At 40.5% G+C, this 72089-nt stretch overlaps 2 long non-coding RNA genes and 1 pseudogene across 3 annotated transcripts; 1 reads left to right on the top strand and 2 right to left on the bottom strand.

The window, feature by feature from the left end:
* Positions 1-4857, bottom strand: part of LOC119871984 — a 22013-nt pseudogene extending 17156 nt beyond the window's left edge.
* An 18906-nt stretch (positions 4858-23763) lies between these two features.
* LOC111095802 lies at positions 23764-26094 on the bottom strand. The gene is made up of 3 exons (XR_005359133.1): positions 25632-26094; positions 25012-25079; positions 23764-23963 (listed from the first exon to the last, which is right to left on the bottom strand). It is a non-coding gene; the product is annotated as an uncharacterized LOC111095802 (long non-coding RNA).
* Positions 26095-26175: 81 nt separating this feature from the next.
* Positions 26176-45692, top strand: LOC106558789. 2 transcript variants are annotated; one of them, XR_005359124.1, is made up of 5 exons: positions 26176-26376; positions 37414-37500; positions 39258-39362; positions 42161-42314; positions 45275-45692. It is a non-coding gene; the product is annotated as an uncharacterized LOC106558789 (long non-coding RNA). The 2 variants fall into 2 exon arrangements; XR_005359123.1 differs by lacking the exon at positions 37414-37500 and having other exon boundaries at positions 26177-26376.
* Positions 45693-72089: the final 26397 nt, after the last annotated feature.

The raw sequence follows: 72089 nt of genomic DNA, 5'->3' as shown, positions 1-72089 counted from the left end.
CATAGATATAGAGAAGACAAACATATAAGGATCAGGATACTTGAGCTCTAGTTTTCATTTCTCACAAATTAAGTCATTCAGCCCTGGGAAAGTCACCAAATTTCAGTGACCCTCAGTCTTCTCAACTGTAAAATGGGGGTGCTGGGTATTACTGGATTGCTAAGGTCATGTCTCTTCTACCATCTGTGGTCCTGTGATTTTTTTCTCTAAATTTTATTTAAATATAGTTCACATATAACACCCCGCTAGTTTAAGGTTTACAACCAGTGATTCAATATATATGTAATGTGAAATGATCACCACAATAAATTTAGTGAACATCCATTCCCACACATAATTTCAATACTGACTTAGCAACTTTCAAATATATAATACATCATTGTTAACTACAGTTCCCATGTCGTATGTTATGTCCCTAGGACTTACTTATCTAACTGGAAGTTTGTACCTTTTAACTGGTCCGATTATTTATACTTGTTCTAATCAACTAAGGTCATTCAGCTTTTCAAAATGGGCAAATTACTTGGCTGAACAGAGTAGAAAGCATGAAAATCGGCAAGATGAACTAGGAGTCAAATAGGCTAAAACAAAACAAAACAAAACAAAAACCTCTGGTTCTACCTTGAATCTCAAGAAATGAAAGGCAGTGGCACTTGTCAGACATAACAATAGGGCATTCTGTGCTTCTCTACCTCGTACTCTTGACATAGTTTCCTTCCACATCCAGACATGCGATGTCTTCTACGAGGAACAGCAAGGAAAAGGGGATGATGTGAAGAGGTGAGAGCAGATCTAGAAAGCAGCCAAAGCCACAATCACAGCCTGGTCATGACCATACCCATCACACCTAGGGGAAAGCAGGGCCAAACCTTCCCTAGAAAACACAGCAGTCCTGGGGCAAAACCAGGGTTGGAAGCCAAATGTCTAACATGCTGATCATTTCCTTTGACTTTTCTGCTGAATAGGATCAAGTAGGCATCAAAGATCGTATTTTCTTGATACAACATGATTTAGCCTCAAATTTTCAGGTATAGAATGATGGTGCCCCCTACTCCCTGCTTAAGCGCAATGATTAAGTCCCATCAGAAATGGCTGGCAGAAAAGCCCCGTCGTGGCTCCAATCTAAATTGTTGAAGCATCAGAATTATATGGTGCTTTTATTATCTTGTGGAATGCATGTCCCTGGGGTACTCCTTTGAGTTCAACTAAAATGACAGTTTAATTCTCAGTAAATGAGTGCTAATTAAAATGCTGGGGGAAAGACTGTCATAATTGAATAATGAGAATAATGCAGCGTACATTTGTTTAAAGGTTCCTGGAAGCTGAATTTAGGGATCATAAAATGGTCTCTAGGAGCTCAAAGGCAAAAACCAACTCTCTGAAAAACATTCAATGTTCAGTGTGTGTGTTTGCTAAACTAAGTTTTTATCTTGGGTAGGAATTGTTTCAAAGCTACCACGAGCATACAAGTCCTCCCGTCACATTTATCTCTTGTAAATGTCGGTGAACATGTTCCTCACTGTAGATTTTGTGAATTGTAGGCTAGAGTGGAACCAGTGGTGAGGAAATCTGTTTTTTTATCTACTCTTAGACAAGTAGCTGTGATTGCCTCTCTAGATTCAAATCTCTAGAATGGAATACTCTTTGACACACTAACACTTTTACAAAACTGTAGAATTAAGACCATGCCAAGAGGAGAAGTGTTCAGAAGGAAGCAATATGGTTTTGTGGAAATAGTATTTGGATTCTAACCTTCGCCTTGCCTATAATCCTAAAACAGGATGTAAATAATGGTCGAGGACCTTAACTATTCAGTTGAACCTGTTTGGAGAATAAAATGAAATAATACATTACAAATACCTTTGAAAGAAAAAAAAAACTATATAGATGAAGTAAAACTTGAGCATTTGGCTGACTCTGGTATAAATAATGTGAGTCTTCTATTTATTTTCCTAATTCAGATGACCCTGGTATATAGATACATTTTAACAGGTTAGACTCATTTGGCCAAGCTCATTACACTAGCATATGACTAGGGAAATCTAAATTATCCTAAAACACAAAATTTATCCTTCATCCCACACAATGTCCAATTTATATATGTGCCCCCCACCCCCAGCTGCTGAGATAATTGGATTGACTTTCATGCTTCTGGGTTTCTCCTTTCCTTTAGCCCTTCTACTCTAGTAATAGTTCATTTCAAAGGCTTCAGGATTGTATTGAGTCTAACCTATTCAGTGAGTTTCTGTCCTGTCCTTAAAGATCTATGGGAAAAATAAATTCTATAACCTCCTTTTATGCCTAACAACTTTTACAGTGAGTAAATTCTGTACAATCTGAATTCCTTGATTGTGAAAAAATGTCCCCAGGGCCACCCATTGGGAGGCCTCCCATACACTTACTAATCCAACACAGCTTAGAGGCCTTGACAGCTCCAGCAGTGCTGCTTAGACACCCCCCTTATGAATATGCAAAGACAATCTTTCACTTACAAAAGAAACTGATATAGCCATTATGGCCTGTGGTTAATCAAACCTCCATTCACTTCCCTCTGCTTTGAGAACCGTCATCAAGAAAACGTGTTGCTAAGCAAACTTAGCAGTAAGGACCTGGTTCCCCGTAAAAATGATTGCCTAGAGGCCAGCTTGTTTAGAAGTAAGGATCCTGGGTTTTTTTTTTTTTTTAAGCCTCTAATTTGATTTCCTATAAAATCTAAGCTCATCATTCAGTTAAAGGAAGATTTGAAAGTTGCTCACACATTCCTCATTTTAACAAGTTAGAGTTTACACACACACAAATACACATGCACACACACACTCACTCACACCAGGTCCTTCTACTTGTTTCTGTAACTGCTTCTTGGAAAACATCCAAGCTTAGGCCAAGGAAATGCATAATAGAGAAGCTGCTGACTTTCCAAGCATCTGGTGAATTCACAACTTTCATTGAGCCTTACATAATGTATCATCAATATTCATTCTTTCATAGACATCTATCTTAGTCATTCCCACCTCCCCCAGGAAACACGGTCAAGAGAAAACATAAAGGACACTCTATCACAAATTCTTAATGAACAGTACATAGGAGCAGAAATTCATTTGGCAGCTTTGCAACTAATTTTCAGTGTAACTTTAAAAGATCATTTAAAACTAGCTGTTCCATGGATTCCATGGCCCCCAAATGGAGAATAACTCTTTCTATGACACCAACAAGTCTTCAAGCCTACCCACACAATAGCATAGTATCCTCCCAAACTACCTGGACTATCAGATTCCTATTACGATTAGTCAAAACCTCTGTTTTGTAGGATCTAGATACTAACTTCCTCCAGCAGGTGGTAGGTCAGAGACACACATGGGGTTCTCATTAATCAGTTTTGATTAAATAAATTGATACAAAAATGGCAACTGTAATATTTTCCATTAGTTTAATGGTGGCTATAGGTTTTTGTTTCTCAGAATATACTCCTGAATCATCTGAGAACTTGTCAAAAAATAAGATTCCCAAGATCTGCTTGGGGCTTACTGAATCCTAGCCTCTCTTGGTGGAGCCCAGGAATATGAAATTTTAATAAACTCCCACATGGTTCTCAGGCACAGATGGATTATAGAGAACCTTTGCTTGGCTTTTTTGTCTCAAAAGCATCATTTTTGGCTTTTCTGGAACTCTTCAGTCAACTTGAAGCAATGATGGTTCTAATAAGGAACTCTTATTCCAATGGCTTCATGTTCATATTTGGTTTGAAGATCCATATTTTTGATATTCCAAAAACCTGTCCATAATGCCTATGCCTAGATGACTATTTGGTGTTCAATCCATCTTTGATGTCAGGTGCATGAAATCAGTTTCTCTTTTATCTGTTTTTCCATCTGATTGACGTGATTGATTAGTTAAGGTTTTCCAATAAGAGAAGCTAATGGATCTTTGAGTCAAGTGGTGTGTGTGTGTGTGTGTGTGTGTGTGTGTGTGTTCTTATGTGTGTGCATTTGAATGTCATGATTTTCTTTTGTTTTGACTTTATTTAATTAATTCATCAGCTTACAACTAATCAAGCGTGACTTCTTAATAGCACAGGTCATGCTTACTTCTTCAATCAACTCTTGGCATGTAATACTCCTATCTTCTTCTCTGAACATTTGTGTAAGACCTCTACCTATTTTGTATACATCCTATGGAAAGGGTCCTTTGTGGGGACACTTGTGGATTTTTATATTCAGTCATGAGTAAAACATGTGAAAATACACTCTAACAAATATTTAAGTCTATACTCCTGAAAGTTATCCTCCTCAGGGGTGCCATGGCAAAGCTTTAGGAAGGATCTCCCTCTAATAATAGTTGATAGGAGTCAGGATCTCATCCAAGCCTTCAGAGAAGTTTTTCATCCAGTCTTCTCTTCTCTCATAGAATTGACACATTTTGCACTTCTGTCAACATTACACTTACAGCTTCTGTGACATGACTGAAACTCCTTGAGGGTAGTGAATGATGGTATGTCTTTTTTTCTTTCATTCCACCTTGTTTCTCCCAAAAACATCAGGAAAAATCCAAGAGGAGATGCTCAATTCTATGCAGGTGACAATACAGTCACGTGAATCAGTAATTAAATATAACTAGTTTCTCAGACTCAAAATCCAGAGAGTTAAAATCAAACATGGGGAGAGGAGTACACACTGAGTCCCCCTGGCAAATATTCTGGAGCCTCAGCTCCTCCAGGACCACCTCAAGGCCTCGGGATAGATCACTACTCTCCCTGAAGGGCTGCTGGTCTCTTCTGATGGTGCTGATCAGTTTCTCCCCTGCTGGATGGCCTACATTCTGGCTACCCTGGGACCTGGTGATTTCATTATTGATCACCATTGTTATTGATTGCTCTGTCCCATGAGGTCTATCTGATTTTCCAGTTACTTTGGTCCTTGTATGGTCTGGCCTCCTTCAAAATTTGTACTATGCAAGATTGGGGTGGAAAGGAAAGAAAAAGGGTAGAAGAAGGGTTCTTCTTCCCTCAACATTAGAATGGCTTCAGTAAGTCTAAACCAAGTGTCTTAGGAAGCCAGGTCTCTCATTGTGAGTCGAATGTGAAAATCATTTCATGTGATTGATTTTTCAGTTATTTTCATGAAACTACATTCCTCAAAGAACAAAAATTAAAATTTGTACAAATTGACCAATTGGCCACTGGTTCTCTCCAACTTGTATTCAGACAGCAATATGATTTTGACCACACCCAAGATCAGGGCTCTCTGCTCCCTATCTACTGGGGACCCAGAGCAAGAAGAGGGCAGTGACCACCCCCTCCTAGATGTCTTAGTTGCAGGGCCAGCCTTTGGCATGACAGCTCTAGCTTGTACACTCCCTCCTTCTCTTCTATGAGACCCTGAGGAAGTAGGAATCTAGCAGCCTGCCAGTGAGGCCAAAGTGGCCCAGACCAGCTCCCTTCTAGACCCTTTACTACATACAGCTTATCCAGATCTGCCAGAGATGAAGGCAAGCCCCCTCCAGCTACTCAGTAAAATTGCCAATTAAATCAGAGAAATGAAATTGGATCTAGTGGATGTCTCTGACTCAGCTGGCCCTAGGGAAATAGTGACTGCCAGCAGGTGGTTCAGAGCAACTCTTTGTAATATTCATTTCATGTTGCTTAAAGATGTGAAAAAGACCAAGTCTACCAGCTTCTGGTGTTTGACAAACTAGGCTGCTGTTGGATAATATTTGAACAGACAGCTGTGTCTGAGTGTGCCAGGGAAAACCTTCCCAGGCAATCAAGTAAGGTCAGCACAAATTTCTCAGACTAGCTGAGAACTGGGATGTGCCTAATCCCACGAAAACCGAGTGGCAAGTTATGTGCACTGTTGATTCTTTCATACACACACTGGTTCATTCACTCATCGTTCATTCACTAGTCACTCAACAATTATTTATAGAGCTCTAATCTGTACCCATCTCTGTCCTAAGTGTTGGGCACATACTGTCCCAGGCATCACAAAGCCTGAAGGCTGGTAGCCAATTCTGACAATGCTTGTGCTTTCTCATACATTGGTCAGAACCTTTCCTGAAAAACCTATAGGACGCCGTTCTTGCTAATAAAACAAGAATGTCAAAATTATTTAACTTTTTAACTGCCTAACAAAGTGGCAAAATGAATGAAGCATGTATCCTTTGCATTCAATGTCAAATAGAAGTTTTGTCTAAGCCAGGAATAGAGCCAACATTGCCCAATACTCAATCCAGCCCTCGCTTGAACCCTTTGCAAGAGGAGGCCTTTCTAAAGCTCAAGGTTCCTATAGCTAGAAAGAACCTAACTTAGATTGTGCCTAGAAATCAAATAAAACAATAAAATCACAACTACATAAAAGACAATACTTTGCCTTCTGGATAAAGCCTTAGCCCAGTAATAAATAAAGGCAAACACTGTCTGAATTCTGAATTAAATGTCATGAGAATGCCTTCCTGACCTCTCTCTCTTCTGGATATGGAGACACATGTCTTCTCATATGTATTGGTCATATGCAGGGGCTCAGTTGGATCTTCCCAACACTCACTGACTGGCATATAATTCTAATCAGCTTCTTTACTTGGTTTTTCAGAATATATCACATTATAAACAAACCAGAGGGGAAGGGAGGAAGAGGAGCTTCTCAGAGAAGCTGCTAGTTGATAATGTGGTAAGAAGAACTGACATCAGGCATACAACTCAGTAGTTAATGCTCTTAGAAATAGGCAAAGTTCAATCTGCTGATGCACGTTCTCGCTCAACTCATGATATACCTGAAATCCAAGTTAAGTTTTAAGAAGGTAACAAAGTATATTCTACATTTTAATACATTTCCAGCCAAAAATGATAAAGATTCACTTCTGTGCAAATTTTTAAGTAGTGCATTTCCAAATACCACCTTCCTCTAGAATGGCAGCTTCTAGAGAATGTGTTAAATTTCTTAGATGCATATTAAGCCCCTCGATCCTCATAGCGACGCTGTGAGGCAAGTAGACACGCATTTATTTTTCCATTGTTTATTCATTATTTTCATTTGTCCTTTCATTTATTCTGTCAGCCAATGGGCATTTGTTGATTACCTCTCTGTTCTGGGTAGTATGTTCCCCTAGTATCCCTGTCCTCCCCAATTCAGCAGCCCCTAGCCACATGGAGCTGTTGAAATTAATTAAAACTAATTAAACCTATAATTTCAAGTCTGTATATGCTGGATACAGGGGCGAAGGAGATGAGGAGGATGAGAGTATCTGTTTGTCCTGGTCTAGAATATGTTTAGTATGGCCCCACATCTACCTGTGGAAGGTGCCCTATGACTTCCCATATCCTGTTAGCTGTTCTTTGTTCTATCTCCAGTGCATCCCAATCTACCTGCTTGCAAGGCAGCACATTGCCAAAACCAGTTAAGCAGGTAACTGTCTCTTCTTTTTCTCAATGATTTCCAAGAACTTTGCATACACAACAGGTAACCTACTCTAATGACTCATTGGTGGTTTAAATATTTTCTTTATTGCTAATATCTGAAAATGTTCCCATTGAAATAATTCAATTCTCTTTCCCTTCTTTGCCTGTACCTCTATTTTTCAGATGAAAGAAGCTTAAGACATTAAAACTCTCGATTCTCAAAGATGAGCTATATTTTACCTCCTTCTATGTACATCTCTGATGTCCACCTCCAGAACAATAGGGTCCATCTCTTGAAGAATATCTGATGCACCCTCCCAGGGAATACACATGCATTTCTTTCCACCAGGAAATTAAATGTTGGAAATGAATTATCTTTGGTGCTCAGAGTTTTGAGAGGCTCGATTTCTTTTTAAGCAGAAAACAGAGAATCAAAATGTAGAGGAAGCATTACCAAATGTCAGCAAGAAAAACAGGAACAGACAGAGAAACTAGGATGGGAAGGATCTAATAAGGGTGCTGGAGGCAAATCCTAAGGACACTTGAGGATTTTTAAATGATTAATATTGCTTATGAAGGAAACACAGAGAAAGTAATATAAATGTGAAGAAGTGATTGTGTAGGCCAATCTAAAGATGCTTAAGGAAACTATGGAAAAGACCATATTAAGCTCAAAGGAAAATGTAGACTCCGTTGTTACCATCAAAGGCTTGTCACACATCTTCACCAGACACTGAACCCTGGGGAAGTACTTCAGCCTTAGTCAAAAAATAAAATAAATAAAATTAAACTAAACTAAACCAGTGTTTCTCTGTGAAGACCAGCATGATGCATGGATGAAGAGACAGTTGTAGTTCAGCACAGAATTTAATTTAACTTAATTTAATTTAATGTTTATTTTTTACTTATTTTGTTTTATTTATTTATTTTTTTTTTTTGGAGGAGAGAGAGAGAACACGTGAGAGAAAGAGCATGTGAGAGAGAGAGAGCACAAGTGAGGGGGCAGGAGAGGGAGAAGCAGAGTCACAGGGAGTCTGATGCAGGGCTTTATCCCAGGACCCTGGGATCATGACCTGAGATGAAGGCAGATGCTTAACCGACTGAACCACCCAGACGCCCAGCACAGCTTTTAATTTTAAAAACTCTTTTCTGACTAGGGCCTTCTCCACTGAATAAGTATTGACTGAACACTATGGCAACGCAGTCCACAATGAAAGAGGCAAGTGGATCCCCACTCAGAGGGAAAGAGGATGATCTGAGGGTCAAAACAGGCCCTGGATTCCAAAGGCCCCCATTCAGCTACAGGTGTTGAAAACAATCAAGCACAGGAAATTTCCTGCCTGACTCTGAATTAATATGAATCCTGTGAAGCTCCAGAGCAGATGTGGCCCATAAGGGCTTATTCGGCCATGAGTATACTTCACTCTACCAAGATGTTGCCTTCCTTCCTCCTCCCTGTTTCCCAACCACTATATTCCAGAATATAAACCAGTTCTCTCTTGGACTGAAGTCCTATTCTGAACACAGGTGATTTGCTAGCTGTCACAAGGGGTGGGAGCGGAGGAGGCTAGAGCCTGCAAAGTACTGCTCTGACCTAATGTGCCTGGAATCATCAGCCTGGGGACTGTTGTCACCAAATCCAAAAGCTCTATTATAATACCCTGCTCCCAGATTGACCCCCTAAGAATATTGAATCCAGCCTGCGTTGGACCCAAATCTGCCATGCCCCTTGATATTGTGATTTGATACATTCCTACAGCTGTGTTTATTCTCCTAAACCTGATCTACCCTCTCCCAGCCAGCTGATAACTAAGACTCTAGCAAGCTTCCCATTCTGAAGCGGGACATTGCAGACTTGATATAACTAGGCCCTAATCAAACACATGAATATGATGGAGCCTAGTAGGCCAAAGTAAGGAATTTGGACTTTATTCTAAGCATGATGGGAAAATTCTAAGCAGAAAAGGGGCATGATTTGCCATGCCTTTTAAAAATGTGACTCTAGCTACAATGTAAAGAATTGATTTTGAAGTGGTAAGAGCAGATGCAAGGCAACAAGTTAGAAGTCCAGCTAGTACTCCAGTATTCACATGGTAGCCCAGATGAGAAATAGCGGTGAGTGGTAGGGCAATAGAGTGGAAATAGAGAAACAACCTTTTGTTTAGAGATGTGTTTTGAAGGTAGAGTTGATTAATATTCTTATTCATGGAAAAAAATGGCTGCTACCTTGTCCATGTCAGGGGCACATGGGTTTAAACTATAACACATAAAGAGGATCTCAGTAAGACATAAGTAAACGTCATGTTCATTTATGACTAATTAGCACCAATATACTTATCCACATGTAGATATTGGAATTCTCCAGGGCACCTCTTTGGAATTAAATAATTGCCTAAAGGATCTAGTTCCCTAAAGTAATCTAAAATATGCTAACTTTAACAATAATTTCTTCCCGGGACATAATGATGCTTTGCTCTAAAAAGTATTCTTACTCTAAATGAAAATTGCACAGCTTGAGTAAGTGCAACAATAGAAAACTAGTACACAAACTCAATGCTGTGACTTTTCAGCAGGATTTTGCAATGGAATTAAGAGTCTTTGCAACTTGAACCATTTTGTGAGAGTCTGCAGAAGTCTGTTTCAAAAATTTATCTTGAGTGCCTACTATGAGCATATTCAAAAGTTCCACAAAATAACATGGGTCATTGACAAAGATTCCTCTATTTCCATGGAGAAACAATCTTTGGTAGGATAAGCTGAACTGCCTGGAATATATTACACTCATTGACAGTATTTCCAATGTCATTACCAATTATACAACAACACATAAGGCATCTATTAACACTGTCATTTGAATTCACTCAATTGCATGCAAATGGCTCAGCCAATGTAGGGATGAATTGCCTTCTTATACAATAGAGCAGTTTTTTCACCACCCTTTATGTACAGAAAAATCATTCTTACTGCTTATGAGTTTCTCCAGTTCTTCACAGAATTATTCATTTGCCTATCCCTTTTTTCAGTCAAAGTGTAAATCAATCTTGTATCCTTTAAAATATGTTATACAATTTTATCCACTTGAAGAGGTGAGTTGGGAATATCTAATGGTAGCCAGCCTTGCAACATGCTTGAAGAATGTAGTATGTGTACATATACAGACAACACCATAAAACCTGGAGTGGCACAGAGGACTCAGGGCACCAATATTATAGTTCTCCCAGATGTGTAGGGAAGTGTGTGGATAAGTTTACTAATCAAAGTCTTCAAATGCAAAGTTGACTTCATATATAAGATGAAAACCCATCATTGAATGAAACCCCCAAAGACTATAAAGAAATATAAAAGCATAGCCATCACTGTTACAGCATATGTGGAATTTCTTAAGTCCTACAGTAATAGCAAAGGTTCCTTCTCAAGTTGGACTATGATTCTGTATTTATATATGTATTTATATAAAGTATTCTTCAGTAGAAAACAATCAGGACCTCAGTGCTCTCTGCTAGTTTGTGATCCTGTCCCATTCCAACATTTTATCATTATATCACCTTATACCATGCGTTTGGAAATTTTGCCAAGACCATCCTTTCCCCACAACAAATCTAAAAGAAATTCCCGAATTTACAGTTTGAGACAGATGGCTCAGTCATGCAGTATAATAAGCAGCAATGTCCTAACTAGATTGTTGATTTCATTTGTGAAATTTGCCTCTTAACAGAGACTAATGGTTCTTGGATTTAAAAACAAACAAACAGAAAAACTAGTGCCTCCATAATGCCACCCATGTATCAAATTATCAAATATCTTAGAAGAACAATGATAGGTACGATTGTTACATATGTTTGTATTCCAGAGACCATCAGAAGCTAAGCATACTTGTGGCTTCAGATCTGTTATTTTATTTGCCTCAAGACAAAGTGAAAGTAGTCTATCACCACACGAATTCCAGAAATGAGACTTTTTAAAAAGTGTCCAGCAGGCTCCAAAGAAGTCATTTCAAACACAGGATGTACTTAGTTTCCAGGCTGGACGAAGCATTCAGTTGCTCTTGTAGTACCTGAGAGGGGATTTACACTAGCAGCAGCTGTCAACTCTCTCCTAAAGAGGTCCTCTTCTGGTCACTGGGAGATATTCCTGCTAAAGTAGGCAAGGGTGATGAGGTCTTCTGCCAGCATCACTTAGTGGAGCCAAATACTCCAAAGCAAAACTCCGACATGTGATAGCAACGACCTCATAATCTCACAATAAACAAAAATCTCTACGGTGACCCATAATATACATGGCATACATAATAATGCTGATGGTCTATGTAGAGGCAATAAGCACACGGTTCCTTTTGGTTCTATCTAACTGGTATGATACATTTTTGGTCCTTTTGAGGCTCGTAACTAAGGAATTGATTTCTTTCTTTACATTCTTCTTTCAACAGTCCCTTAGAGATGATGTTGCAAAATTGCTGCTCTTGAAATGCCTTTATCCATTCTTGCTTTCGCAAGTTTGAAGATTATGATTCAAACATAATTTCAAATTATGTTTGAAATTTTACAAGGATATAGCAGACACCAGAGAAGAGGACTTTGGTTTCATCAAAGCCAGTCACCATGAACACACACCCATTTGGTATGAGAGGGACAAAGTTCTGGTGTCAGAAGTCCTAAGTGTGTTAATGACATCCCTACCCACTAACTGCATAACCCTGGCAAATTTCTTCCAACATTTCAATGCATCAGTCGCCTCAGCTAGAAAATGGGAATAACCATGTTTCCTCAGCCTACTTTACAAGATTACTGAAATACAATAATCCTTTGGCAAATTTTAACTTCAATCCATGTATCTGCACGCATGACCGACCAATCAATTCTAAAGTTGGGATAACTTAAACAAACCGAATAGATAAAACTCTCCCTTAGTGGACCTGGAAATAGAACATGTCTCATCAATCTTCAGAATCAAGAAACTTGCTTTGGTAACAAAGCAAGTAATAGCTGAGCACTCACTATGTGAGTCTTCAATTCATTCATGCCTCCTTTCATTGAATTTTCTCCAGAACCTCTTACTAGGGAGATACTCTCTTTTTAAACAACAACAACAACAACAAAAATGTATGTTTTATATGAAGCAAAGGAAGACTTATTTCACTTGAGCCTTTTCTGTATTTTTAACCAATTGTGTTTTTTTTTTAATAGTCTAATGGGGATAAGTCAAGCCCTTGCTCAGTTTTTTCATGTGACATCTTTTCTTTGTTATTTTTGGGCTTTAGATTTGTCTTTTTACAAATAAACCTGATGGATACACTCTAGTCCTGATTCTGGTCTTTTTTTTTTTTAATTGAAGTATGCTTGGCATATAATGTGATATTTGTTTCAGATGTATAGTATATGAGTGAGATACTCTTACTCCCAATTTACAGGAAAGATGACTGAAGCTTAATAAGTTAAGTATTTTTGCTCAATGTCACCTCCCCAGCAGGCAGCTGAGCAAACATTCAAAACCTGGCTATTCTTACTATAAAACCCACGCTTAAGATAAATGAAACAGAGAACAGAAAAAAACAACAGAAAAAATTAACCAAACTAAGAGTTAAACAAAACAAAAGATAAACAAAATTGACAAACCCTTAGCTAAGGAAAAGAGAGAAAAAACCTAAATCAATGAAATTATAAATGAAAAAAGAAACATTACAATAAATGTTACAGTAATTCGAAGGATCATAAGAAGGATAAACAATTATACTCCAACAAACTGGGCAACCCAGAAGAAATGGAAAAATGCTTAGAAATATACAACTTACCAAGACTGAATCAAAAATAAACATAAAATCTGAATATCCCAATTACTGGTGATAAATTTGAATCAGTATTCCAAAGTCTCCCAGTGAAGAAAAGTCCAAGACCAGATGGATTCACTGATGAAGTTTTCTAAACATTTGAAGAATAATTAGCACCAATCCTTTTCAAACTCTTCCCCAAAAAACTGAAGAAGAGGAGATATTCCCAAACTTACTTTAGAAGGCCGGCATTATCTTGACACCAAAACCAGAAAAGGACACTACTAGAAAAGAAAAATACAGGCCAATATCCCTGATGAATATAGATGTGAAAAATTTTTAAAGATTTTATTTATTTATTCATGAGAGGCAGAGAGAGAGAGAGGCAGAGACACAGGCAGAGAGAGAAGCAGACTCCATGAAAGAAGCCTGACATGGGACTCGATCCTGGGACTCCAGGATCATGCCCTGGGCTAAAGGCAGGCACTAAACTGCTGAGCCACCCAGGGATCCCCTAGACGCAAAAATTTTAAATAAAATACCAGAAAACTGAATTCAGCAGTACACTAAAAGGATCATTTCCCATGATCAAGTGGGACTTATCCCTGGGTTGCAAGCATGGTTCAACATACACAGAACAATCAATGTAATACATCACATTAATAGAATAAATGAAAAAAAAACATATGGTCCTCTCAATAGATGCAGAAAAGAATTCAACAAAATCCAACATGCATTCACGATAAAAAAAAAACTCTTACAAATTACGCATAGAAGGAACAATCGCAACATAATAAAGGCTATATATGACAAGCCCAAGTTAACATCATCCTCAATGGTGAAAAGCTGAAAGTTTTTCCTCTAAGATCAGAAACAAGACAAGGATGCCCACTCTCACCAATCCTATTCAATATATTGCTGGAAGTCCTAGCTAGAGAAATAAGGCAAGAAAAAGAAATAAAAGGAATCAGAATTTTAAAGGAATAAGTACCTCTTAAGGAATAAGTATTTACCTCGATTTGCAGATGATATAATTTTATATAGAAAATTCTAAAGACTTATCCCAAAACTGTTAGAGCTAATCAATGAATTCAGTAGTTTCAGCATACAAAATTAACTTATAAAAATCAGTAGTGTTTCTACACAGTAACAATGAAATTTCTGAAACAGAAATTAATTCCATTTACAGTAGCACCCAAAACAATAAAAGATTTGGTAATAAGTTTGACTAAGGAGGTAAAAAATCTCTATATTAAAAACTATAAGACACTGATGAAAGAAATTGAAGAAGTCACATATAAGTGGAAAAATAACCTATGTTCATGGATTGGAAGAATTAACATTGTTAAATCATCAATACTACCAAAAGTCAACTATAGATTCAATGCAAACTCAAGATTCCAATGGCATTTTTTTTACATAAATAGGAAAAACGCTCCTAAAATTTATATTGTAACCACAAAAGATCCCAAAATAACTAAAGAAATCCTGAAAAAGAAGAACAAAGTAGGAGGTATCACACTTCCTGATTTCAAATTATACTATAAAGTTATAGTCATCAAAACAGTGTGGTACTGGCTTAAAAATAAACACATAGACCAATAGAACAGAACTGAGAGCCCAGAAACAAACCCAAGCATATCCATCAACTGATGTTTGACAAAGGAGCCAAGAAAACTCAGGAGAGAAAAGACAGTCTCTTCAATAAATGGTACTGGGATAATTGGATATTTACATGTAAAAAAAATGAAACTGGACCTATATCTTACACTACTCACAAAAACTAACTTGAACTGGATTAAAGACTTAAATGTAAGACCTGAAGCCATGAAACTCCTAGAAGAAAAACATAAGCGTAAAGCTCCTGATCATTGGTCTTGGTAATGATTTTTTTAATATGACACCCAAAGCACAAGCAACAGAATAAAAAATAAACAAGTAGGACTACATCAAATTAAAAAGCTTCTTCACAGCAAAAGAAACCATCAACAGAGTGAAAAGACAATCTGTAGAATGAGAAGTAGTATTTGTAAACCATATATCTGGTAACAAGTTAATATCTAAAACATATAAAGAACTCATACAACTCAATAGCAAAAAATAATAATGATAGTAACTCAATCATAAGCAAAGGACCTAAATAGACATTTCTCCAAAGAAAATATATGAAAGGGCAACAGGTACATGACATGCAGCTCAATATCACTAATCCTTAGAGTGATACAAAAACCCATGAGAGCTCACCTCACACATGTTAGAATAGCCATCACCAAAAAGACAAGAGATAAAAAAAAAATGCTGGCACAGATATGGAAAAAAGGGAACAGCTGAGCACCAGTGGTGGGAATGTAAATTGGTACAGTCATTATGGAAAGCAGTATGGGGAACACACAAAAGATTAATATGATCCAACAATTCCAATTCTGGGAATATATTCAAAGGAAATGAAGGAGGGAAACCGAGTGGGGAAAAATTAGAGAGGGAGACAAACCATAAGAGACTCCTAACTCTGGGAAACAAACAAAGGGTTGCAGAAGGGGGCGGGAGGATGGGGACTATGGAGGGCACTTGATGGGATGAGCAGTGGGTATTATACTATATGTTGGCAAATCGAACTCCAATAAAAAATATACAAAAAAAAAACAAAAAAACAAAAAAAACAAAGGAAAGGAAAACACTAATTTGAAACCATATCTACCCTGCCATGGACATAGCAACATTATTTACAACAGCCAACACATAGAAACAACTGAAGTCAGTCCATCAATGGATGAACAGATACAGAAGCTGTGGTATACAGTGGAATATTATTAAGCTATTTAAAAAAGGAAGGAAATCCTACCATTTACAACAACATGGACAGGACTTGAAGGCATTACGGTAAGTGAAACAAGTTAGACAAAGGCAAATACTAGATGATCTCACACATAGAATCTGAAAAACAAAACCAAAGCCAGAGGAAAATAGGTCTGATTTATAGTTACCAGAGATAAAGGGCTGGAGGAAAGAGACAGGAATGGAGGAAGGTGATCAGAAGATACAAACGTCTAGTCTTCAGACGAATAAACCCTAAGGATGTGATGCATGACGTGATAACTATAGCTAGCACTACTGTGTGACCATAGGAAAGTTGATAAAGAGTTTGCGTCACCAAGAATGTTTTTCTTTTTCTCTTCTTCTTTTCTTTTTATTGTATCTATATGAGACAATGAATGTTAGCTGAACCTATTGTGGGACTCATTTCACATATATGGAAATCAAACCAACCTGCTTTATGTCTTAAACTTAGAGTGATATATGTCAATTATTTCTCAATATAACTGGGGAGAAAAAGTCCATGCTTGTAACTACTGTTTATATGATATCCTAGAGAGCTGCAAATTCTTTTTTTTTAAATATTTTATTTATTCATAAGAGACACAGAGAGAGAGGCAGAGAGAGAAATAGGCTCCCTGCAAGGAGCCCAATGTGGGACTCAATCCCAGGACTCCAGGATCATGCCCTGAGTTAAAGGCAGACGCTCAACTGCTGAGTCACCCAGGTGTCCTGAGCTGCGAATTCTTATCCCAACACCTTCCGGTGCAGCCTTCACGCCCTCCTCCCCAACCCACATCTGCTCACTGGGTGTCTTTCAGGTCAAGGCTTTACTGCTGTTCTTCTCCCTTCCTGAATTAGTCTCCTCTGATTTACTGAATCCTTTGCATCTTGTCAAGCTCACCAAAAGCCTTGGCTTTGGCATATGTCTCTCTAACAAAAATCCCATTTCATACTGATCACTCTCTATTGTTGCATTAATTTGTCAATCAAATTAATCTTAGATGTGTCCTCCAGCTTCGCTCTTCCATGAAGGCACCAATTGTGTAATATATGTCCTCTCTCTCGCTCTCGCTCTCACTCTCTCTCTGCCAATGCCCAAGACTGTACTAGGTTAACAGAACACCTCTTCAACAATGACTTGCAGACATTAACAAAACTTCCATTTGCCCTACTCAAGTCCAGGATGGCTTTCCCATTCTGGATGCTACTCTAGGCAAACACCAACCTCTCCCATTGACTGGGAACCCAGACAAACAAGCAAATGTGTCAGGCAAAGGCAGCACAGGTACTAGAGAAGCACAGAGTGGCAGCTGCCACCCCAACCTGTGGGGCTACACGAAGATTATTTGTGAAGCTTGGTATTTAGGCTGAATATTTGAGGATTGTGTGATGATAACAAAAAGAAATACTTATTGCCCTCTCCTCTAGCACCTGAATGTGTCACCTCACGGAATCCTCTCAATAACTCTATGAGAAAGGTGCTATTATTATTCCATTTTACTGGCAAGAAAAGTGGGGCTGGGGATCCCTGGGTGGCTCAGTGGTTTAGTGCCTGCCTACGGCCCAGGGTATGATCCTGGAGACCTGGGGTCGAGTCCCATGTCAGGCTCCCTGCATGGAGCCTGCTTCTCCCTCTGCCTGTGTGTCTGCCTCTCTCTCTCTTTCTCTCTCTCTCTCTCTCTCTCTCTCATGAATAAATAAATGGAATCTTAAAAAAAAAGAAAAAGAAAAAGAAAAATGGAGCTGAAGAATAATTACCCCAGGGTTACTAGTCAGTGGGAGAAGGGAGACTGAAATGTAGGAAGGCTGGATCCTAGAGACCACACCCTTAAGGAGGATTCCAGACTTCCTCTCAGGGAGGTTAGTCACTGAAGAGGGAGAGGAAGGATGGTCCAGCTCATCAAAGGCCCCACACATAAAGGACACGTGAGGAGCTCAAGCAACCTATGTAGAGAAGCTGAAGGAGCTTTCTACAGGGCTCTGACAGTTCCAAGTGAGGCTCTGGTTACTCTGAGATGGACATTTAGCCACTTTCTAATTAAGGCATGGCATAACAGTTCAACCCTGGGGTGGCCAACCCATCCCTGATGGGAGTTTGTGCCGTTGGGAGGCCCCTGGTGAGCTGGGGTCCCCAGGAAATGTGCTTCGCTGTGTCCACCCTGCCCGCCCACCCAGTGGCCAGGGGGTCCTCCCTGTTGTGCATCAGACAGCAGATCTCTGACCCTGCTGCAGCCCTGTGGAATGAAAAGATCCAGAAAGATCCCAAGAGCTATTCTAGTTCATCTCTCTGCTCCCAGAAAGGAATTTGCTGTATCGTCAGACTCCTAAGAAGATACCACAACTCCCTTAGCCTCCCATTTCAATGCCAAATCGTTTTCTATGAAGACACACTTACTTAGGTCTGACATGAATTGTTCCTGCTAAAAATGCCTGGATTCTCAGCTCTATTTTCTTGTGTGGTAAAACAGGAAGTGACATCTGAAAAGACTGTCTCAAATACCTGCGACTTAGCCACACTTGGAGCCTTGGAGACTAGATTTGTCCCTGAGTTCAGCTACCAGTGAGCTGTGTGACATTAGGCAAATTACTCAGCTTTTCAGTGGTTTAGCTTCTCATCTGTAAAATGGGCACGGGAATAGTGCTTGCATGCAAACTTGGTTTTGAGGATTAAATAGAGACAAAAGACATAGCGCAGTGCCTAGCTTATCATAAATGCTGATCAAATTGTAGCCTAAAAAGTGAAAAAGCTCGTTTCATCTGCATCTGCAAATTTGTACACAATCTGGGGACTAACAAAGTTTTAGAAAACTTCAGTCTTCTTATTTTCTACCAATGTGCAGAAATATCCTTAAATAGAGGTTACCTATCAGTTATATGTCAGTTACAAAAGTGTTAAATAAATCCATGAAGGCAAAGAAAAAGGAGAAAGAGACAGGAACCATCCTGCTGTTGCCATGACAACGAGGCAGGTTACCTGGACAGAGATTTTGGAAATCTCTTAAAAGAATAGCCAGAGATGTTTCGTCTATTTGGGGAGGGACCAAGTCTTCCTTTATCCTCCACTAAAGACATACATGCACTTGTTTGCTGAATATGTACCAATTAACACAGGGCAAGATCTGAGAGGAGCGAGGACATCGCTGGCAGGCAGGTGGCGGGATGGAAAGGGACTTGGCAGGGGGCTGCAAGGTAGGGGTCATATCCGTGGAAAATGCAAGATCAAACTGCCAGGATCTCCATTGTTTCACTTAAAATGCCCAAAGAGCACTCACTAAAAAGCATCATTCTCACACATGAAGGCCCCCAACCGCTGCAGATTAACTTTATAAGAAATTGAATCTTAACCAATAACCCTCTCAGTTTTATTAACAGTACTGACATGCAGAAAGTGATGAAAAACTCTGGTGAGCAAGACTTTTCGCTGCAAGTCGTATTTCTATATGGAAAGGAATAAAGAGCTTAGGATTCATGACGTGCGTCCTCCCTCCACCTCCTCGGGTGTTGTATATAGGTCGTGTGTCTGTGTATGCATGTGTTTCCCTCCTGCGATCTGCAGTTTACACTTCACATAATAATCTTGCACACCTCTCTCTCATTTTTCAGTTAATCGATAGTATTTTTAAAGCCACAAATAGGGGCTATTTGTCATAGTACTTCCTTTAATTGCATATTTTTCAAACATGAGACTATTAAAGTAGCTGTCCATGAAAGCAGTCATTCAATTCTCCTCTGAGGTGCCCCTTCATTCTGAAAGGCCTCACTCATCAAGCTCAATAGCATCTCTTGGCTGCCTGAGAAAAAGCACTGAAGGAAAAAAAAAAAAAGCAACCTATTTTCCAGATCAAAGTAATCCCTACTCCATTGCCATGGCTGCAGACGTCTTTTTCTTCTTTTCATTGACCAGACAAGGTCCTTCTCAGTGCCCTGCTTCTTCTTTTTTTTTTTTTTTTTTTTTTTTTTTTTTTTTTTTTGCCTGAATTTGTTTTCTCGTTGGGAAAAGTGGTCATTAAGGTATTAGTTTAGGTTGATTGGTTCTTCAGCAACAGAAGAGGCTTCTGATGCTTTGTTATCTCTGACATGATCTCAAAATAGCAGCCTGATTATTATACAATATAGAAATAATAACTCAAGGCAGCAGGCTTCCTGTTGAAACCTACGCAGGGTGTTGGGTATATGATTATGCACCTAACCTACCGGTCTTTTCACAGGTGTGTTTTGGGGTCTGAGTGTCTGGCTATAGCCTTTGCCTCCCTGTCCTGGCCATTGAGCCCCCCTTGCACGGACCTGAATTCCCCCCAGGTTGTTGAGGCTACTGAGGACTTGCCTCCATTTATACCAACCAGTGGCGCATTCAGTAGAAAGAATGGGGAGGGAGAGAGGGATGGCTTTGATGTTTCCCGGGGCAGGAAATCACTTGGATGATTCTTCCAGGGCCACTTGGCAGCAGGTAGAGGGTGTGACAGCTGGTGGGAAGGTCGGCGGCTGGGATGTGACCACTCAACCGTAGTGAGGAACTACATTGCCCTTGCAAACTTAGAAGTTTATTCCTATAGTCTGGTGGGGGGAGGGATGAGGGAGAAAGATCAGAGGGCTTGGCACATATGACCTGGGAGAAAGAGAATTCAAAATTATCAAATAGCATGCCGGAAGCTTTCATTACTTTTTAAGACCAATTGACCCACATCTTCAAGTCCAATCTAATAAGAACATATGACTGTCAATACCCAAGAGGTGGGACGCATGGTAGTTAGCCACATAGAGCCTAAATCTAGACTTCAAGCCTCTCTTGACTCATCTGTCAAAATACAGTTGGTAACAGGCTGACTATGAGGATCAGTAATAATGGTGACTGCATCCTTGCTACATGCCAAACACTGTGCTTAGTACTTGACATGCATTATCTTATCTCCTGCCTACAACGAGTCTATGGAATATTTCCTACTGAATGCTTCCCCCTTTCTTACAAGGAAAGGGGCATAAAGACCTGAAGTAAGTTACCCAGAGTCATGCAGCTGGTAAGTGAAGCCAGGATTCAAATCCAATCAGCCCAAACTCTAGAGAACTCTTAGGAATTAAATGAAACAATATATAAAGTATTGATTCTGGTACCAGACACTCAGCAATATTACTGATCATTCATTTTACAGTGCCAACATTATTATTAAACTCCCTCTGTTGCTTTGTCCAAATGAAGAAAAGTATGCGACAGTGCTTCAATAAGTGAAAGGTTTTATGAAAGCAAACACATCAACAATAATTATGGTAACTGGAATTGGCACACAGGAAAATTGATAGTTTTTTTAAAGATTTTATTCATTTATTTGAGAGAGAGAGAGCAAGTGGAGAGGAGAGGGAGAAGCAGGCTCCCCATAAGCAGGGAGCCTAATGTGGGGCTCCATCAGAGGACCCTGGGATCATGACCTGAGCTGAAGGCAGACACTTAACCAACTGAGCCACTCAGGTGCCCCAACAATATTTCCTGTTTCAAAAGTTCTATGGAGATAAATAGCACTTGCAGGACTCACTGGGGAATGCAAATGGGCTTCGGAATGGGAGTTCATTTCTAAAGGCAGCTCAGTCAAGGGGAATGGCTAAAGGGTCTAGAGGCATTGGCTTCATTGCTGCCTCCACTGAGTGGAGGTAGAGATGTGGATAGATGTTTCTGCATCAGCTACAGAGAGACGGCAAGCATTGCTGACAGACACAACCCTGTTAGGTAACTAGACAATGTCCAACCACACACTTCTCACCATCTATACTCAGAAAATACATGCACAGAGGGGCTAAATCTTTCCTCACTTCTATGCAAAGATCTCAAGGAATCAAGTGCTCCTGCCATCTGCAAATTCTTAGGGAGATCCAGAAAGCTTATTAAAAAGCTTCCTTCATTCATTTACTGGATTCGTATTTATTGAGAACCTTCCAGGTGCCAAGCACTACTAGGCATAGAGAATATAAAAAAGGATCGACTAGGTCCCTGACCTGTGGTAGGAGTGGAAGTAAGTAGTCTAAACTGAAGAGGACTGTACTGTGTCATTTAAGGGAGAGATGTACAGAGAGCCCTGAGAGAGATGGCAAAGGCCAGGGTGCCTCAATCTGATGTGTAGGTAGAAGGAGGAGTGGTGATGGGAGTGGATGGGATCCTGGAAGTCTTCTTAGAGGAGATGCCAGGTAAGGATGAGGGTGAGGGAGCATGTGACCAAGGTCCTGCTAACTGGATCCAGCTCTGTCCAACTTTCTTGCCTGTTGTGTGTATCAGTTAAGGATTATGTGAACACAGAGCTCTCTCAGATACTGTGGAGGATACATAAAATAAACAAAATATAGGATCTCCCACTCTCTGGATACTTGAAATCTGACAGTGACTCCAAAGAAGCATAAGAAAAATAATTAGATCAGCTAGGTGGGTGTGCAGCAATACAATCCCAACTTTGGCTTTATCACTCTGTAAAACTTTCTAACTTTTCACACACTGCCTAGTAAGAAAGCTAAGTCTGTCATGACTGTGGAATTAGCAAGACACTGGGGAACATTCCTGAACATGTCAGTCAGTTGGCACCATGGAACACCAGTGAAGAGCACAGTAGTTAAGAACCATCACCCTGGGGACACCTGAGTGGCTCTTGATTTCAGTTCAGGTCTTGATCTCAGGGTCAGGAGTTCAAACCCTGAGTTGGGCTCCACGCTCGGCATGAAGCCCACATTAAATAAATAAATAAAGGAATTTTCACCCTGAAGTCAGGTCAGCTCCACCACACACTGTTTGAACTTGGGCAAGCCACCTAACCTCTCAGAGACTGTGTCATCTAATCTGTAAAACGGAGATCATAATGGCTCCTATTGCTAGAGTGGTTGTGAGGAGACCTGAGATAAAGCAAGAAAAGTGCTTAGTTCACAGTCTGCCAATAATAACCTCTCAATAATAATAATGAAGTTATGCAATGTTTATTATTTATAATGCTTTACCTTTTAAATATATATGTATAAGCAATATTAATATTATTCTTGAGTTCAGTGCCATTGTAGATGCAAATACATTTAATTAACACTTTTAGACTGTTACCATGATAGTCACTATTCTAAGCACTTCATGTTTTGACTCACTGGATTCTCACAATAACACTGTGAGAAAGGTATCATTATCCCCAGTTTACAGGTAAGAAAACTTGAGCACAGAGAAGTTAAGTAATTTACCCAAGGCCACACAGCAAAACCAGGATTCCAAGGCAGTTTGGCTCAGACTGGGCTCCCCACCACTCTGCACACTGCTTTTTGGTCATAATGAATCAGATACAGTTCTTGAAAAGAATGTTTATAAGGCAAGCTGACATACACTAGGACTCAGGAGAAGTAAAAATCATAAAAGTACCCAAAAAAGAGGTAATGAGAGTCATCAAACCCAAATGGGAAAATCAAAGGAAAGAGAACAATGAAGAGAAGCAGTAGCATGCTGTGTCATGGAAGCAAGAGCAAAGAGTGTTAAAGAAAGGTTGGTAACAGCTAGCCATGTCAAATATTACCATGATGGAAAAGTAGAGAAGCCTTGAGAACAACCAGGATGTGGCACAGTAAGGAGTACAGACAAGGGAGACAATCCCCATGAAGAGTGGAGGGTAAAACCAAATGACAAGGGTTGGCAGCAAAATGACTCTAATCACTGTAGACTTACCTTTTGAAAATGTTAGTAACAAAAGGGAGGCAAGAGAGAATGTTAGTTCAAAGGAATCTTCCCCTCCCAGACAAGGATCCCCTTGTTTGTTATCCGACTGGAACTTACACGTGAAGAAAGAGCAAAGATTCAAGAGACAGTTGTGAACAATTTATGAATGGGCAGAGAATATGGACAGCTTGCATGGGGTGGCTCCAGCAGGTGCTCTAGCTTCTGATTCAAGAAGGAAGAGGAGACGGATGGAGATACAGAGATACTTTGATTTGGAGGGACAATGAAACAACTCACATCAGCTGGTTCTGACCTTCTAGGCAAGAAGATTTCTAGGAAAAGAAGAGAGGATGTCACTGGACATTGCCTGGACAGCTCATTATGGAGATGCCATTTCCCCTTTTGGGTGGTCTGGTAAATTCCTGCTAACCCTTCAGGGTTCTGCCCACCTCCTCTAGCCTCCTCAGTACCAAGGCAGAATTGGGGCTCATGTCACCTGCACCTGTTCACTTATTATCCCTCTCTTACTACATCAGTCATGCCATGTTATAATTATTTTTATTCACATCTCTCTCTCCTTTCAGTGTGAAGTCCTTGATGGTGGAGACCACATTATATATTACATATCAATCTCCCTACCATCTAACTACTACAAAATGATATGCAGTAAATGTGTGTTGAATGAATAAATAAATTACTCCATAAGCCACACATAAAAGAATTGCAACTGGGGGCCAGAAAGTGAATATAACATTTTAGAACTAGCATCCTAAATGTCTAGGTTCATTTCAGATTGAAACAGTCTGCTCTTGGGCAATTACCCTAACCTCTCTGCATCTAATAACCCGAGCTCTGAAAAATGGGGAGCACAATCCATGGAACTATGAGCTTCATTAGTGAATGCCAGAAAAGGGCTTTTTAAGTGGCAAAGTAGATAATTACAGAAAATGCCTCTGAGGGAGAAAGATGACAAAAACGTGTCTCAGGAACAATGAAGGAGCTTTCTTCTAGGGTTTCCACCACATTTCGCTCTGACACAAGCAGCTACAGAGGACCCAGACCCCTCTCAAAGGGCGGGCACTACTAGGTTCCAAGGTTATACGTTCACCAAGTTCATGCACTGCTGTGAAAGACTATTTGTTAGAAAGCACGAGAGAACAAGGTCCTGCTACTCAGCACCTCCCAGCTCAGACCCAATCTGCCTCCTACTTAACTTTCAGCTTTTTCTATTGTCCCACCTTGTGGCTCCTGATTTCTCCTTTAGAGAGCGTCAGCAGGCCACTCAATGCGCTTGACCCCTGGAAATACACTTGTGCTCCCAGGAAGTACATGATTATTTATCACTGCCATTTTCCTAGCATTAGCTAGATAAATAGATACCTGAGTAAGCCCTGAAAGCAGCCACCAGCTGATCTGCACAAGATGTGACACAGCCCAGTCCAGGTGAGCTGCAAAAACAATGTGACATTGAATAATAAGACGTGTTGATGTTCTGGGACTTTTAAAAGCAACACATTCATGATCGACATATTTTATACCTATTCCTAAGGCCACAGAAATTTAAGGCATGATGTATTGTAGATGGCTGGTCCTAAATGTAGAGGAGCATTGCTACAGAGAAGTTTTGGAGGATGGTAATTCTAAAATGTGAGTGTTTGATTAACATTATAATTCCTCTCTACACACACAAAGGCACAAATGCATGTGTGCGTGTGCACACACATGCACATCCCTCTAAAACTGATTTTGCTGGATATAAATTCATAATTAGTTTTCCCCCAAGATACATACATTCCATATTAGTAATATGTGTGATAATACTGGGTAAAGATAGTCTAGACTTTTTAATTGTTGCAGTTAATCAAAAGGTGACTATGTAGAGGAGAAGAGACCAGAGTTGGAAAGAATAGTAGGAGAAAACAAAGAACGGGCATTAGAAGGGAATAAAAGAATATGACACCCCTCCCTCCCAAAAAAGGATGAGAATAAGAATTTATTACTGGATATCGATATCTGTGTCAGTCAGTGTCCCAATTCTTTTCCAGACTGGATGTCAATCCACATTCAAACATCTCCAGAATAGGGGCATTTGAGGTTTGAAAAAGGCCTTGAATTGGCTATATATGTGATACTAAAGAAGGTTTTCTTTTCCAACACTGCAGGTTGCTTTCTTATTATCAAAACAGTTAACAGTCTGTAGATCCTCATCAACACTAAATGCAGAAAATTTGCCACAGCTATAATTAAAACTCTGGTTGGTATCTACATTAGCCAGTTGATCTTAACATTACCCACTCAGAGCTCTTCTTGAAACTTATAATTAGTTGGGAGAGAGATAAAATGACAGCATGTTCCTAGTGACATGACTTCAGAGTCCACGCAGAGGCTGAATGGCCCTTATTCAAGGATACCATATGGGGAAGTCTTTCAATTGTTGAAAAGGAAGGCTAAATGACTTCTAAAATCACCTACAACTGTGGAATCGTAAAATTCAATGACCTCACAAGAAAATCATGAGATTATTCTATGAGGTGGACATCACTGGAACATTCCATCCCTCCTGGAGAGGCTTCCTGTTGAGTACATGGAGAAGCTCCTGAAACAATGTCAGTCACCCTCTCAGTGATCCATACACCTTGCAGTGTTCTTCTGTGCTCCCAGAGCCCTGATGATAAGCTTCCCTGGCCCCAGTTCATCAAATGAAATATCTATCATTAGTGGAATCCTTTCCTGGACAAAGCTGAGGTAAGTAACTTTAGGCCCCATCATGCCTTAGAAATTTGGGGTCACCTATCCCATCAACAGTCAAAACTGAAAATAAAGCCTCAGTAAAAACATTATATTGTTCAACCAGTATGTCATTAGTGTAACAGACATAAATGAAAAGAGATTTGGTCTTTGCTGAGGTCTAGAAACTCAAATCTCTCTCATGGGTATTTCTGTACAGTTTTTACTCCAAGAACTGAATGTGGAAAGATTAAAGTCTAGGGAAGAAAGTGTAGGATGGAAGGCAGACAAGAGCTTAGAGGAAAGGGAACGGGGGACAGAGGGGTCGTAACATGATTAAAGCTTCCACCATGCAATTAATCAAATGTGAGGTATATCACAAGCAATCATAATAAAAAGAACAAATCCTCAGTGCATACCCTTAGAATCCAAGACCTGTAGAAGAATATGTGATGTGGGACACCATTTCAGCTATCCACTTACAGATTTATACAAAGAAAGACTCAGCTGTCAAGAGACTATTTTGGAGTAAAGAAGAAGCAAAGAATCTAAGGGCCACAAGCTTCCTTAAAAATCTTTCAAAAAGAGAAAACTAATCTGTTGTATGAGAAAATATATAAAAATATATAGTAATTCATAGGTAAGGGGTTTTGATCCAATTTATCTGAATACCTGCCTCAATTTCTATTGCCTATTTATATATTTGCATTAATATTTTATCAGTTATTTTGTGTTCGTTAGTGTCTCCTAAACTCCAAATACTTAAGGATGATGTCTTTTTTTTTTTTAAATCCATCTCAATCTCTTGCTATGCTCACTGTGGTTGACTAGCATTCCATAGAATCACTAAAAATGTTTCACACAAATCCAACTTCTGCTTTTCCTTAGGTTAGAGAGATTGATTGAAGCGCTTCAAATAAATGTCACTAGGGAAAGTCTCCATTTGAAATATGGGTAACAATTATTCTGTACCTTCTTTCATTTGTACTGAAGTCATTGTAACTTTTCAAAACATTTTCATGGAGACCATTTCATTTTGGTATCTGTTTCATGAACAGACACCAAAGAACATCACAACCATAAACCCACCAATCGCCCCCACTCACCAGTGAAAGCTATGTCTGGAGTCTTATGCCTTTTGGTAGACAGGCAACTGGAAGTCATTCCTACTCCAGGCAAGTAAATGTCCATTGCAATTCATCTGGCTAGAGTATACCAGCGACCAGTATGAGAGAAAGATGGTGCTAAAGTGACAAGTTATAGCAACTCAGACTGTAAGAAGATTCAGAAGGTCAAAATACAGGTCTTCTCAGTCCTTATAATTTTGAAGGAAGAGATCTCAGTGTCCTTTAATCACCCCCTTAAGTAGTGTGTCCACAGTTTATGACTTCCTCCCATCCTGACATTTCGTCATAATTTAGCATTCTTGGGAAGGCTGAAATGAAAGCTGAATTTTTCACTGGAGCTAGGTCATGCTGACAGTGATAGCAAATGACAGGAGATTAAAAGGAACCACAGATACTGTGCTGAAAATGTCTCATCAAGGTCACCCACTCGTGATAAGGCATGCGGAGGGTAAGGGACAAGTAGAAGCTTATCGCTTAAGAACCACCAGGACAATGACATTATCTAATTATTCCTGTTCATTCCCATCTCCTCCGGCCTTCCACTCCCACACACATGCTTCTAAGCAAGTCTATTATTTAAAAATTACTATAAGATGGTTCTCCCTATCAGCCCAAGATACAGTTACCATAAAGGCAGTGCCACCAACCTTCCCAATCCTGCCAAGCAGAAATAGCCACTCCCAGGCCACTTGGCTCATTTTTTTTACTACAGCACTTACAGATTACATGACTTTCTCCCCCAAAACTATGAACCTCTCATGTGTCTGAAGCATGTCCTCCTCTCCTTTCTGTTTAACTACACAGTCAGTGGCAGAGCCAGCTAGCTATCTACTAACACTCATGATTCTCCCTCTCTCATGCAGAGGTGTTCTGAGAAGTTCCTGCCAAGCCAGCAACTACTTTTTCTAGCTCCATTTATATGTAGGTGTGGCCATAGGACTAGTCTTAGTCAATGGAACATGAGCAGAAGTGACACACTTCACCTTAAGGTTTTTGTAGCATAGCACATATCACAACTGTCTTTTGCCTGCTATCAGGTAGGTGCAAAACTTGACTAGGCAAGATGCTACCAGCCTGATGAGGGCTCAGGAATCCTTGCATGGAAGAAAGCTACTCTGGACTAGAAATAATTCATTTGGCTATATAAGAAGGAGAAATATGGGATCCCTGGGTGGCGCAGCGGTTTGGCACTTGCCTTTGGCCTGGGGCACGATCCTGGAGACCCAGGATCGAATCCCACATCGGGCTCCCGGTGCATGGAGCCTGCTTCTCCCTCTGCCTGTGTCTCTGCCTCTCTCTCTCTCTCTGATGACTATCATAAATAAATAAAAAAATTTAAAAAAAAAAGAAGGAGAAATATACTTCTATTTTAAAATTTTCTTTATGGGTTTTAGGGACTATTTGTTACCAGAGTATGCCCTAACTAATACATAAGCCTAACACAGTGGTATACACATCCATTCCAGAGGTGATAAATAACTAAATAGGGCATTCACCCATTTGCCTATGAAAGAGCCTGATTATTTTGTGCATTTCAAGGAAAAGATTCACGATGGATTGCATCTCATGAAATTATATCCAGTAATTGTTATTATGGAAATTATCTCAGAACACTATATGAAACAGACTGATGCTAGGAGGGTTTTATGTTTCTTCAAATTCATAGATACATATTTAAATTTTGTTACTGTGGGAGAATGTTGAGGTTGCCATGGAAACAAGTTAAAGCAACAGAGTGCACGTGATGCACTGGGATGCTTGGTGCTAGCCATGCCAGCAAAAACATAAAATGATTATATCATACAGAGAAAACTCTAAGGGTTATGGTGTGGTAGCCAACTATTTGTTTTTCACCTTCTAGGAACCATAATGTAACACACTGATTTGTTCACAATTTTGATAATATTGCCCATTCTGCAATGAAATGGATTTTAGAATAAAGATTAGATTATTGGTAGATGATCATCACTCTGTCTCCACCCTTCTGGAAAAATACACACACGCACACACACACAGACTGGGCCTATACAAGTAGAATCTGATTGAGTTGATGAATTGAATGGACAATAAATTTAAAGTAAGCAATCAAATTAAGCCCCTCCTGAGCAGAGGCTTTGGAGCAAATTTCTTAAGTAATTACCCCAACTCTTTGATTTACTTCACCATGCACACAGAGCCTTTATTGATCTTTTCTCTGTGGTCCAGAAGCCTAATTCTCTGCAATATACTTGCTCCTTATTCAAGTTATCATCACTCTCTTATGAAAATTAAATGTTTCAAGCAGGGCGAGTCTACCTCCCCCAGGGATATTACTCTTCTCTCTGAGTGACCTTAGGGCCTAAAGTGTCTGGAAGCAATAATCATGAGACAGTACAAAGGGCAGGTGGCTTGGATCCAAATTAAAAGAGAATAGAAATGGATTTGAGCTCATGAAACGTGGCAAGCTGGGGTAGAGATATTTGATGGGCAAGAACACTTTGTGTGGGAGGTGGAGGAGCACTGATATCCCTACCTGTTCTTTGAATGGTAAAGGTAAAGAAAAAACTCCCCTGACATCTTTTCTCATGAACACCCTAGAAAGTAATTCAGGAAAACTTTCAACTCTAAGGAGACACAAAGAAAAATGACAGCATCCTGACTTTTAGTATAGACTCCCCTTTCTTCCCTTTATCTCACCCTATCATTTCGATTCTATGTGCTGATTCACTAATGTCTTCTCCAGCCCCTCCTACTTTCATTCTGAAACTATACTGGTCAACTTCTTAAAGAAGAGACACAAACTTCCAGCGCCCTTCCCTCCCTGGGACAGTGGAAGCCACACAGGAAAAAGATTCCAGGGGACAGAAGCTGCTACTGTAGTGAGAAGTATGACAGAAAGGATGCAGATGGACCCTGGAGCCCACCCTCAATGGTACAAACCTTTTCAAGGCAGAACTACATGGCATATGCAAACATTAAGAGAAGCTGAATTCAATCACAATGCCAGACAGTCTCAGGCGGCCCCTTGACTGCTCCTGGTGCAAACCAGGGTCAAAGACGTCTGACGGGGCTCAGTAGACAGAGGAGATCAATAATGCTAAAGAGTAATGTCTGCAGTGAGAAACAAATCATTGCAAGTTCAAATAAAATGCTATCCGTGCTCAGGTCTCCTGAAGGAAGCCCTACATCTGCCACACTGGCATTGCCCCCGTGACACCTTCTTCCTTCGTAGGAGGGAAGAATGAGGGAGAGAGAAAGAGCAGGAGCCAGCGGTGGTCCTACAGCTATTGTGTTGTCTGCAACTGAGAAGCCCCAAATAGCTTAGTGCCCATCTGGCTGACTCAAGGAGAAAACACTGAGAGCATGAACTATTTTGAGAATGTTGGGAATAAAGCATACCTCAGTCTCTGAAGAGATTGGGAGGTGGTTAAGTGAAGTTATGAACAGCAGGATAAACATCAAGCAAATTGTATTTAATGACTTAAACCTACTGGGAACTTATTACATGAGCCAGGTCCAATTTACTCTTAAGAAAATGAGAGCTTGGAGAAGTTAAGCCATATTCCCAACATCCCAGGCTTGTAAGTGGTTACCCCAAGACTCACACCAATGCTGACACATTACAAAGTCCAACAGTGGCCTTAAATCTATGCCACACAGCTCTGTATAGGGCTCACTTGTAACTGCAACTAAATATGTTTACCTATGCCTTTCTCTTCCTCGTGGTCTTCATCATGTCAGGGTCACTGGTGTGCACTTGACCCATCTGGATGCATAGAAATAAGGACACATATTTCTAAAGGCCATCGAGCTGTCTTGGTGGAGGCTAGAGGCACAGAACAATGGATTACAGGGAATTGCAGAGGCATAGAGATTGAAGCGTCATATTATGCCCTATGCTTCTCTTGGCTAAGTCCACTCAGAGAAAGCTGGGTTGTTGAATTAAGGGGATAACTGGCAAATTCTACTGTGGGTTGCTCACATCTCCATATTTTTATTGTAATTGTTGCTGTTGTTCAATAGATAACATATTGTTTTGAGAACCTATACCAAAAGAAGCAAAAATTATGCAGGAGGCAGAGTCAATTGCCGGGACTTAAAACTCCATATTGGGAGCATGCTGTCAGGACCCTTCTGCGGATGCAAATGCTCTGTGTCTCCCCAATCCTCTTGACCCATTTCACAGATGTGGCACTTGTGATAAAAATGGAAAAAATTCAAAATGAGTAATATCTACTTCATTCTACCTGTGATTAAAACTTACTCTTCTGCCTTAGGAAGGAAACTAGGATTTAATCAGCAGGTCTGGGGATCCCTGGGTGGCGCAGCGGTTTGGCGCCTGCCTTTGGCCCAGGGCGCGATCCTGGAGACCCGGGATCGAATCCCACGTCGGGCTCCCAGTGCATGGAGCCTGCTTCTCCCTCTGCCTGTGTCTCTGCCTCTCTCTCTCTCTCTCTCTCTCTCTCTCTGTGACTATCATAAATAAAAAAAAAAAAAAAAAAAAAAAAAATAATCAGCAGGTCTGATGAGTAACTCCCTGTGCTGGGTGATTTATCCACACACTAGCTTATCAATTTCTCACAACCACCTTCGAGATACCACACACCTACCTTCCAGCTGATGGAACTGAGGTTACAGTGATCAGTTTGCCCAGAGCAGGACCTGTGTGGCTGCATAGGGACACACGCCTATATTCTTACAACATTCAAAACCAGTACTCTTTCTTCTATGCTCTTCTTTGGGCCTCCTTTAATAGATTTAGATCCTTGCCACACCTTTAGGTCATCATTGTCAACTTTAGCAGTCATCGGGCAGTAGAGTAGAAATTCCTTAACTAAGTGCTTTGCCTCTCCTCTCTTGCTTGTGCCTAAAACTGGCATACAGAAGAATCATTCCAATGACTTGAAAGTTGATTAGTTGAGTAGTTGGTTGGTTAGCTTATTCCAGATTTCCAGAGACTTAAAGAGAAGCATTCCATGTCAAAAGAAATTTTCATGGATAATGTCTATTTGGGAAAGGATTGCAGATGAGCAGACACAATGCACCCACAGATTGGTCCGCCTCTGGAGAACACAGCATGTAGCAGCTCCTCCACCAGGTAAACTTGTGTGAGTCAAGTCATTTTCCTTCTCTGAAGCTCAGTGTCTTCATCTTTAAAATTGGCATCATGCCCTACCTACCTCAAAGAAGCACACTGAGGAACAAATGAGATGATCTACATAAAAAGCCAATCATTGCTTTACATGTGTACATTCAGCACAGTGGAGTTTCTGTCTCAATCCTTTCTGATCTACCTGTTTATTGTCCTTGAGGGATATGGGGTGAGGGCATGTGTCGTGCTCACTGCGGTTTTTTTTTTTTTTGTAAGATTTTATTTACTTATTCATGAGAGACACAGAAAGAGGCAGAGACACAGGCAGAGGGAAAAGCAGGCTCCCCATGTGGTGCCCAATGTGGGACTCGATCTCAGGACCCTGGGATCACAACCCGAGCCAAAGGCAGATGCTCAACCACTGAGCCACCCAGGCGCCCTGTGCCCACTGCTGGTTAAGTGCAGAAGGAAGAAAAGAGGCATCAATTTTTGGGATTCCCACTTTCTCTAATCTTATCTAGCTGGAGGAAGAGGCAATTTATACCCTTGCCATTTATCTGCAGCTACCCTGGTGGTGATGGCCAGGAAGGTGGCATTTCCAACAAACAGTGTCTGGCGATTGTAAGGCCAGATGATTACTTTACTACTATTTGGTGTGTTGTGTAACAGATCTCCATATTGTGTCATTCAGAGTCTCTCACAACTGCCTGGATCCCACAGATGGTGTCTCCGCTTTTATACCGCCCTACTTTCCCAGAATTTCTACATCTCCAGGGCCATTACCGCCTCCTGACTCTCTCACACTTATCCTATTATGCTATTATCCTGCACCCAGCACTGGCTGCTTTATTTTCTACTTTCTGCCACAATATTATGGGCACTGAGCTACAGGCTCTCAGATAGTGTCTGTCTGCTTGCTGTTTGTGCGCTCCACTGGGGAAAAGGGGGGTGTGGAACATCTATTTGTGTACATATCAGGCAAGAGACAATGCCAAAGCATTTCCACAAGCAGGAAGCATCCGAACAAGGATGCTGCAGGCAGAGGAAGAGGTAGCATGCTCCAGCTAAAATAACTAAACCTCATAGTTTCAAGTCACCACATACCCTGCTATGTATACAATCCAAACTACAAGGGAAGATTTGCAGCTGGCCGGTAAATTATCTTTATGTGCCTCCCCCCTTTAAAAATAATAAAAATTTAAAAATAATAAAATAATAAAAATCACTTTACAGTATTAACTATTTAAAGGGGTTCCCTACACAGAATTCTCTGCCTCCATGACAGGTGCTTTTCTGTGTCAATGGAATAGGATAGAATCTGAGGGTTATTCAGATCCAGTGTGAAGTTCAAATTATACCTGGATTTCCAAATACTAGTTATATCACCCAGGCTATAGTTTTTGCACTACAACCAACTTAGCAAGTGACTCAAACTTTTGAACTTCTATTTCTTCATCTTTTATATGGGGATGATGCTGTGTACCTGGTATGGTTTGGGGAAAATAACTGAAGTATGTAGAAGCTTGTGATATCATGCCCACAAACAGATGAATAAATGTTTCTTTATCCCACTCCCTTCTTTAACACTCAAATATGCCACCAACCCACACGTGGCTGTATCATGTAATTCCAATGGCCTATCTCCCTAGGTAAACTGGTTTCCATGGGGCTGGATTCATCCCATCTTACTCAGCCCAGGGACTTAGAATAAGGGCTTAACAAATATTAGTGGAATTAGGGACAAGTGGAATTACAAACCTGCAGAACAATTGGTGAGTTCAAAGGAAGAGAGGATTACAGTTTTTTTGAAAACTTCTTTTCAGCAATACCCTTACAGATTGCCATTAATAGTACTCTCTTCAAAAATGACCTCTGCTTCCATTTTACACACAAAAAATAACAGACAGGAGAGGGAAGAAGAGAGAGGGAGACAAGGAGGGAGGGAGGAAGGAAAAAAAGAGAGAGAGAGAAAGAAGGAAAGAAAGAAAGAAGAAAGAAAGAAACGCAGAAGAAGAAAGAAAAGAAGAAATAAGAAGAAAAGAAGAAAGGAAAGAAAGAAAGAAAGAAAGAAAGAAAGAAAGAAAGAAAGAAAGAAAGAAAGAAAGAAGAAAGAAAGAAAGATCAAGCAAGCAACACCTGGGAGCTTCCTATGTCAAACAACAGTCCCTGACTTAAGCAGAATGCTTGTAGAATACAAATCAACTTCATTACTAGCCACTCCTAAAGGATAATTAAGAAGGACAATGTGATTTGGGAAAGGAAGGAAGAGAGAATCCCTAACTCCCACGACTGACCAGAAATGACTTGACTTCTCTGACGTGTTATATTATCAGTGTTACTCTCACATCCCAGCAGCGAAACAGGTGGAAGGCAGATGGTGGATCTTTCATGGAATCCCAAACAGATCACAATCAGACATCTTCTTTATTTACTGAGCACCTACTATGTGTTCACAGCTCAGCAGCCCAGAAACTAATTCAGATCAGCTTAGCCCCAGTGGGATAAAGTTTGAGCCATGAATGATAAAGCTTGAATTAAATGCTTATTTAGAAGGAAGGAACAAGCAAGCTGCCTCAAAAAGGAAAGGGGACCAGCCCCCACTCTGGGAGGGACAACATCTAGACCTCCCCTCAAAGAAAGTCTTATGTGTGGACCCAGGTGCTGTTGAGGGGGGCTTGGCCGGGTGGTGGGGGATAAAAGGCTTTCTGGAGGCCCTCTGACCCCAGCCGTCCCACGGGAAATGAGCGAGGAGGCTGCTGGCTGGCAGACAAGCAGGTGTGCCCTTAAGAAGCCATGGAGATTAGCTGGGGCTTATCCAAACCTCTGCAGGAGGCAAATCTCTCCTGGCTCTCTCAGGAGACCTCAGCGCTCCTCTGGCATCAAATAAGCCAGATGCAGAATGGACGTCAACTTGGCCTTTGTGAATCCAGGGCCCCAGAGCAGGAATCTGGACACCATAACACTCACCAGGGCCCCCAGTGAGAAGGAGTTTTTGAAGAATATGTTTAGAAAAAGGAAAAGAGAGCAAAAGAAACAATGACAAGCTGTAACCACAGATAAATGAATGCTCACTTATACTTAGATCTTCGTCTTTGGGGCAATTTTTACACTGCATCCCCCCCCCCACCCGCCACCCTATACCCAAATTTGACAATTTGAACAAAAGTTTCTTCTTTCTGTAGAAAATATGCCCTCTGGGAAAAATAGTTGGCATCTGGTCTTCAGCAAAGGTAAAAGCCAGAAGGCTCAAGGTTTGAGATCCTCCTTCTTAGCAGCCTATAGAAAGCAAATTAGCAACAGTGGAAAGAGGGGAAAGGGGGTTCCCATCAGTGCCGAATACACCCACTTAATTCCATGCCAAGGCCCAATAATGTGGTAGAAAGAACACTGGCTTTAGATCCAGTGGATGTGCCGTAGAATCCTGATTCTGCGGTGTACAAGCTGTGTGACTCTGAACAGGTCACCTAACCTCTCTGAGCATTGATTTTCCTATCCTAAGATGAGCATTAAACAGAATAATTGCATAAGCAGCCGGCAGAGTACCTTGCATGTGAAAAGTGCTCAATAAAGTTAGATCCTTCCACTCTTCCCTCTTTCGCCAACCCAATTCTCTATATAAAACAGTAGATAAAATCTCTACTATTTCACACTTGTCGAAACCCATTCCCTGGGAGGGTCATTCACTTGCCCAAACCTCACCTAGATGGAAAGAGTAGAGATCAGAATCCAGATTTCCCAGAAGCCCTTGCTAGGCCTTCCTGTTTGAGGGGCACCATAAAGATGACCCAGTGCCCCGTCTCAGAAAGGTCCAAGAATGGCTGTGGCAGAGACCAGTACACACAGGGCGGGGGGTGGAGGGGTACCCTGTGAAGGAGTCCAGTGAGGCCAGAGCCATAACTGTCTTTCAAACATGGCTGAAACTCAGCAGGAAACATGTGGGATGTGTGGGATGGGGGAGGGGAGGTTCTTCACGGCTTCAACTAATTGTGTAACCAAGAGCCTTCTTATCTTTCAAACTGGTTGTGCCACACCCATACCCACATACAAGACAACTGGCTCTGGAATGTCTGAAACAGAGAGATGTCCTTGATGCAATGACAACAACAATAGGACTTTTTTCACAATTCACTGCCTTCCCTGCCAGCACATGTGGTGCAAGCAGGAACATAACTCCAGAGACTGGGTATAGCCTTCTCTCCATTTGACTCTCAGATCATCTTTGGGGTGGGAAAGTTCCCTGCGAGCCGGATTGTGGTCCATCTTGTCTCGGTTTCTTCCTGGAGGTGGTTGAATTTCTACTTCTATTTGAAAGATCCTACCACTGGTACCCAAACGGATAATTTTAGAACTAAGACTCTCATACATGTCCTTTTGTTTTATAAATGAAGGAACTGAAGGAGGCTTGGAGATGTGGGAAAACACTTGCCCTAGGTCATGAAACGGATTTGGTCAGCTGTCGATTCAGTGCCCACTTCCTCCACTGATTGACCTAGCATTTTGGGGGCCCATGTGGATAGGAGAAACAATCTCTTTGCAGTTTCATCATTCTAGAGCTAACTGCGCACAGAGCTCATGAGGAAGGCACTCAAGGTCAGTGTGATAAGAACACAATCAGTATGACAAATATTCAAATATTCCATTAAATATCCTCAAAGAAAAAGTAAATAAATAAAATGCCAAAAAGCCCTTGCAAGCAGTATTACTTTCTTAATTTAGAGATTTCTTTATGGGTCCCCAAGGCAGTGTGTTATAATTATTACAGAGAATGTAAATCACTATTAATACATTCTTTGGTTTAGTCTCATCATGTCTGATAAAGTTGTTTCATTCAGCTATGATTTACCTACTCTGTTCTAGGTATTTCCTAAGTGCCAAGAATATGCAGATGGACAGCCACAGCCTCTGTGCTCAGGAAATTCACTGTCTAAGGAAGGGGAAAGACAGGTACTACATAAAATAAATCAAAGACCTAAATGTAAGGCCTAAGGCTATAAAACACTTAAGATAAAGCATAGGGAAAAGTTTCATTACATTGGATTTGGCAATGATTTCTTGGATGTTACATCAAAAGCCATGCAGAAAAAGAAAAAAAAAAGATAAATCAGACTACATAAAAATTTAAAACTTCTATGCATTAAATGACATGATCAGCAAAAAAGGAATCTACTGACTAGAAGGAAATATTTGCAAATCATCTATCTGATGAAGGATCCCAAATATATGAAAAACTCTTACAACTCAACAACAAAAACAAAATCTCAATTCAAAAATGGGCAAAAGACTTGAATTTTTACAAAGAAGGCATAAAAATGGCCAGTAAGTACATGAAAATAGCTCCATTCATCAGGGAAATGACCATTTAAACAGTGAGATACCACCTAACACTCCTTAAAATGATTGCTACTCAAAAACAAAACAAAACAAAACACCCAGAAAACAAGCATTGGAAAAAGGTATGGAGAAATAGGAAGCCTTGTAAAACAGGGTAGCCAGTGTGGAAAATAGTGTGGTGATGCCTCCAATACTTAAAAATAGAACTACCCTGTGATTCCACAATCTCACTTGTGGGTACATATCCAAACAATTGAAAGCAGGGTCCTGAAGAGATATTTGTATGTCCATGTTCATAGCAGAATTATTACAGCAGCCCAAAAGTAGAAGTGACCCAACTGTCCACTGACAGATGAATAGATAAATAAGATATGTATATACATACAGCAGAATATTACTCAGCCTTACAAAAGAAGGAAATCCTCATACATGCTACAGTATGAGTGGACTGGAGGATATTATACCAAGTGACAGGAGCCAGTCACAAGACAACAGACTGTGAAGACAACTAGTATACGATTTCACTTGTATCTTGAATCTAAAAAAAACAAAGCAAATGAATGGACATAAAAGACAGAAACAGATTCATAAGCACTGAGAACAAACTGGTAGTTTTCAAAGGGGAGGAAAATTGGGAGGTGGGGGTTGATAACAGGGAAGGGAGGAGAGTTAGAGGTACAAACTTCCAACTATAAGTCACACGGATGAAAAGTACAGTATAGGAAATATCGTCAATACTATTATAATAACTTTGTTAAAAAATGATTAAGATAGTAATTTTTATGCCATATATTTTACTAAATTTTTTTTTAAAAAAGAAGAAATACAGGGACTGCATTATCTATCACCAGTAAACTTTGCAAGAGTGCATGGAAATTTCTAGTGCCCCAACAAACACCACAAGAGATAGTGCTAGGTGAAGTCCCTAGAAAACCACTCACAAAGACACACCAAGATTCTGCGTGAAAGCTTGTATCCTGAGATCCTGAGAGGATAAGAGGGAAAACGTTGCTGAAGAAAGATGGTGAACTCCAGAGCCCTATTGAGTCTTTCTTACAGACCACAAGCCTCAGCAGGTGTTCATAACACCAATAATGTTAAATTTCTCCATCCAAAGTTACACATCGCTTGCAGGGCCATTTTGATAGAACAGACATAGAGCAGCCTAAAAAGTTCTAAAACATAAACCTTTGCTTTTGACTGTGAAGAAGTTTCTCTTTGTGTCTCGGGGCAGAGGCAGTGGGTACCGAGGCAGCCTTTGTAGTGATTTGGTACGTTTTTGAAACAAAACATTGAACTCGCAGGAAAGGACTTACCGGTGGACTTCATCTGACCGATATTCTAGATCTTTCTTTGTTCCCCTTCCATAGGGCCGGTCTCCTGGAGCACCACAGTCTTGGAAAGATGGAAACAACTGAATGTGGACCACCAGCATCTATACTGAGAGGGAATACAAGAAAGACAGCTTACCTGAGGTAAAGGGAAAATCATTTCCCCATGGTCTCAATGCTTAGATCTCACCCCACCTATGGGCCCTTAAAACACCATGCCTCTCTCTCTCTAGTTGTTCATGAGTTCCCTTTTTGTGTGTCCAAGTACTCAGTGCTGTGCTAAGGCTGAGGGTACATGGAAAGTCAGCCCCTGGACTTCGTAACCTCTCATCCTAGGGAGTGAGAAGGCACGAAAGCATGAATTACACTGTCATAAGGCAGGACGTCTTGTGGTTCTGTCTGCATAAACTAAAGGAAGCCCACATGCTTCCCCTCATGCCACTGTCAGAAGAGAAAGCCAGAGTCCAGAGAAACAAAAGATACAACAAGGAGTGGCTCTTCACACGCTTGGCTGGATGAGGTGGCTGTCTCATACCCATGCTCCCTGGTGCTCAGCATCCCTCTCACTACATGCCCAGTCTCTGTCTGGACTTGGTCAGAGCCCACAGATGAGGTTGAGAACACAGGACTCCATCCCTAACCAAGCCAGGTAGCCTCTCAGCAGGGGCACCCCCTGTGCCTTGGCCACAGAACACGCAGCCATATCTCAGGTCAAAAGGCAAGCGGCCAGTGAGTGCACTGCAAGCCCATCAGCACCACTGTCCAAAATGCAAGGTTGGCAGCACTGTCTTCACAAATTAAATATGACACATCACCATGATCCCATGGCTCTGATAGACCTCACTGCCTGACATGCTGGGTCAGCCTAATTCCCACCCATTTCAGACACCCAAACAAATGAACACATGCTTCCTGATGATGCAAAACTGTGTGTGTGTGTGTGTGTGTGTGTGTGTGTGTGTGTGTGTTTCCAAGGCTCCATAGAACTGTATGATCATCAATTAAACATTCATCAGACTTCCACTGACCTAGAAGAGGGAAGCACCATCAGTAGGGCCTGAGCATTGGCATCAGCTATCTCTAAAGTCAGTTTCTTGCCTCGGTCAGTGGAACACATTTAAACCTCAATGAAGGGCCCTCACTATCTTTTGTACTGGATCCATCCACCAGGCTGAATGAAGCTTTTAGAACCAGCAAGGACCAGATGGCCCTCCAAGATCATTTCTGAATGTTTCCATCTGAGTCATTTGTATGCGGAAGTCTTCACAAAATAGCAATCTGGGTAGCAGGCTCCAGGCTGAGTCCAGCTTTCCAGACAGCCCATCTTTGCCTACAATTGAGAAGACAAGCACAATATTGTAGGGTTCCACAAAAATATTACAGCATTTATCTATATGTGTAGCATCAAATACATGAAGTGTCCCTGTCAGGCTGTCACTACAATGGTAGCGTGCCACAACTACCTCCCTCCCCCACTTACTTTTCTTTCTCCCACTGCACCTACCACTCCTCCCTCAGAGCAGGCTGAAAGCCAGGTTGCGAATCAGCCAGCAGAGGGTACCACCACACTGGGGTAATGATCCGATTCCTGGCAAATTCAGAGCCAAAAGAGATTTAGACTAATGGATATGGGCTCTAGTCTTGTCACATGCTGGGAACTCCTAGCCAAAAAGTGGGGAGGGATGGAAGACACAGAGCCAGAAGTGCACAGGCCGACGGGCCTGCTCATCTGAGGAAGAGGGAAGGCAGTAATTGTGACTGCAGTGTCAAGAGTTCCAGGGTCGGGGAAACTGAGGTTCATAAGTGGGAGGCAATCAGTATGAAAGGGGTCAACCAAGCACTCTCCGGCATGGGTATCTACCCTAGAGAAGAGAAAACTTATGCACATGTAAACATTCATTCGTGGATATTACAGCAGCTCTGTTCGTCATTACCCCAAACTGGGAATGATCCAAATGTCTTACTATCAGTGAATGAATAAACCAACTGTGGTATATCCATACAACAGAAAACCACTCGGCATCAAAAAAGACAACAAATTATTGATACATACAACAATGTGGATGAACCTCAGAGGCATTATGTTGAGTGAAAGAAGCCATTCTCAAAAAGTTCCATTTGCATGACCCCATTTTTACAAGATTTTCAGCATCTCTGCATTGTCAGGGACAATGTCCAGACTTCCTCTACAAAGGAAGAGCATGAAAGAACTTTTTGGAGTTGATGAAACTATTCTGTATCTTGCTTTTGGTGATGATTACATGAATCTATAGATAGATGTGTTAAAAATCATAGAACTGTATACTCAAGCAAGTCAATTTCACCATATGTTAATTAAAAATAAACATTTTAAGGGATGTCTGGGTGGCTCAGTGGGTGAGCATCTGTCTTTGGCTCAGGGCGTGATCCTGGTCCCAGGATCGAATCCCACATCAGGCTCCCTGTCTATGTCTCTGCCTCTCTCTCTGTGTCTCTCATGAATACATAAATAAAATCTTTTTTAAAAAAAAAATTAAAAAATAAACATTTTAAAAGAAAAAATGCATTAAGAAATCAAAGGGATATAATGTGAGGGGCAGGATGAGATAAGCAGGTGAAGAGTGAGATCAATGAATGGTCATCATCAAGAATGTATAGTGGAGGCAAAGCACAGAGGGCCAGAAGTAGAGTCCATTCAGGAGGACAGGCTGACGGGACCAGAGAGGCTACCTGGACCCTGGTGGTGCTGGCTGAGCAGGGAGTTTGCCACTCATTGTTCATGTGGCCCCAGAGTCTCTGCTCACCCTTGGGAACCAACATTCATGGTGGTATAGAGCACGCTTAAGTTATTTCTTCACCTCACTTGCTGGGAAGGAGGGGTTCATCAGATTTGGGCAAGGGTTTAGTTGAGAAGGGGCAAATGACAAACAAAAACTAGACTAATCTAATCCTCTTATTTACAGATGAGGAATCTGGGAGAGCCCCCAAATCTCACAGCCTGTTAGTGCCCTCAGAGGTCTTGAATCCCAGCCCTGGATCTTTCCACCATGGCTCACACCACTACCTTATCAGTTCTCCAGCCTGGGGATGGTACTCCTCTTTATCTGTCCTGGGCAGGTGAGACTATGTTTTTCCATTTAAAAAAGAGCAAAACAGGGCAGCCCAGGTAGCTCAGCAGTTTAGCTCTGGCTTCAGCCCAGGGCCGGATCCTGGAGATTCGGGATCAAGTCCCACGTCAGGCTCCCTGCATGGAGCCTGCTTCTCCCTCTGCCTGTGTCTCTGCCCCCCCCCCCTTCTCTGTGTTTCTCATGAATAAATAAATAAAATCTTTTTTAAAAAATTAAAAATTTAAAAAATTTTAAAACATTAAAAAGAGCAAAACAAAGGTGACTCCATAGCATCCCATCACAACACATCAAAACATTCACTACCTCCCTTAACCTTTTACTTGCTGTTCTTTTCTCAGATGAATCGCTCATTAAATCCCATGTCTAAATCCTGTGTCATTCTTCTCTTACTCAAGCCATTATATACAATGATTAGACTGGATGATTAAAAAGATAGTCAAAGATCTTATCTATCAAATAACCTTCTATGGCCTTTCCACATGTCTCATTTGCAACTAACTCTGTAGAGCTCAGAGGACTGCCTCACACTTTGCATATATGACTCTCTTGGATTCAATGGTATGTGAGACAAGACCTAGTTTAAAAAAAAAGAATGGAGATGGAGGTCCTGATTCGCACTGCTGATAAGAGATGGGAGATTTTATGATATGTAGATGTGACATGGTTATGAAATTCTAGGCAAATTACTTCTTCTCCTGAGACTTAGCTTGCTCCCTTATAACATGAGCTGATGAGATTAGAAAATCATGATGATACTTTCTGTTCCTACAATGTTATGTTCCCTGTTTAGCCTTAAGTATAGATGGTAAATAATTAAACCAATTCACACAAAAAAAATTTTTTTGAGAAGTTTAATTCAGCAAATAGTTCTTGAGAGTCTATTCTATTTTCAGGCTACACACTAGCCAGGAGGTATTTAAGAATATGTAAGAAAAGAACTCTGCCTTTAAGGACACAAAACCTAATGGTCAGAACAAGACTCTAGATTTAAAGGTTCTAGAGTCAAGTCACTCTGTTTCCCTTGGAACTATTTGGGTCATTTGTTTAACCTCTCTGAACCTATTTCTTCATCTCTAAATTGCAACTAATAATGGCTCCAGCTAGGAGTGAGAAGCTGTTGTTAGCTACTGAGCTACAACTCAATGAGAGTATATTCAGTTTTATCATGAAGCCCTTTATGTTACTCTTCTGCCCTCTTGAAACAGCATTTTTCTTTCTCCCTCCCATACTTTTTTTGTAAATGATCTCCACTTTTAATCCCATTTCTTGAAGCTGAATTTTCTATTAGTGCTTTAAGATGCAACTCAAGTCTTACTTCTCCATGAAGACTTACCCATCTGTTCCAGCCAATACACATCTCTAACGTCTCTGCGTTTTTGTTGTCTTTTTAAAAACATTATATGGTATTTTCTATTGCTTCATAATTGACTCAGGTATGTATGGTTGTAAACTTTCTTGAACTCCAGCTTCTTATGTCACTAACTGCCCATGGACACCTCAAATTCTACAGGTATCAAGTTGAATCCATGATCTTGTCCAAAGATGCTGCTCCTCTCCTTGAGCTCATTTCAGTTCATAGTTTCTCAGTTGCTTACACCAGATACTCAAGTATCTATCATGTTTCCTCTCCAACATACTCACCTCCAATCCATCATACCAATCCCAATTTATGTGCACCGTTCAGATCGTCCTCTCTCATCTCCACTGTCTCAGCCTTCCATGAACATCTCTTGACTGGGTTAATGCAATGGCAGAAGGCAGGATGTATCAGTATCACTTAGCAAGCTTTTCAAAATATCCTTATTTACCTTCCCATCACCCTGTATCAGATCAGAGACTTGGCTGAGGTGAGGGAAAAGACAGAAGATTAGGGAGGGGGAAAAAACAGCCTGTGTATTTTGCAAAAGCTTCCCAGATTTTTCTGATATATTGTCTGTCACTGCTGAGCACCATAACTTTAAACTTCCTCGTCTCCAATCCTTTCTTCCTCTATGGCTCAAATAACTTTTCAAAATTTGTAGTAATAATGGCCCCTCACTGTCTTTCAGGAACAAAAAAACAACAGATTCTTGACCCTGGCTTTCACATGGCTCCGGGCCACTTTCTTGACCTGATTTCCTCTAATTTCTTCCATGCCCAGTAGGTTCTAGACACACCAACTAGATCTTGGTGCCCTAGACACACCATACCCTTTCATATCCCCCCTGCCCTGATTCATGCCATTTCATGCCTTGGAATTCCCTTCTGTTCTCTTCTCATTAACCCTACCTGAAAACAATCCCAAACTAATGCCGCCCCCTCCATAAAGTCTTCAGCAATTCCTGCCCTCTTCTAGGCAGAATTAACTGTTCCCTCCCCTATACTTTCATATCATTCTATTCATAGAGCTAATCTACTGACCAACAGTTTGAGTAGGCTACCTTCCTTGACTCCCTCCAAAAAGCTACAGCTCTTTTCTTTTGGTCTCCTACTTTAACTCTGTTATAGCTACACCCTATTGCACTGTGTGTGTGTGTGTATGTGTGTGTGTGCTGAGTTTCCTAATCTGTTTATCTACTAAATTAAACCATGATCTCCTCAAAGATGGATACCATCTTCTCTTTCTTTGAACTCTTAACACCAAAGAAGAGTGCAGAATTTTAGTGACTACTAAATAAATAATTCTTCGGTCAAAATTCAAATTAGACATCATTCCCTAGTCAGCCTTTCCCAGACCTAAGAAGTGGCAGCACCTTGCTTCTGCCACCAGAGCACACAGTACATATCACCTTTTACTGAAACTATCTGTTGATGAGTCCATCTCCTTAACTAAGGCTGTAACTTCATTAGGGGTATGACCCATGTTTTAATATCTTTCTTACCTGTGGCATATTACACAGAGTCTGACAAAAGCTCCACTCGCCAATGTTCTAGAACAACTAAACTGAATGTACTGTTGTTTCTTTTCAGGGATCCTCACTGTATCTTTTACTACTCTTCCATGTTGATACCTCCTCCAGCCCTGGGCCGAGAGTGAGCATTCAGCAAATATTTGTCAATTGACGGTCTTATTGGATGTTCCAGAATAAGCTGAGAGGATGCAGTGCCCTTCTCAGCTGTATTTCTAGGAAGGACAGATTGAGTCTTTCAGGGCTACACCCCAACCCTAGCTGATGTCCTGGTATTTCAAGACAAGTCAGCAAAAACAAGGATCTGTCACTGTTCTGGTTTCTAGCTTATTTACCCAGCCAAATACAAGCCATTTTACTCCTCTCCAGTTGTCCCAATATGCTCACCAGTTTGGCATGTACCATATTAACCTTGTCCAGGAGTGAAAAAAAAAATAGAAGGGACACCGAAATAAAATCTCAGGAGAATTAAAAGTAATGCCTACTTATGTGACAAGTTCTATTCAAAGCTGAGGGTTGGATCACTGTCCAGTGCATTCATAGTACATAGGCCTACTGGAAAATGAAAACTTTTAGCATTATTTTATCCACAACTGAAGAGTTTTGAAATTTTATTTTTAAAAATTATACCAAAATATCGGGATATTTATGGGCATAAACTCAATCACATCTTATTATTAAAAGTTATGAAAACACTGCATGGTATGGTGTCCTTTACACAGTAATAATAATTACCATGTTTTTTAAAAGGATAAACATGTTAAAATCTCTCTTTTCCCCCATATTTAAATAAAATAACACAAATCCCCTTTTAGAAGTTTATAAATTGCCCAACCGTTTTGAAATCTTAGGTACAATCATCCTTAAAAACATTGTTAGCTACTGAGCAACGCCCAAGAAATCATATTTCTAAAAGTTGAGAAATTGCATGAACTGGAGTTAAATGAAAAGAATGAGTTCAACATTGGTTATAGCACACAGACTGGAGAAGGGACAGAAAGCATGGTTGCCATCATAATAGCAGACATGTCAAAAAAATTTTAGAGTCCCTCTCCAGATAGGTTTGTTGGTGAAATTACTCAGAAGCAGAAAATAATGACCCTGAACTTCTTATTTAAGGTAAAAGACATAGGATATTGGTGAACTTGAATTCACATTTTATGATTTCATCTAAAAGTCCTCAGAGTCATGATTACTCTCAGTTTCTACAATCTAGGATAGATGGTTGTCTTTCTATAATGAGGTCATTTGTGTGATGAGCTGCAATGCAGTATTTTAAGACTCCATGAAGAAGAATGAAATGAAGTCAAGAACAGAGGCACTACTAGTTCAGACTCATCATGTAAAACCTGATACTAGAAAAAAGATTGGTCTGGGCTTAACTGATTCTAACTGATTATCTGTAGCACCAAAATTCATTGGTATAAAATGAAGCGATGGGAGATATCCAAAATAACCAGTCCTAATCAGGGAAGGACAAGCCCCAGTTAAGATCACTATCCTGCGTTGCCATTTTAGGTCATTTCCCAGATTAGCAAGTAGTGGAGAGCGAGAAAACCATTTTGAGAAGTTTCAGTGCTTCTAATATTATCCATCCTAATGTCCACATGTTCTACTTTTTAATGCTTTACATGAAAAGAAGGGAAAGTTCAGAACTATCTTAAATGTCTCAAATGTACAGAAAGATTGATTCCCTTTACCAGGAAATAGGTCCCTGAATCCAGCAAAGTGCATCTTACTGAAACAACTTTCCTCTTCAATTGTCAGCCTGTAAGTGCACGGTAGGTCTGGGATCCTACTAACCAGCCCAGAATTGCTCTGAGATCTCAAGAGTCACCGTGAAAAGTGATGAATGCTGGCACAAATTGCGGAACTAGAAAGCTTAGTTTCTTCACCTTAGTACATCTGTTTCTCAACCTTGGGTAAGCCAAAACTCTCTCTGGTCCTCAGTATTCCCTTAGGTATATCAGGGGAAAAATAAGTCACTCTTTTGAAGAGTATAAAGACAAATTAGATTGTGATAATCAAATGACTTCAGCATTTTGGGGTGAAAAAGTTTTGCAAGAAGGACAATAACCTGGTTCCTTTAAAAGGTTAAAGAATGTGAGTAAGTTACATTTATTCTATAAGTTCTTGGATGCTTGGATGACCTGGTTTCACTGGGCAAAGGACACTGGTGGTTCCTGTTGGGTGCTGGAGTGAGGAGGGAAGGACAAGAGGGCCCAAAGCGATGGGGACTTATAAAAGGGATTAAAGAATGTTAGAGAGACATTACAAAATCACTAACTGAAATATGGCTAATCTGAGATATTTCTTTTAATACCTTCCCACAAACTTTCTAGCCAACAGTCCTGGAGTAGGCATTTTATGGATTACATGTTCATGAATGTGCATATATAATATTGTATATCCTTTTCTCATCCTTCTAGATCTACTTTCAGAGAGGCGGGTAGAGGAGGCATTTTCTCCAAATCATCAGTGTTTTCTTTACATAAAACACTGCATTGAACGAATGGGGGAGGGGCGAAGCCCTAGATTACCATATAACTTTTCCTAGAATATTCTTAGGATTCTTACACTGTGCTTAAAATATCAACTGTCAAAATAATATAATTATTTTTCAAGGAAATCCTAAACATCTGCAATTAGCCTAGCAAGTCTATATAAATGAAATAGTACACACCTCCCCTCCCCATCCCAGAAAAATAAATCTGGGGAGAAAACAGAGCTCAGTCCAAGCATCCTTTGTAAATGGCATCCTCATTCTCCACATTTGCTTATTTTTAAACCCAACTCCTAAATGTAAAGCATCATATCCAAATGCCACCTGTTTGAAAATTTAACAAAGCATTAAGAGCTTTCTATTTGCTTCCTAAAATTTGACAAGAATAGCTTATTGTGCTGGTTGATTAGCATGGTAGAGAGTCTTCATCTTGTTCATAGGTTTTACACTTCTTATGAGTACTTAGAACCCTGTGTCACAAAGCAAGTTAGATGAGCAATTTTATCTCCGAAGGCCTTATATGGTTAGGTATAAGGAAGTGTGCTATTCATTCAGAAAAGGATAGCACTACTGTCCACCACATTTAGAAGAGAAAAAAGAAATCCAAAAAGGTTTAAAAGGTGTTGCCCGTAAGAGGTGTGTCTGCAATTTTAACGGTAGAGTCTCCATGGACCATATGCTTTTGAAAATAAAAATAAAAAGTTTTCAGTTGAATAAAAATGTTTAGAGTTAATGAGGAGATTGAACATGGTTTAGAATTTGGAGCCATCCCCTGCCATTTTAGTGGTTATATTAAATCAGCCTGAGGGCCTGCGGGCAAATAGAAGTAGAACAGCTATATCCTCTTTTATCTTTTACACACACATATATGTGATCTTTTTGCTTGATTCTTGCTTGGTTCTTCTAAAATGCCAAAATATACTATTCTTCCCTTTGCTTTATTAAAGATGTTTGTATTTTTAAGGCCCCAAATATAAAAGGCCCCAATAATATTTTAACCACATGTAGTCAATGTGTAAAATGTTAAAAGTGGGGTTTCCTTTTTTTCAGAAACACCCAGGTTAAGTCTTCTGTATGATTTGCAAGTTTTCTACCTACTGGAACAACTATAGACAGTTGTGTAAAATATTTGGATTAATGGTTGAACTTGAACTTGTGCCTTTAAAACATCTGGGGACTGACCTTGGCCACAAGAGCAGTTGTTCCTTTTAAGTTGATCCAGCAGAAATTAAATATCTGCGGGGGGAGGGGGATGTGGAGGCTAAGAGATGGGGTTCCCTGCAAGTCTGTTCTCCCATGGGACTAAGTGTTCCTTCTGGCTCCTTGGAGAACCATCCTGTTTGGAGTGCAGAAGGAACTGGTTTACACCACTTCCATCACAGAGACCTTGAGATTTTCATGAATCTCTTTGTCTTCAGCATTTGAAAGTGGAAAACCTTGCTGGATTTGTAATATTTCAGCCATTTACCCCACACTTCACAGTTTGCCAAAGTAGGTTTGGTCAGAAGATGGGACTCTCCATTTCCCTTGGCTCAAAACACTCTGAAGAAGTTAGCAGTACCAACTTCCCCATACACAAAGGCTTTGGGAATACTTATTTAAATCTGACTTTTGAATCAATCCCAAGTGACTGTTCCTTGGCAAAAGATATGTAACTTTATCACAGATAAATTTTCCTTGCTCACAATTCCTGGCCCAGAGCGGCTGTAAGGATCATGTAGATGTGTGTTGGAAATTAAACAGTGTACTACCAGGGTGGCCGCAATTAAATTCAGACTTGCATTCAAACCATGCCCTGTTCTGCATTTCTTCGAGAAGTTTGCTTTCTATAGACATTTCAAAATGTTCCTTCACAAAAGAAGGAGGCAGGGTGGCTGGGCCCAAGTCCCCTAAATCAAGGCAGTGAGAACAGAAAGGGGGAGAATATATTTGCAGGGTGCCAAAGAAGCTGTTAATATACATGGATCCTCAGACTTTTAATTTAATTTAAGGCGTTCTCTTAGGGAGCCCAAGAGTTATTCTCCCCCACATTCACAGACAGACTACAATCATTATTTGGAAAAGAAAGAAATTATGAGCTCTCATTGAACACCAACCCACAAGCAAGTGTTATAAAATGGAATGGTTCCTTGAAAGAAAAATTTTCTTCCTCTGCTTAAAATACATTTTAGGATTGAAATGCTGAATGTTAGCAACTTCTGATAATAGTAAAGAGTCCCAGGCTCATGTGAGGAATTAGATGGCTGGAGGGGGAAAAAAAGTGATCAATTTGGAATAATTTTTTCTACATAATTATAGATAGTACAATATTTAGAAAGAAGAAAATTACGGAGAATCAATTATAGACATGATTTTTCTACACTACAACAAAGTTTATGAAATTTGCAAGTTTGTTTGTTTGTTGGCAAAATTGCTTGAATATGGAATTCAAATTTAATCTGCTCTCTGGTTCTATGTGGAATCGGTTTTAACCACTTTTATTCATTTGAAGAAATACAGAGTACATGCAGTTAAAGTCGCTGGAAAAAATTCCCAGCATTTTCATGCTTATGTCAAATGGCCATTTGAAATACTCTCCTAAAAATCTATTTGAGAGTGTGCCTCTGTAACCTTTGAAAAGTTTGGGAGTTATCAGAGGAGTTGGCCTGCTCAAAGCAGATAATCACTCTTGCATAAATGTCGCCCAAAAGAACAGTTCTCTGGTTGAGGTGCAAAATAACATAATCTCAAGATTTATAGCCACACCAAGGATGGTCAAAGCATTTTTTTCCCCCAGTAATGTACATTGGAAAGTTACCACACACATTTCACATGCAAGCTTAAATGATCTGAAAAAGACAATCACCGATTTCAGGCTGAACTGATTCCAACATTTGAGCAAATCACAAACAGCAGATCTGGCCTTGCTTAAAATTTCCATCTAGTTGTTGAACTGAACAAAAATAAACAAATGGAAAGCTTGACAGATGAATAAGACTTTTCTCATGATTTTTTAAAACCAAAAATGCAGCAGAAAACAAATACCACCACAGAAGTCCTTGCAAAGAAAGTGCCTTTGGCATCTAGTCTGGAGCAAACAATCTCCCCAGACCACCCCCTTCGCGCTCCCACCAGTGCCCTCCACTCTTGCTTTATCTCCTAATTTCGTGGACTGGATCGCTGGGCTGTTTATCAAACAGTGTGCAATAAAAACGGCTTCACTCTACTACTCTATGAACTCTTGCAATTTTCTCCCTCCTCCTGGACAGAGGCCACTAGTAAGGGAAAGCCTCAGGAAAAAAAAAAAAAAAAGCAGAGCAGTGAAAGCAAAGAAACAATAGCCGACCATGGCTTTGACAATGCCTTCCCTCAACCCTCTTTCTGCTCCTGCTGTGACACTTGCATTCAAGAGCAAGGGCGGCTGCCATCGGATGCATGGACAATGGATTGAGGAATACAAGGCAGGGGGGAAAAAAGGAAATCAGATGAATTCTGAACTAAGATGGCAGGGCTCTCACCTTTTCCGTGTTTTTGCGAATAGTCTGGATGGAGGCGTCCCGCAGAGAAGAAATAAAAAGGGTGTCTGAATTGTTGGATGGTGCTGAAGGCTTCTGCATTTTGCAAACGCATTTTAGAACTATTTGCAGGGGCATACTTGCTGCCAGCCATCTCTCTCTCTCTCTCCCCCTCTCTCTGTCTCTCTCTCTCTCTCTTCTGTTTTATGTCCTGCTATCTCCATCACACCTCTATTAGTATGAAGACTTTCTGCCTGTGTAAGTGAGAATGTGCATTCCTTAGTGTTTGAATCAAGACCCACGTCTGCATGCATTTCTAATCTAAGGAGCCTATAGCGGTTACTACAACTATCAATTAGTCAGCAATAGCTGAGACCCTCAAAGCCTCTGAAGGAACAAAGGTGGAAAGACATGCAAATACTCCAGCACCTGGATCACACAACTTGCTGGCTACAAATATCGGCACCTTTTCCTGGTTTTCTTTTTTCTTTTCTTTTCTTTTTTTTTTTTCTGTTTAACTCCAAAATCTATGTGATATTACAGGCTACTAATGTATCCAGCTGCATAATTAGGGATGGGAGTGCCTCTAGGTATATACGTTTCTTTGGCATCTCTGAAATGCATTAAGCTGAACTAAAAGGAAATACCTGGTGACAAATCAGAGTTTATGACATATTTGATCTATGCTCCATTTTAACAACTGCAAGTAGAACTTAAATTAAGTATATAGTAGGGTTCTTTGTCCATTTCAGTGGCTTTTATGAAAGAGGCTAATAAAATAGTGATAAAAAGAGGAGGGGGAGGTATTCAGCTACAGAAAAGCATATACGAAGATTAATTCTCCTCCATAACAGATAAGATCATTTTGATTTAAATTCAAGTCTGGATGTTAACATTGGGTGGCTGGTTCTGGAGCATGTGTATTTTTTTTTTTTTTAAATAGTGTATGTTGTGAGTACCAGCGTACATTGGATGTATCCGTGGTAACTTTCATTGGATGTATTCTGTGCTAACAATCTGAAGCAATATAAAGAATTCTTTTCTCATTTTACAGAAACCTCAAAAAAAAAAAAACCCCACCCTTTTGAAAAACAATGCTTTGCCTTACAGTTTTCAAGGACATCAAAATATTGCTAACTTGAATACACACGCAGAAAGAGAGAGGTATAAGTAACAGCTGATCTGACTCACTGGTGAATATGGATAATTTCAAAGGGAAGGGTCTACTCCGTATCTGATGTTATCTGTGATTTCCCCCCCTCTTTTCTGGGCCATGAAAAGCTGCCTTTCTTTCCTCCGCACTTCTTGCTAGAATCGAAACTATTTTCAGACAAGGCATGGCACACATCCTGTAAGTTAAGAACCTTCTCCAACTCTGTAAACAAGACAGAAAGTCTCACCTGAAGACATGCATTTACAGCCGAGCTGTGGCAGGAGCTGCAAAATAGTATCACCTTATTTCCCTCTGCTATTTATTCCTCTTCTGGGGACTGCCACTCTAAAGAGCAATTTCTGTTTTCTTTCTTCCTAGACAACACGGCTCAAGCAATCATTTTACCCCCATTTAATCTGTCAGGTAGCTACAGAAGCGGAGCAATTTGGAAATAACCCCCACACACACCAAAGAGCACCCCCCCCCCAACCACAGAGCCTGGAAACTGAGTTGCAGGGGGCCGGGCAGTGAGTCTGGCAAGCTTTCACAACGAGGAGAGGTGTTAGAAAGGAGGACAGACCAGGTCCCTAACAAGATAAAGCAGGGGTAGAGAGGGAGGGTGGAGAGCATCCCCCCAGTACCCCCACCCCCACCGCGCCCCTCCAACAAACCCTGTCACTTAAGAAAGAAAGAAAGAAAAAAAAAATCCTAACGAGGTTGAGAGGGAGAAGGGAAATAGTGCTAAATAGCTGGCGAGATGACCCACCGTCCTGTTCGCTCCTTGGCGCTTGCCGAGGGGAGTAACAGCCACAGCAGTGACAACGGCGTTGCAATGTGCCAAGTGCAACCTCTGCCCGGGGCTCTCTGCCTCCCAAAAAGGAGAGAAAAGCATGCCCCAGACAGAGCACAACGGGAAGGAGCAGGAGCCATCGGCAAGTCACCGACCCGGGCAGCACCGGCTGGTCTCTGAAAGCCCCGTATCAAGGGTCCCATTCAAAGGCAACGAAGAAGCAGAGACAATGGCAAATCAAAACCTGGCAGGGCTTCCAGAATAATTTAACTCCTCACTCCAGAATCTAGATGGGTAGAGCAAGCAACACAGGCGAGAGCTCCTTCACACCAAGGCGCGAGCATATGCCTGCCTCTCGGTGGATGTATTTTTAGACATAATATCAGGGGCAAGGCAGCCTGTGCTCTCATCAATAGCATCCGCTTCTCTTTCTCGCTGGCAGGCTGGCCGACGGTCAGAGGGGAGCAGCCCCCAGGCCTCGCCCAAGCCAGAGTGGGTGAGGAGCACCCCAACCCCTGACCCATTGTCTCCCAGCTCGGAGAGCATGAAATGCATTTTCAGGATGTGTTCCGAAAGGAGGTCACGCCTTGTGGCAGTTTGCTCACCTCCCATCTTTCCACAAATGACCTGACTGCTACCCTCGGAAAGCACAACCAGGGGGAGAAATCTGCACCTTGGCAAAGGCGATTCAAACACCGGAGGCTGGGGATGCAAACATTCATGTCTGTTTAGCAGGACATGCAGGATTAGTGCCATGCCCTAGACTCCTAAACTCCTCCAAACAGCAATGCTTATTCAAAGCAAGCGGTGGAGGACATTTTATATCCTCCAGATCTGCTTTATGTATGAGTATTCCTCTCCTTCACTTGAAGCTTCAAATAGTTCCAATAATAAACACAACAGAAAAATCGGAGAAGAGAAAGTAAAGGAGACATCCTCAGCCTCCGTGAACAAATCAAATATAATGTAGTGTGCTCTGGGCCAAGCCTAGAAATTCTCCCCCACGTGGAGGATTAAAATATTTAAAAACGTTCCTTTAAATCTTTCATAATAGAGTACGCTTATTAAATATGGATGTGCACATATCTACACATACACAAAATTTGCAAGTTAATTTAAATTTATGGGAGAAATCCAAAGGATACTAGGTCAAACAATCCAAAAAAGAAAACAGCCATAAAAAACCATCTCTAACCACACACCAGCTCTCTGAAGTTTCACACAACACTAGAATGAGACGGATGGACGCGATGGTGATGAATGAAAATGTTTCACAACCGTGATATTCCAAATGAAATTATCTGAAAATGAAGAGCAAAATGCCCACTTCCATGTTTTTTGGGTCAGAATTTGTTTCTGTCAGAACTAGGGTGTTTTTTTTTTTCAATGTCATATACATGTAATCTGTAAAGGCAAATTATAACATGATGTCCAATTCCACAAATAAGCATTCTGAGTTTTGATTTGCCTTTTAAGAGTAGAAACAGTTTATAATTTCACATTGTAAATCTCACTAGGACTGAATGCTCTTACAAGGATTGACAGAGCAAGAATAATTCATGTCGGACCAAAAGGCTTCTTTCACTCAGCTTCATGCAGCTTTTTTTCCCAACAGCTCTGGGCCAAAACGCATGTAGAATCTTGAGCTGAACTATCCATCACATTTCCCTAGTCTTTCAATTAATGACACTGCAATCAGATCGATAGAATGTAATAAGAAAAGAGCTTTGCATTTCTATACCTATTAATTCGTTGAGTAACTCCAGCAGTAAAACGTGACTTGAAAGGAAAAACACTCAAGGAAAATGAATTCTCTTAGCATATTGAGCAATGACACCCCGACCCAAAAGTGAATACTGGAGTTTCTACTTTCCAGCCAGGGTTATTAGGATCCAAGAATGAGACTGTCAGGAGCAAACTTACTCATTTTTTCACAAGATTCTCTGTCATATACTCACACCCCCACAGGTCTTGTCAGATTGGTCAGTTTTTGGAATTTGGGAACAAATACCCTTGAAAAGCGAGTCAGAGCATAGGTTGGGGCAGCCGTTCCTCCCCACTTCCCAGGGCAGCCAGATTGCCAAATTTGTGATCTTAGTTTTTCTAGGGCATTCTGCACAGAGGAATTGGTTTCAGAAAGAGTAAGACAGGGGAAGAATGATTAGAAGGCTCATTGAGTGTGGCCCCATCCCCAATCACTGCCTTGGTCTGAGACCATGTGAACAGTGAAAGAGACACAACAGTGCCTGCACTCTCTGTGTTTACCACCAGTGACAGAGGACTGGGCAAATGAAGTAGGAGTTCTCTGTGGAGAAGGATGAGTGGGGGCGGGGGGAGAGGGGAGGCTGTCCTCCAATGTCCTCTAGAATCATGTGCACGACCAGACCTCAATGCCACTAGAGGTGAACCAACAGTGACTTCATGAACTCAGAAGCAGAGAGAAGAGAGGTGGTTGCCAGGACAGGGAAATGGGGGACATGGGGAGATGTCAGCCAGATACAAGTTTACAAGTTTCCAGTTATAAGAGGAATGAGTTCTGAGTATCTAGTGTACAACATGGTGACTATAGTTAATGATACTGTGTTGTATACTTGAAATTTCTAAGAGAGTAGACCAAAGTGCTCTTAACACACACACACACACACACACACACAGTATTGTTTGTGAGGTGGTAGTTATATTAATTAGCTTGACTGTAGAAATCTTTCATAATGTATACATATAGCAAAGCATCAAGCTTTACACCTTAAATATATACAATTTTTATTTGCCAATTATACCTCATAAAGTTGGGGGGTGGGACAGTAATTTCAGTCCTAAGAAGTAGACTCTACTAAATGATGGTTCCAGTATGGTTCAATCAACTGCTGGTTTTATAGAAAGACCATAGGTTTTGTTACCAAACTAGAGTTTATCAATTGTATCATAAGCCCATTAGCATCTGTGAACCTTAGATGTGTGTTAGTAAAATACAGGTATCACTGCTTAATTCAAGGGCTGCTAGAGCTTGAATGGGAGATTGTGTATATAAAGCACATGCACATACTAGCTAAGCCTTTCTCTTCCCAATCTTCAGATTTCCACACATAAAATAGCAATAAAAGTACAAGCTTATTGTACAGATTAAATGAGATAGTGTCTAGGATGCTCCATAAACTGCTCAGCAATATAAAACATAAGGGTATTATTATTATAAAATAACAATCATGCTTTTTAAAACTGAACACATCATTCAGTGTACACAAAAGATGAATAATGTAGTCTAGTGTGTCACTATGTGTGCAGTTAGGTATTCAAACCCATGGAGGAAATATCAGCAGTCATGTCTACTGATGGAGGTGTGCCAGGTGACTGGGGCACCACCAACCCACCTTCCAGTGGATTCCTCCTTCGCTGTGGAAGTCATTGTTTCAGGGTAGGAAAGAAAGACTGGAAGTTCCCAGATGAAATTGCAAGATGGACTCTAGCAATGTGTCAGAGACACCTGTACTAAGAGGTAAGAATGTCACTCCTCAGTGGGCGCTTGGGTGGCTCAGTTATTTAAGCCTCCAAATCTTTTATTTTTTAATATTTTATTTATTTATTCATGAGAGATACAGAGAGAGAGGCAGAGACACAGGCAGAGGGAGAAGCAGACTCCCCGTGGGGAGCACGATGTGGGACTCGATCCCAGGACCCCAGGATCATGACCTGAGCCAAAGGCAGACCCTCAATCACTGAGCCACCCAGGCATCCCAAGCCTCCAACTCTTGATTTTGGCTCAGGTCATGATCTCAGGGTCCTGGGATCTAGTGACACATCCACGCTTAGTGTGGAGCCTGCTTAAGATTCTTGCTCTCCCTCTGCCCCTCCCCCCACCTGCACATGTTCTCTCTCTCTCAAATAAATCTTTAAAAAAAAAAGAACATCACTTCTCAGTGTTCCCTGTGTTTATAACAAAAGGAGAAAAGATCTAATTATTTGTTTGATAAATATTTCCATGTCAATAAAATATTCATGAAGAGCAATCTAGGTAGGAGGTGTAAGGGAAAAAAAAATGTGGCACTCAAAGAGCTTTAAGACCAGAAAAAAAAAATTAAGCATAAATGTTAAGTGAGTAAAAAAGCTACAGGCTTTGGCATAAAGTTTGGTGGTAACTGGCATTTGGCACCCGCAGTAGCAGAAGTGCTTGTAAGGGACCCATTTTATTACTTTGTCATGACAGTTATTGACTAATGAAATGAGACAGTAAATGAGGAAGCTTAAAATAGTTGCTACAAAATATGAAGCTTTATGAAGACATCAAGTTCATTATCTATGCATGTTTTGAATGGAAAACATTGGGAGGCTTCTAGAAACTAAAAATCCATTTCAATAGCTATGGTTAACCAAAGAGGATGTCTGCTTCTTTTTTAGGGAAATAATAATAAAAATAATAGCTACTACTTATATAACACTTAGGCAGTGCCAGGCAATGTGCTAAGCGTTTTAGGCCTAACAGCTCACTTAATCCTTACAACAGCCCCATGAGGTACATCCTATTGTTATCATCATTTTACAGATGAGGAAACTAAAGCACAGAGAAATCAAGTGACCTGCCGAAAATCACACAGCTAGTACAGGGCAGTGCCAAATTTCACACTCAGTCAATATAAGGCCTGAGGCCACACTCTTGACCAATACACTCAATCATCTCTCATCTTTATTTTCTTCCCTCTTTAGATTCTCAGCAATTCAAATTTTCACCACAAAGTGAGACTGAATGGCCATCAGGCCAAGTCAGCTATGGGTAAACTTTAAGAGAAAAAGAGAAATAATATACATAGTCAAGTAAAACATAGAACCAGAAGCAAACTGTAACAGTGTGAAGCTGCTAGAAAGCCTGCCTTCTTTTCTCCAGCTTCGTTTCCAAGCACGTGCATTCGTGCATTTATTCAGCAAATGTCACTGAGCACGATTACCTACTAGACACAGCAGGTTCCCACCCCATCAGATCTTACAGGTTAGTGTAAGACACTGCCAGTAGGACAATTACAATACAGGTGTTTTCTTAGAAAAACTAGAATTGAGAAAGCAGAATATTTGGTTTCCATCTGGGATAGCTGTCATGAGATCAGAAATGGGTGGATCGAGAAATTTCTCAGAGAGGAACACATCTCAGTAGAACTTTCTTCTGGTGTAATGCTAACCACAATCCCTTCTTTTAATTTGTCTCTATTTTCTCTGTCCTGGTCTGATGTGTGCTACTTACCTGGACTCCCTGCTGACTGCCCTGGAGATATGGATCTTTTGTTTCTCAACCTACCCCAGCCCAAATACTACAAGTGAAAGAAGGAAGACACCCTCCTCTCTACCTCTCTCCCTTGATGTTTAACAGACACTCAAAAAAAATTGGGGGGCGGGGGACAGCCTGGGTGGCTCAGTGGTTTAGCGCCAGCTTTGGCCCAGGTTGTGATCCTGGAGTCCCAGGATCGGCTCCCTGCATGGAGCCTGCTTCTCCCTCTGCCTGTGTCTCTGCCTCTCTCTCTCTCTCTGTGTCTTCTCTCATGAATAAATAAATAAAATCTTAAAATTTTTTTTCAAGTAATTCAAGTATGCACATTTTAATAATGTTCATTACTTTTCCTAATTATAATAGCAGCACGTTTGCTACCAAAATTTTACAAGAAAATAACAAAAACCTAAAGATTACAATTAATATTATCCATAGTAATAACAATTAAAGATAACCACATTTGCTATTTCAACAGATTGCCCTCTAATCTTTTACATCAATGGATGTTAATGTTTTCATGTATTTATGCATCTTTTTTTTTGTATTTATGCATCTTTTACAGCATTTTCATCATAATGTAAATAGCTGCCTACCCTCCTAACTTGACATCATGTTAGGAGCATTTTGGATGCTTAATATCTTTCAAAATGGTTTAAGACATTATATGATATTTCTAAAGAAATGTTATTTGACTATTTCCCCAATATTGGACATTTAGGAAGTATTTCGAATTTGTGTTATACATAAGGCTGTAAGAGACATCTTTTTACATAACTATTTGACCACTTTCCTTAGACCAGATTAGGAGTGGGACTATTGGATCAAAATGTGTTCTTTTATGTCTTGAAAAATTGCTTCCCAAAAAGTTTTTGCCAATTAACATACTTAAATACTGGAGGAAATTCTCATTTCTCTGCAGTATCACAAGCCTTCAGTGTTTTTTTGTTTTGTTTTGTTTTGTTTTTTTATGTACCTTACTATCTACTACTTATTTAGTCATGCTATTTAGCTTTTATTTCTTTGAATCTAGTAAGTTCAGACTGATATTGCAAGAACTCACTGACCATTTTTAAGATTTTATTAATTACCTGTTTATATCTTTTCTGTACACATATATATGCATATCTTGTACACACACATTGTCAACTATTGCAAGTACATTTTCTAAGTTGCTTATGACTGCTTACTGTCAGAACTTTCATATTATATATATACAAATTTATTTGTATTTTCCTTTGTGGTATCATCAGATGCTTTTATATTTTGAAGTACTTTTCACTCAAAATTAAATACCTATGTTGTTTGTCTTCAAATTATTTTATATATAATCAGCCTAAAATATATTTTGGTGTATTTTGTAAGATAAGGATATAACTTAAGAGTTTTATTTCCCTTCAACTGACAATTTTCCTAGTACCTGCCCCCATTTCCATTGATATTTTAAGTATGATAAAGTGTATATATTCAAACCTGTTTCAGGGCTACCCATTCCATTCAGATGTTTACATATTTAAATTCTTTCCAGTAAATGAACTGTCAAAGCATTTTTCTGGATGAAAATTGACTGAAAGACTTCTGCTCTCAGGGTTAGAGACAAAAATGTCCTATTATTAAGGACTGGGCTGAGTTGTATTGCTGATTTTAGGTGTGATAAGACAGCTGCTAAAACTAGCTGGGTCTCAGGATTGGCTTTGATGGCCAAAGGGCTGAAATTGAAGTCATAGGAGTTGAGATTAGGGCAGAAAATTCCACCTGAAGGCAACAGGAAACGACAAGAGTCAAAGGGGTTAATCAAATAAAAGTCTGCAGGAGAAAGTCAAGACCCAGACACTGACAAGAGCACTTATAAATTAAAGTTTGAAGAGGCCAGGCCAACCTTAAGCTCATCCTCACAGAACCAGATGAAGAGAAGAGCCAAAGCATCTCCAAGAGAGGAAACTAGAGGGCACCAGGGTGGCTCAGTCGGTTAAGCATCTGCCTTCAGCTCAGGTCATGATCCTGGGGTCCTGGGATCCAGTCCCATGCTGGGCTCCCCGCTCAGGGGTAGCCTGCTTCTGCTGCTCCCTTTGCTGCTCCCCTTGCTTGTGCTCGCTCGCTGTCTCTCTCTTTCTCAAATAAATAAAATCTCTTTTTTTTTTTTTTTGCTTTTAATTTTTTAATTTATTTTTCTATTTGTTGGTTTGTTTGTGGGGTTTTTTGGTACAAAAACGTGGTTGCACTTTTCTTTTTTACTTAAATTCAATTAGCCAACATATAGTACATCTCAAGTTTCAGAATATCACACCAGTGCTCATCACATTATGTGCCCTCCTTAATGCCCATCACCCAGTTACCCCATCCCCACCCACCCACCTCCCCTTCAGCAACCCTCAGTTTGTTTCCCAGAGTTAAGAGTTTCTCATGGTTTGTCTCCCTCTCTGATTTTTCTCCACTCAGTTTCCCCTCCCTTCGTCTATGGTCCTCTGCACTATTTCTTATATTCCTCATAGGAGTGAAACCATATGATAATTATTTTCTCCGATTGACTTATTTCACTCAGCATAATACCCTCTAGTTCCATCCATGTCAATATAAATGGTGTTCATCCTTTCTGAGGGCTGCATAATATTCCATTTTATATATGTGTATTATATATATATATCACATCCTCTTTATTCATTTATCTATCAATGGATGTCTCAGCTCCTTCCACAGTTTGACTATTGTGGACATTGCTGCTATGAACTTTGGGGTGCAGGTGCCCCTTTGTTTCACTACATCTGTATCTTTGGGATAAATACCTAGTAGTGCAACTGCTGAGTCATAGAGGTAGCTCAAATAAATAAATAAAATTTTTTTTAAAAAAAGAGATAGAGGAAGATAGAATGCAAATGTGTGGAGGGATGCGGGGTAGGGGGCCCGGGTTCACCCCTTGAGCTGGCACAGAAGCAGTGCATGGCTGGACAGAGTGGATCAAAGCCAAGAGACACAAATTCATTTGTGTACCTTCACTAAAGTTTGTATTTCCCCTGAACAAATATATGATCAATGTATTACAGACAACTGATGTGGGTCATTTAAATTCACTTATTTTCCTTTCGTACATAGATCAAGTTTTGGCTGAAATAAACTGAGGAGCTACCTGCCTCAGTTCCCCTTCTCCCTATGCAGTGATAGAATCAATTCAATTAGAAAGCAGCAACCATGAAGCAGCTCCTTCACCCTAAGTGTGCTAGTATCACAAACGTGAGGGTTTCCAGTGGGGGTGGGGGACAAACAGGTCAATTTGAAGATGCAAGGTTGCCAAAAGAAAGAATGCTTCCCCTTTCCAATGTACAGGTAGGAAAAGGCTATGGCATAATGATGGAAAATCTTGTCAGCTTTCTACTGCAGTTCTGATGGATCATCTACATGGCAGACGATTAACAACCCCCCCCCCCCCATTGACACCACACTGAATGGACCACACAGGGCATCTCTAGGAGTGTGTGGGAGTAATGTGCTTTGGCAGGAAACATGGCCTCTAGAGTGAGCTGATTAAAGCTTGGGTCTTACTATACCAATAACTTACTGTATGATCTTTTTTTTTTTAAGATTTATTTATTTATTTTAGAGAGAGAGAGAGAGAGTAGGGAGAGGGGCTGGGGGAAAGAATCCTCAAGGGACTCCCTGCTGAGCACAGAGCCTGATGCAGGGCTCAATTCACAACCCATGAGATCAAGACCTGAACCAAAATCAAGAGTTGAACGCTTAACCAACTGAGCCACCCAGGTGCCCTTGCTGTGTGATCCTGAGTAAATTCCCTAACCTCTCTGAGCATCAGCGCCATCACCAGCAATGTGGGCATAGTAATGATATTCACCTCACAGGGTTGTTGTAACACTAAAAAAGAAAACAGCTATGAACTATACAGATGATACATGAGTCTGGTAACTGAATAGCATTCAAGTAAATATCAACCTGTGTTAGGAGGCAATATAGGGAATGCAAGGTAGAGGACTGTTTGTTTTGATAGGTCCCTCAATGCTTCATCTACCAAATGGGTCCACACACACCACAATACCTACTCTATAGGCGGCTACAAAGGTTAAATGAAATGATACCTACATATAGGCCTGGAACAGTGCCTGTCTCTAGAAAAGTTAGCTGTTGTTATTGCTATTGTTTTAATATCCAGAATGTGTAGCTGGAATCCCCAAGTCAAAAGTCAATGAGAAACTGAACACATAAAGGGAAATTTCTTTTCCCAACTGGAAATATACTATAACCAAATCAGATTTTCTGAGTTGATTCTCCCAACCCTAATGGAAAATCCACATTGCAATAAAATGGATTCCTGTGGCAATGCTAGAGGCATCCGGCTCGTAATCACAGACAAGGCAGCCCCTCTAAAACAGCTGGGATGACAGTTCCAAGGGTCTACCGAGTTCATTCAGAGGACACAGAGACGTCTTTTTGCTAGACTGTGACAGCAGGCATTCTCTCTCAACTGCTTTTCTGGGAGATCCTATGGGTGGTCTCCCAGTCAGTAGCCAGGAAACCCCCCTGCCTCTGATAATAATCCCAAGGGTCTCTTAATATCAGACAAGGGGGTCAGAGGAGGGGAGGTTTCTGGCTAATTCCCAAGACCATACATCTCTACCCATGCTTTTATTTTTAAATTCATTCACCCAACTATCAAACATTTATCTCTGTGCCTAGGCTAGGGGCTGAGCATATAGTAGTGAACAAAGCAGATTAGGTTCCTGACCCATGGGGCTTGCATTCTACTGGGAGAGCCAAACACTAACCTGGTAGGCATGCAGGTAAATACACAACTGCAAATTAAGAGTGAAGTTCAAGTGAGAAGAGGAAGAGATCTGAAGGGGAAGATCTCCCTGAGCAAGTGGCATCTAAACCTGGTGTGAATGGGCAGCCCAGGTAGCTCAGCAGTTTAACGCCACCTTCCACCCAGGGTGTGATCCTAGAGACCCGGGATTGAGTCCCATGTCAGGCTCCTTGCATGGAACCTGCTTCTCTCTCTGCCTCTCTCTCTCTCTCTCTCTCTCTTTCCCCTCTATGTTCTCATGAATAAATAAAGTCTTTAAAAAATAAATAAATAAAAATAAAGCTGGTGTGAAGCATGATATATAAGAAGCAACACCAGCTTTGAAAATAAAATTTTCAGGGGCACCTGGGTTGCTCAGTGGTTAAGTGGCTGCCTTTGGCTCAGGTCGTGATCCTGGGGTCCTGGGACTGAGTCCCACATCGGGCTCCCTTCCGGGAGCCTGCTTCTCCATCTGCCTGTGTCTCTTCCTCTCTCTGTGTCTCTCATGAATAAATAAAATCTTTAAAAAAAGAAAGAGAAAAGAAAATGTTCATAAACATTGGCTTGAATGAAACAATCCACAAGGTTGAAGAAGTTACTGATATTGCCCTCCAGAAGTTACGCTGTTATTAGTGAGCACATGTTCAACAATGCAAGAACCCTATCTAAGCGTACCAGCTCTTAGTTGAAAAAAAGCACACAGCAATCTAGTACCGCCTACCTGAGGAAGGAAAAGCAAGGTGGCCAGTCATAGAGACTTTTCCATGGAGCCAGTTCCCCCAAGAGCCACTGATTAGCATTCCATAGATAGGGTTCTATTTGTAGAACTAGCAGCACAAATCTCTGTCAAGGTGAACAACAGAAGCCATGGTAGAGAAAAATGGAGACTGTGGGTCATAAGGAAGATGGGATTGGCCCTGTAGCCTGGATAGGAACAGCCTTGGAGGAAGAAAGGAATGGAATCTTAAATTCTTACATAGTCTCCACGAAAGTTAAGATGTTCCTTCCAAACTCCTTTCATTCTACCAAAAGCCAAGTCAAGACTGGCCTCGTTCCATGAGACTTCCCTACCTCCCAGAGCATGTGTCGTCTCCCCTACAGTATCATACTTCCATGGCACTGCACTGCATTGTTCTCCAGTCACTTAATGAATCATTTTCTTGCCCACTCAATGTGATATACTCCTCAAGGACAAGGACTATCCCCTTCCTTCTTTTGTATTCCCTACAGTGCTCAGTTTAGTATTGTGCCCACTCAAGGCACTTAACATATCAATGTCCGTTGGAGAAATGAATGGTTTAATTAATCCATATATCTGTAAGATTTCAGTAGGTTGAAAAAAAAAGAAAGAAAAAAAAAGAAAGAAGGTGCTCTGGGTATAACAAAACCGAGCCTTCCCTGGCTAGGGCTGGATAGTCATTTTAGGAGAGTGTTTAATACTGCATATTGGTTATTTAAATGGAGGGTGTAAGGTCCCATATGTGGAGATTTTTATCTATCTAGGGTAATTAAAGGGCTTCTTTACCTAGCAACATGTGATGGGCAAGAAAGACCTTTCAGAGTCTTTCCATTTCTAATTCACATTCTGTAGGTTCTGATTTCTTACCATCTCAATCCAAACAGTCCATGGTGTGAATGGTCCTTAGAAAAGACCCTGTACCATCTTACGAAGGATACACTGAACACTTCAGATCCTTCTAGGCTCTAGAATAGAACTCCACCTTCACCATGTCCACTACCACCACCACCACCCCCAGCACGGGCACCAGTACCCCCACCGAACCGAAGCACATATTTAGAAACCAGCAGAGTGCAGCCATTGGTTTAATTTCACTGGTGCTGGGCTTCTATGGGGGAGTGGGAAGAAAGAGAATTGTTGCCTTAAATTATTTGTTTGAAAACAAAACGAGGATGATTCGGGCTGTGATGCTGTTTTACTCTCTTCCTGTCCTAATAGAGGTACTGCATCAGGTATGTTTTTCCTTCTGAGAAAGTCAGGGCGGGGGGGGGGGGGGGCACTTTAAAGTGATTTTATTGTAGTTATATTATTATTCTCATTTAAAAGTTTTAGCTCTTTTATTCACAGGTAGGATTAAAGCACTCTTTTCTACTTAGCTCTAGCAAGCTCTAATAAAAAAAACATCAGAACATAAAACTTGCCTCTCTGAAGGCGCCAATAGCCATCAAATCTGATGTCACTGCCTCAGAAGCCACTGAAACAAAGGGCCAGGCTCCTCCAAGCCAGTCATGTCACAGGGTCCAGCAGCAGCCAGGCTGTGGGACAGAAAGGTCTGAGCCTCCGTACAGAGAGCATCCATCACTCCCTGGACTCGTGCCCCAACACAAAAGGCTTGGTTTTCTCTCATTAGGCAGCACAGTATGCCCTCTTACAGACCCCTTGTCACACTCTGTGACCTCCTCGGTCGGAGTGTTCTTTGTTTCCTCCTCTTACTTCAAACTAACTCAGCCAGGACAGAATTGAAGCCCAGCCAAGTTTTCATTTTAAATGTTTGCCCCTCTCTTGAGAGTCTTCGGTGAGTTTTCTGGTAGGCAGGTGCTATGCTTTCAAATTGGAGGAAGTCATTGTTTTTGTATATATTGTCTACCTGTAGCCAGGAAAAAAAAAATCCACACAGCCTCCCCACAAACAGATAGAAATACATTTTCCCAGGACAGCTTCTATGAGTCCACGGGGCCGGGGCGGGGGGCGGGGGGGGATTATTTTGCTTGCTTAGACTGTTCTAGTCTTGCTTAATACCTACCCCTGTGCTCACTCACCCCCCCCCCCCAGGCCCCACCCAACCAACCTAAACTCCAGTCAGAGTTCAATGAAATCAATTCACAGATGAAGGAAGAAAGTATTTAGAGAGACAGATTTCCCCCACACAGCAAAAACTGGCAGCATAAATCACAGGAAATGATATGAAGGGGCAGTGAAAAGCCCAGTGAGCTTCTTAGTCCATTATGCATTCAGCCTGGAATAATGACCCCTAATTTATTTTAGCCACATTACTCTTTGGTGGGCATGCCCTTAATCTCACTCTGAAGATTTCAGAATACTTTTCTGTTGTTGTTCTTGCCTTTAAACCAGGGAATTTGGCTCATTCTCTAGCTGTTGAGTAGTTAATCTACTCAAACATTTCCCCCTACATAACCATCTGTTCTACCTTGTATTTTTTACCTCTTCACACTATCAGGGCCTCAGCCTGCTCTTCCGGCTCATTCAGTGATCTTTAATTTCTCCTCTGTCTGGTTGCTTATGTTTTGCGGCAGACAATAGAGGTGATATAGGCCATTATTCATGAGTAGCTTCAAGGGTAACGTGAGAAGTGCCTCATCTCCTGACCCCTCTTAGCATAAGAATTGCTGATAAAATTCTGAACTGAAAAGAGAAGTTCTGAGAAAAATATCAGAGCACTACTCACTCTGGAGCAGCTTTCTAGAGAAAGAACCTTGGGGAGAGGGGTGCTTAAAAAAATTTTTATACCTAATCTTAAAAAGCTTGCCTTATACAAAGTTGAATATCAGCCATAATCAAAACTGTCAATTTTCCACCATCCATAACAGCATGGGTATGGCAACGCAAATTCAAAAATAACACTACAACATCATGATAGCCAATAGTTTAATGGGTTCATCTCTAATCCTAATAAACTATGGATCTTTTGCATGTGGCCAACTGGACTCTTGCTTTCTCCCTCCTCATCTTTAGTTGATTCAGCCTCGGATGAATAGTGACACCTCAGAAGGTGAGCAGTGGGGAGGAGAAAGCCTAAATCCACCTACTGGCTATCTAATCACTTCCTAATTACTCAGGAGTTGCCCTGTTGGGAGAAGTGTGGGGACCCTGTGAAATGCATGGAATTGTGGTTCTTAGAGGAGCTTTATCCAACAATTATCATTCATGTGGTAGTGCCTCTGGTCTTTGCAAACACAGGCAAAACAAAGCAACTCTTCACTATCCGTTCTCCCTGGCCCATCTTTTCCAGAGCTAAAGCTTCAAGTCCTGTCTACTTCATGGATATTGCTCATTCACATTCCCTTTGCCATCCAGGCCTCTTTCTGGAACACCAGATAGTTACTGCGAAAGTCTCACTAAACTTCTCTTGGTGCTAATAGTGGTCAACCATGTACTCTAAGACCTAATCCAGAAACCTGGGTGTCACCTCACCTTCCTCTTCTAAATTACTCTCACTTCCAACAACCAATATCTCCAAATACATTACCAATCTAGGTCACTTTTCCAGTACCCTGCTATATAGCTTTAATCCATATTTGCAGTTTCTCTTGCTTAGACCATAGTAGAATCTAAACTCTGCTTCTGATAATCATATTCTCCAATCTTTCTCCACATAAACAGCAGAGTGTTCTCATTTTAAAAATGAGGCTGCCATTTTGTTGTTGTGTAAAATCATGCACTCACTATTCCTTGGTTACTTTAAAGATGAATGTCCATCCCCTTAGCATGGCATACAATCCCTTTGCAACCTGACTTCTACCCACTTCCTCAGACTTAATTTCTGTCAACCCCTCAGACTCTAACTGAGGTCCAACCATACGGAAGTCCTTGCATTCTCCGAGGATTCCATGTTCTCTCACAACTCTTTCCTGTGCATACACCATTCCCTCTACTCACAATGTCTTCTCTTCCTTTGGCCTTTTGTCTAGCTAATACCAGCTCATCAGTCAGCACTCAGCTCATGTATAACTGCCAAACTCCCCTGGCACTTAGGTGCTTCCTTCCTTATTCATGCCAAAGCACTTTGTACTTTCTTTCATTATTCATCTAAAAAAATTATGAAATGCCTGACACATTGTTTTTTACATATCTGTCTCATTCACTAGACATGAAACTCTGAGTACAAAAGTTGTGCTCTTTTATATTTTAGTATCCTCAATGCCTCACACAGTGCCTAATCCAGAGTAGGCGACTCTCAGAGTATACTGAGTGAATAGAGTGGGCTTGCATAGACCCAGGAATAAAGTCAATGGGCCACTCTTTCCCCAGAAGAAATGGTCCTTCTCGTTTTCTCACAGATCTTGGGTTAGAACACCCAGGTTCTAGTCCAGCTCCATTGTCAGGAAGGTCTGAGATCTGGAGCAAGCCAACATTCAACAGCCATCAAAAAACAGCCAACATTCATTCAACACTGATGATGTGAGAGACTCCCTGCTAAGCATGTTATGTGCATGATTTTATTTTTTCCTCACAGTCAACTAAGGAGATAGATATAAATATCATGCACACTTTACAAATGAAGAATTTAAGGAACTCAAACCCATGTTTGATATTGGCTCCCTTCCTCTAGGTTATTGAGAGGCAAAGTGAGACTTGGTGTGTAAAGGAGCTTTACAAATTGTCGAGAGCTATATAGACAGAAGTCACCATGATCATGGAAATCAATGCAGGTTGTCTAAGTGTGATGGACGTTTTTGCAATTATAGTGAAAAGTAAGAAATAAATATTTTACCAGGTGAAGATCCACTTTACATACCTGAATGAAGAAGACTCAGCTGAAAAAAAAAAAAAAAAAGACTCTGCTGAAGCACACTCCCAGATCAGAGGTATGTTATAAAATTGTAGGCCAAGGAAGACAAAGTGCCCAAACCCTTTTGCATTTTGTAATGGTAGAAAACCAATGTCTCACGCTGCAGAAAGCCACACAGCTAATGTGTACATAGGCTAGGACTTCTGAGTCAACACTGCACTATTTTTGGCTTACCTTGTGTGGAGGGAAGTTTCTGAACATGAATATGAAGTTTAGAGAATGGAACTGATGGATCTGAGTGTTCCCTTTAGAGAGTATTTCAGAGCCAACATTAAAATCACAACATGAAAAAAAAATAAAAAAATAAAAAAATAAAAAATCACAACATGCTCCTGACATCTCTCCTCACAGACATCTTTTAATTACAATGTCTTTCTTTATAAGGCATCCAACGAGGACCACATCCAACAGAGCCAACATATAAAAGGAAGAATTTACATCTATCCAGGAAGCTGAACTTAATAAGAAGCACGAGGATGTACTAGAAAGAGTAAAGGCTTTTGTACCAAACAGACGTGAAGGGTAATCTTAACTCTACCACTTAACTGGCTCCTTGGTAATCAAGCAAACCACTTTTATGAGCTTTGGTTTTCTCACCTCTGAAATGAACAAATGATGCCAAACATGTTGGCTTCTCTTCTGCTCATGAGAGGTGTTCATGCCATGTATTAGCCTCGGCCAATTTGCCAACTCCACTTACCTCTCTACTTTTAAGAAGTGACAATGTTTCTCTGGTGCAACAACATGTAAATACAGATACATCAAAGACATACAACATATTTCCCTTTTCTTATCATAAATATCAAGTCTACATCCAGGCAACTTGATGATACTTAGAGCAGCCTTATTAAATAATGGATTTAATGTGTGCTGAGTGGTGCTGAGCTCTCCTTCACGACTCTTTGCAGAAGTCTAAAGAGAATGATCAAATGTGGTGAAGAAAATTAACATCAGTTGGATACACTCTGAGGCCAGATTCTATTACTTCAGTGAATAGAGTCTGGACTCTGAAATCAGACCAACGTGAGTTCAAATTTCACTCCAGCATATACTAGCTTCCTTGTCTTGGGCAAGTTACTTCTCTTTGGACATGGAACTTCCTTGTCTGTAGAATGGGCAGAATGATGGAACCTATTTTATAGACATGTGGTGAGAACGAAATAAATCACTGCATATAAAGTAGCTGGCGCCAGGCCTGACACATAGTTAATTGTTTAATAAATGCAAACAGTGGCCAGTACCCATGTCACATGCATTGTTAAGTGGGGAAGAAAAATATCAAAATGAGAGAAACACAGACTTGATTCTGTTGAAAGAGCTGTATTTTTGTCCTCCTTTAGTTGTATTATTTGGCAGCTGGTATCTAAGACTATACAAACTTTGTATGGGGAGTTTTTCAAGAAGCTAACTTGTTCCCATGTCCTTCCACGTTTCTCAAATTACATCATTTGTCTGGGAAATTCCCAACCCCAGTCTACCTTTCATCCATTATAAGCCCTTCAAATTCCTCCTAATGACTCCTCACTCCATGAAATGTTCCAGGAATGACCAAAGGAAAACAGCAGCTGGTCCCAGTTGTGTCTTATCTAAAAATGAAGTTCTAAAGATTGCCCCCTTAACTCTTGGCCCCATCAGGGCACTTTCCTTTGGTATCCAGCCTTATTTGAACTGCCCATTACTTCCTTACCTGAAGTAACTGTAGGTCCATGGAAAGAGCATTCCAATTGGCATCAAGAGATTTAGAGCTCAAACTTTGGCTCTCTGCTCACTTTGACTTCTGTATAGGTGCTTTATCTCACTACTCTTTGTTCTCCTCATATGAAAATGCATCTAATAACATCCAGGCAATGGAACATCACTCAATGCTAAAAAGATGTTATCAAGCCATGAAAAGACATGGAGGAAACTTAAACACATAGAACTAAGAGGAAGAAGCCAATCTGAAAAGGCAACACACTGGGCCCAACTATACAATATGCTAGAAAAAGGCAATACTATGGGGAGAGAGAAAAAAATCAGTGGTTGCATAGGTTGAGGATGGAAGGAAGAATTGGTAGAGCACAGCAGATTTTAAGGGCAGTGACTCTGGATGATACTATAGTAGTGGACACAGGTCATTATACACTTGTCCAAACCCTTAGAATGTCCAACACCAAGAGTGAACCCTGATATAAACTATGGACTCTGGGTGATGACGATGAGTCATTGGGGGCTCACTGATTGTAACCAATGTGCCACTCTCATGGGGGACGTTGATAGTGGGTAAGCTAGACCAGTGGAGAGGCATATGAGGACTCTCTGTACTTTCTGCTCAATTTTGTTGTGAACCCAAAAGGCCTCTAAAAAATAAAGTCATTTTTAAAAAATGGCTATAATAGTATCACACGGGGTTGCTGTGAAAAAGATAAAAGGGGATAAAGCATGTATAACCTGCTTCAAAAAGCATCTAGAACATTGTGTGTACTCACTAAATGTCAATTGCATCTAAATATTTCCTTATATACCCTACTAGATTATAAATTCCAAGAAGGAAGTCACCTCATGTGACCACAGGGTTCTAGAAAATACCCAGCAGAAATCTAGAAACAACTGGTCACTAAATGTTGATAGTATGAGGATAATAATTATTCTATGACTTTGTAGGCTATGGTATAAAGATTTCTTAATCTGTGCTTTCTCAAGGAAGCATACAGTTTTTTTATAATTGAGACAAATTTAAAAAAAATTTCACTCGTTAGTGGTGCACACACAGATACACACATTAAAATCAAATGAATTAGGACTGGGACTAAGGTCAAGATGTGTGAGGTGCTCACCTCCAGCACAGATTTAAGGTAGATACAAAAATCTCAATAATCAGGATAAATAATATACTAATTCAGTATTATAAAAGGTAAGGTTAATGCAAAAAAAAAATCCTTAAGGAAAAAATAAAGACAAGATCAGTATTAGTGGTTTGTCTTTTTGACTTAGGTCCTGATACATCCTGGCACAGAACTGAAGTGATGTTTGGAAGTCTCTTCACGTATTCCACAAAGGTGAAACTTAATGGACTCTTATTCAGGCATCCTATCTGCACCAATGGTACCAGGTGTATCACTGGTCCTTCATTCTGAGGATCTGTTCACTTTCATAATAACATCCATAATTACTATTTAACTTTTGCAGTTGTGTTCATTAGAGGGCATGTTTTATTTTATTTTTTTTAATGTTTAAAGCATAAATTTTATTTTATTTTTTTTAATTTATTTTTTATTGGTGTTCAATTTACTAACATGTTTTAGACGGTGATTTTAGTACAACACTAAAAAGTAAGAGCCACAAAGGTATCTGTCTCCAATTTCTAA

Source organism: Canis lupus, chromosome 5 (genome assembly GCF_011100685.1).
Source record: "Canis lupus familiaris isolate Mischka breed German Shepherd chromosome 5, alternate assembly UU_Cfam_GSD_1.0, whole genome shotgun sequence".
NCBI lineage: Eukaryota > Metazoa > Chordata > Mammalia > Carnivora > Canidae > Canis > Canis lupus.
This window is presented reverse-complemented; position numbering and strand designations above follow the sequence as displayed.